At 37.4% G+C, this 51,987-nt stretch overlaps 3 protein-coding genes and 1 pseudogene across 3 annotated transcripts; 2 read left to right on the top strand and 2 right to left on the bottom strand.

Annotated features, from left to right (window-relative positions):
* Window positions 1-4,988: 4,988 nt before the first annotated feature.
* Window positions 4,989-7,079, bottom strand: LOC110269966 (putative disease resistance protein At3g14460). The gene has a single exon (XM_021118176.2). The coding sequence runs from the start codon at window positions 7,077-7,079 to the stop codon at window positions 4,989-4,991; it is 2,091 nt and encodes a 696-aa protein (XP_020973835.1).
* Window positions 7,080-7,111: 32 nt separating this feature from the next.
* Window positions 7,112-9,188, bottom strand: LOC107629659 (disease resistance protein RGA2-like). Its single transcript, XM_088508257.1, has 2 exons — window positions 7,340-9,188; window positions 7,112-7,223 (listed from the first exon to the last, which is right to left on the bottom strand). The coding sequence occupies exons 1-2, from the start codon at window positions 9,042-9,044 to the stop codon at window positions 7,201-7,203; spliced, it is 1,728 nt and encodes a 575-aa protein (XP_088364383.1). The 5' UTR covers window positions 9,045-9,188; the 3' UTR covers window positions 7,112-7,200.
* Window positions 9,189-34,933: 25,745 nt separating this feature from the next.
* On the top strand, window positions 34,934-35,650 carry LOC148569866 (uncharacterized; annotated as a pseudogene).
* A 7,445-nt stretch (window positions 35,651-43,095) lies between these two features.
* On the top strand, window positions 43,096-47,651 carry LOC107629658 (putative disease resistance protein At3g14460). Its single transcript, XM_016332498.3, has one exon. The coding sequence runs from the start codon at window positions 43,223-43,225 to the stop codon at window positions 47,432-47,434; it is 4,212 nt and encodes a 1,403-aa protein (XP_016187984.2). The 5' UTR covers window positions 43,096-43,222; the 3' UTR covers window positions 47,435-47,651.
* Window positions 47,652-51,987: the final 4,336 nt, after the last annotated feature.

Genomic DNA, 51,987 nt, shown 5'->3' with positions numbered 1-51,987 from the left:
ATTATTTTTTGATAAAATACAGTTTTATTATCAGAAAAACCTATTTATTAATTTTCTATTACAACATGGCTATTAATTTAAAATAAAGTACTTTTAAAGATTATTTTTATCTGGGTTCACAAGTTAATGGTCCAAATCTCACTATTGTTGGGTTCACAAGTTTAATGGTCCAAATCTTCAGAAATGGCGGACAACCACCATAGGTCCATAGTGACAGTTAGACAACTTCATGCTCACAATCCCACACTCCAACCAGGAGCCATGACTATCATACTCTTTCATACCCATTTGGAGTTTTGGACCATAATTATTTTGTCTTATATAATAATTATTGATAAGTTTGAAAAACTCTAAATTTATTTTGATGATGAACAAACATTATTAATTTAATTAAATTACAGAATTGTCAATTTGTTTTTAATTCATATGTATTGATTGATAATTTTGTTCATGTAGATTTTAATTAGGCCAAAAATATAGAAAAAATATTGCAAGCCCATATATGTATCTTACCTTCAGCCTTGATGTTAAATATGATTATGTTGGTTGAATTATTTTATTGGGCCAGTTTGATTTATTACTGCAAGCCCCAAAGTACTTTTTAGTTTTGTTCAATATATATTACATTAAGTGGCTGAAGCAATTTGTGATTAATTGGGCCAGAACCACGTAAACTAAAACCCAAAATAAAATTGCTTGAAGGCAAGCTTGCATGGTCCGAAACCATTAAGCAAAGAAAGCAAAATTTCATTGCTTCCAACGGATCTCATTCTTTCATCATATGGAATTTAAATTTCATTAAAGTGAAGTTAATACATGCATTGGAAACATGAGAGAGAGTTGGTCCTTGATTTGATGGACATCATCATGCTACACGCTACCTAATGCAAGGGAAGTAGAAATTTAATTTACTTCATCAAAATCTATTAGTTAGTGTTCAAATTTCTCTCTCCTCTCTCTCACCTTTCTTCTTGTTTTCGGTCATTACACAACAAGCTATGGAAGAAACATTGAGCCACCAAAAAGAAGAAAGTTCAAGCAACAAGACCATCACAATGATGGCAAGAAAAAGAAAACTAAAAGTATGCTGTGGTTAAGATTCTCATCATTTGTGGTAAGATTTGGTGAAGAGATCTTGGCTTCTCCATACCAAAAATGGAAGAGAAGATTTTGGTCAGAGAAGATGATCCTTGGAGGGATGGCTTGTCTCTGATTCTGCTCAACCATCACAAAAGGTAGCTACAGTGGCTACGTGATGAAAGAGGCAGAGATTAGAGCAGATGAAGCTGTCATCATCAAGCATGCATCAAGGGCTAGGAGTTCATCTTAGAGAGCAAGGCAAGATGGAAGGCTCGAATTGATGATTGTTGGTGACCAAGGAAGGACTAGAGGTAATTGCATGTTGGGTTTTGCATGAGTTATATCTTCTCTCTTTCTGACCAAACCGGTTCTTACTTGAAGAAGAAGAAAATTAGCTTGGTTTTGTTTTTGGTTTCAACCGTGGAGGCTTCTCCCTATAAGTAAGGGTAAACAGCCATGGCTTGAGGCAAGGAGTGAGAGTGCAAAGCACATGATTCTCAGAGCTACCTAAGCTAACCGAATTTCTTCTCCTTCAATATTCTTCATTTTGTATTTTTCTGTTTAATTTTGTCTGTCTTGAGTCTCATGGAAAAAGGCAAACAGTGAGGTTTGTAATGAAAAAGCCATAGAGCGAAAAAAGGCAGAGAGCACAAAATTAAAAGAAAAAGCCATAGATGTCCTTAGAGGTCTTTTGTACATCTGTGTTGTGTTTCATGATTCTGTGGGAATCTCCTTGCAAGTTGGGTTAGCACTTAGCAGTTGAAAGCTTGGCAGTGACCAAGTCAAGTTCAGGATTGGGGTTTAGATTCTGGACTTGTCCCAGATAGGAAGGGTAGTTCCTAGGGAAAATTGGTGATTGTAATCAAGAATGATTATAGTGAAATTCCATCATCTTTGTGATGGAGACTGGATGTAGGCTGCACTGCACTTAGCAGCTGAACCAAGATATATCTGAGTATAATTTTCTCTCTCTTATACTCCATTTCTGTTTCTGCTGCACAGGAGATAAAACTGAAAAATATTTCGTGCTGATCGACGAGACAGAAAGAAAAGTCTCGTGGCTGGGTACGAGACAAAAGAAAAAGTCTCGTGGCTGGTTACGAGACAAAAAGACAAAAAATTCCCAGAAGTTGTTTCAAAGACCAGCAAGTGTTACCAAGTAAAAAACGAGCTAAGATTCAACCCCCCATTCTCTTAGCTACTGAAAACCATCAATTATCAATGGCTAAAAAAAGAGGTTAAATCTTGGCTTTTTTTTTTTTGCTGACTTTTAACTTTTGCTTTATTTAAGAAAACTTAGGAGATATTTTGTTTTTGTCTCTCTTCACGTTAGGAGATATTTTCTTTTTATCTCCTGAATTACAGAATCAAAAATAGAGAAGAGAGTAGAGAGTGACACACATATGTATCCTGGTTCAGCTACCCAATGCAATATAGTCTACATCCAGTCTCCATCACAATTGTGACATAATTTTACTATCTTTCAACTGATTATAATCACCAATTCTCCTTAGGATCTACCAAATTCTATCTGGGACAAGTCAAGATTCTATCCTAACCTGAACTTGACTAGGACTCAAACCTAGCATTCAACAACAAAGTGCTAACCCAATTTGTAAGGAAATCTCAACAGGATCATGACACAAAACAGAAAAACATACAAAAAATTTTTTAGATAACTTAGACTTTTTCTCCAAATCTAGCTCACTGTTTTTTTTCTCTCATTGGTTTTTTCTTACAAACCTCACCATGTTTGTCTTTTTCAATGAGACTCAAACAGAATAAACTGAAAAAAGAAATACTAAATGAGAACCATGAAGGGGAAGAACTTAGAACAGCTTAGAAAGTTATGAGAACTGAACTCAGTGCTCTATTTTTCTCTCTTGCCTTCAACCTTTGGCCATTCATCTTTATTTTAGAAGAGTGAAACTTTCAAAGTTGAAACAAGTTCAATCCCTTTGCTGTCTTCTTCTCCAGCATCAGGTTTTACAGCGACATCATCAGAACAGAGAGATGGCCGAATCATTGACATGTAACATACCTTCTCTTTCATCCTTTTTCTTCTAATTTTTTTATCTTGACCGTAAATTCTTTATTTGGCCCTAAGTTTGATTTTAGACCGTGGATTTGCTACTGAGCTTGATTGACTTCACATTCTCCATGGTTGTTTTATTTGTGTTTGAGACTTCGCAGATTTCTTCACGATTTGTTGGTGTAGCTCAAATGAAGAAATCAGCCTTTGAAATGCTCTGACCGAATGCAATCTTTTCTTTTGTTGTAACCCAAAAACTTGCTTGAACTTGGTAACAAACTTTTCGTTCTTCACTGAAATCTAGCCCCAAATTTTTTTTATTCTTTCTTTCTTCTTTGTTGAGAGTGATGTGATAGAAGAGAAAAAGAGAGGAGAAAGAAAAAAGAGTTTGACTTTTGGTGAAAGTTAGATGAAATTCAATTGAATTGAACTTGGGGTTTAAATTTTTGAATGGTGAGTTTTGGTGGATTCACCGAACGAACTTGAATCTTTTCTTTGGGCTATTTGTTTTCTTTCTTCCTCGTGATTCAGCCATTCAATTTTAGATCTGATTGTTGCTATAGTTGAATTGGAATTTGTTAAGATTTGTATGTGTGGTTTTGCTATTTGAAGGACCTTGCTTGTTTATACCTTGGGCCTGTGTGTGTGAATTTTTTGCACACAACCACAACAAAATCATATAAACAAATGACTTAATAATGTTTGTTCATGACTTTAATTAATATTTAGTTTTTCAAACTCAACTTATAGAATAAGAGTATTTGTATATTATAAGCAAGCATAAGATATGAGACCCTTGAAATGGCTAAAAGTGCATAAGAAATGAGGTTTTAGGGGTGTCAAAAATCCACAGGAGGTGGGGATTCCCGCGGGACCGCTCCGAATGGAAATCCCCGTCCCATTCCCAATAATTTTTCGAATTTTTGAACTTACTTAATAACTCTTACTTTATTTCTAATATAGGGGTTCTTTTAGTAATTTCACTCATTAAAAAATCCTAACCCTATTGTTTAAGATTTTATTTTATGGACTATAATTTGGTATGTTATATTTCTGGACTTATAATTTTGAATATATTTGTGTGCTTGTAATAATATTTTGTAGTTTGTTTTTTGGTATTTTTGATATTTTTTATTATAATTTCCATATAAATGTTAAACATAGGGAGATGGAGAATGGGACCCGCAGAAAATGCAGGAAATACAGAAAACGGATATGAGGACAATTATTCTCCCATGGCGAAAAACGGGGCGAACACCCGCCCCGCCCCATTGACATCCGTACGAGGTTTACTCGTGGTTACAAACATTTTTCCAAGACAGAAAAAAAGATTCGTTCAAATTCAGATTTCAAGACTTGTAAGTCGCGAAAAAGTTTCATTCAGATTTAGATTTTAAGTATAAAATTTAGGTTCTGATTCAAACTTATTTATGAGATCTAAGACAATATATAAAGTTAAGTTTTAGACTTTTAGTTCTGAAAATATCTTCTGAAGCCTTTAAACATATATAACAAAGACTAATAAAAAAGAAAAAAAAAATCAGAAAATAGTGCATCACAAAGTATACTGATTTAACTAATACTTTTTTTTGCACTAAGATAAGAAATTGCATTGATATGAAAAGATTGGGTCCAACTATGGGCCTCCTACATCAGCAATGTCTATGGGATATCCACCAACTACCAAACTCCTAATGTCTTAACCTCAAATGAACATATAGCCAAGACAAGAAACAGAACATATAGTTAAAGCTGTCTCATTATTATTAGATCAACATAGGCACTTTTTGAATCAACATATGCTTATCTAAGCAGATACAGATTACATAAACATTTTGTCTATTTTTGCTGTATCGGCTAGTAGGTGCTTCCGACCTCAGTAGAGTATTTGGCCATCAATTTGGATGTGTTGGATATGAGCCATCTTGTGCAATTCGGCCCCACTCAAGGATTTAAGTCTTGGAGTCAACAAGGAACATTCTTGGACACAAAGATGCTCCAGGGAAGAAGGGAACCCTTCATCAAACAAGGATTGAAGCATTTCACAGCAACGGATTTCAAGTGACCGAAGAGAATTCAAGTGTTGAAACCCCTTGTTGTCCAGCTTTTTGAGATGCTTCAGCGTACTTAGAGACAGAGAATCAAGATTGAAAGGAAGCAAGTTCTCCTCTGGAAATGACTCCATGCCGATGCATCCACCTTCGAGCTCAAATCTACTGAGATATTTGAGATTATTTAGCCCCCAATCCTTTCTTGGCCAAAGTTTTTCACAAGATGCTATTGAGAGAAAAACTAAACTTGAAGACAAACCCCCAGGTGGGAAAGATTCAACCCGTGGACATCTATGTAAAAATAATGACTTGAGAGATGTAAGAGAGTCCATAGCATTGGGCAGTTTTTCAAGAGACTCGCAATTGGAAAGTAAAAGAGATACTAGACTTGGAGCATGCAGCCCTTTCTCTGGGAAAGATTTCAACCTTGGGCAATCTCTAATCTCCAGTGACTCGAGAGATGTAAGATCACATCTAGCCTCTCCACTTAAATGGAAAGATTGAAGATTGGGGCAATCCCATATGCAGAGAGTTTTGAGTTGCCAGAAGAGGTTCAAGGGCAAAGTAGCGAGAGAATCACAATTACTCCCAATGGACAAATGGTGGAGAAAGGCAAGCTGCTTTCCTGATTCAGAAGATGACAGATTTTGCAATCTTCTGCAGTTACGTATGTAAAGTGCTGTGACAGAACCAAGGGAAGGGAGGGATGTAAGAGAACCACAATTGATGATATACAACTCCTTAAGAGCAGTTAATCTTGCTAGTATATCGTTGGGTATGGCCTCCAAGGACTCGCACCCTTCAATTTTCAGGGTGTGCAGCCTGGGCGGCAATGACTTCAATTGTGATACAGTTGAAACGTTTAGTACTTCACCTGCTTCTTCATTGGACAAAGGAGCTGTTGTGGAAGGAATGACAGCTGCTTGAGTGGTGATTGGAATATCAGCTTTAGCCATTGAAGATTTTGAGTCTGGTTTAGCATCAACTTGATGACTATGCATGACTGAGGAAGTCTCTTTTGGCTCTGGGGAGCTTGCTGTATCTGAAGAAAAACCAAGAAGAGATCTGTTTAATACGGATCTGCCTCGAAAACCAGAGTTGTTGGGTTTTGGTGTGATTTGTGAAACTGTATCTGTATCTAGGTGGCTTTTTCTAATTACGGTTACATGGCTTTTGTGTAGAATCACTTCACAAGTATTGGGAACATTCAGACACGGAGCCACAAGGCGAGTACATTCAATGATCTCCAACTTGTTTAAAGAAGGAAGTTGCTTAGGCAAATCTCCCACTAGCTTGGGACACCCAATTATACAAAGATTAACCAGATGTGGGAACTCGATACCTTGGACTATGTTCCATTCTTTCCATTCAGGCATATGCATAAACTGTAAAACCTTTAAAGATTGAAACGGCTTCTGCGAAGCAGTCATCTCCCCGTAGAACTCAGGGCCTACAGAACTTACTTTTGTGAACCCTCCAATAGAGAGCTCCCTAAGAGTCGGCAGCAGTCCCAGTGTCGGCAATGAGTCGCAGTTTTCACAGTCATAGAGATGCAGATTCTGTAGAGACGAGTAAGATGGGTCCCCCAACCATTTCGGGAATCTTGAACCGTGATAAGAATCAACTACTAAGATTTTCAAGTCTTGGTGTGGTTCTAGATTCTCGAGCACTTCCATTTCATTCCCTTTCCGACTGAGATAATGGTCCCATGAAAGCCGAAGAACAGCAAGGCCCTTCTTCTCTCTCAGTTTGGCATCTGAAGCATCCTTAGAATGTCCCACGTTTTGCAAGTTTGAAATATCCAGACGTTGGAGATTGGAGAGTCCAGCTAAATGTCCGAGTCTTGGCCCGGTCTCGGAAACAATGAAGTGTGTCAATACCCGGAGACTTGTCAAATTGTGAATATCTGGAGGCATCCTTCATAAGCTGCTTCCATGGAAATCAAGGCGACGCAACTTTACCAAATTACATAGTCTGTCGGGCAATGATGTGAGGGAACGGCAGCCAATCAGTAAAAGTGTCTGCAAATTAATCAGGTCACAGATGGAATCTGGGATCTCCTTTAAGTCAGTGCAAGAAACATTAAGATAGCAAAGATGTGTCAATCCTCCTATTGAAGCAGGCAAGCTAGTGATCTTATAGTGTGATAAAGATAAGGCCTGAAAGACATGCTTACTCAACTTCGTAATCACACGCTCCCACAGATCGGGGTCGAACTCACTTCTTTCCCGTTCAAATCCCAAATGTACTGGCATAATTGTTCTCAAAGATCTTCCATGTTTGAGAATAGATTCTAGTGCAAAATCCTTTATCCTTCCATCATAACACAAATGGTGCTTGTATGATTCTTCAGACACGTAAATTGCCAAGTAATGAACATGATCATGCATCATAAATGTATCATGATAACCAAAGGCAGGTTGCAAGAAAGACCTTTTTATTAGATAACCGAAATATTCATCCCCAACATCTTCCATGCTTCTACCAGATTCATTATATTTCAGAAAGCCATGAGCCATCCACTGGCAGATCAGCTCCTCCTGCCTGAAGTGGTAAGACTTTGGAAATAGTGACAAATATGCAAAGCACCGTTTAACCGGTGCGGGGAGATCGAGATAGCACAACACTAGAAATGAAGGAATGGGGAGATTCACATCACCATCAGCTGTATCCAAAGCAATGGAAAGAAGATTCACATCATCCAGAAATTCACTCAATATCTTATCCCATTCAGGATTCAAATCCAGCTTATCTTGCAAAAGGCTCCCCGTCATTTTTGCAGCCAAGGGAAGAGCTCCCAATTTGTTGACGATTTTTTCTCCAACTGCTGATAGTTCTTTCGGGAGTTCATCAACGTTGTTTCTCTGCCTAGAAGCATTCCCCATAAAGATTGACAACCAATCCTCTATTGACAGCAAATCCAGATGCACAGTATGAATCTCATCTACCATATATTTGAATAGCATTGGATCACGATGAGGAATGGATGTATGGATTATGGCACTCCCTCTTGCTGCTCCAGTTTCAAAGGAAGCAATCAGCTTCCTCCAGTCCTGTAATCTATCCTCAATGATGATGTCATCCAACACCAATAGACATTTCTTCCCACGACATCTTGACTCCAATATCTCACATAACTTGTGCAAATCATGGTCACCATAAAAATTTCCAAAGCCTGGCTGGAGAATATCCTTAACCATCAAGCTAGTGGCTGTGTTGGACACAAAGATTTTAGCTATTATTTCAAAAGAATCCGTCACCTTGTGGTTGGAGAAGAGAACATTAGCCAAGGCAGTCTTACCTACCCCAGCTAATCCCACTATGTTAATCACCTTGATATGTTGTTTACTTTCAGTACTAGTTGATAACAGGTAATCCAAAATAGACTCCACTTCTGCATTTCTTACAAAGATATCATCTTTCGGATACTTATCCAACACAGCAGAAGTTGAATACAAACCTCCGCTGGATTTCATCCATCTCTTCATAGCAGGCTCAAAAGTTAAGCCAAGGATATCAATCTGTTGCACCAGAGATTCTAAGTTCGGGAGGGTATCAAGGATTTGATCCTTGAATTCCTTCGGCAGCTGATGCAGATCTGGAGTAGAACTGATGGGGGTCAAAATCTGCAGCAGCAGTTCATCCACTTGGTATAAAGCATCTTGTACTTTATTTAACCACTTCTTCACTACTTGTGCACTTCTTCCTCCTCTAAACTGCTTCTCTTCTGCAGAATCAACCACAGCATCAAGGGCTAACAATGTTGACATGACCATTTGCAGTGGTGTCACCATACTAGCTTTAGTTTGAGAGGTGATGATACGTTTTATGTTGTCTACCAAATCAGAAAGGAAAGAAGATAGTAAGGCTCTACCCATCATCCCTCAAACTTGAAACTGCTAAAGCTGGATATCTTTTTTGTGTTTAGAGTATTGTAAAAAGAACAGTGAAACTGCAGATCGAGAGAAAGAACTAACGTGAAGGCAGTGGATGACTCTTCTCACGTTGACTAATTGCTGCAATGAAACATGTCACATGTCATTAGTTTGCTAAAAGCATTTTTCTAATTCAAATTTAAAACAATAATTTAGAACTTCTCAAATGTCAGGACAACCATTTGATTATCAAGGAGCGAGACGTGCAATATGCGGTAATTTAACTAGGTGTTTGCTATGGTACGATGATAAATTTATACGTATCGATACGTTTAAAATATAGACAAATAATAACAATCCACGTGGAATTTATTTTCCATATCAACATTTAATTTTTGTTTTTTTAAATATATATTATATCACTACTTTTACTAATACACCCCTTTAATTAAACAAAAATAAAAAATATTTTTTATTTAATTTTATAAAAAGTCTTAAACATTCTTCTTTTATTTGATTAGACAAAAATATCCTTTTAAATTAACGAAATTTTAGAATTCAATTAATCCTAATTTTATAGTTTTAAATAATTTAAACAACAAAACAAAAACATATTAAAAAAACAAAAAATCAAAAATTTTTTATCTTCTCTAATTTCTCTAATCATTCGTGTCCCCTCTAAACAAAACATATCAAAAAAACAAAAAATCAATAATTTTTCATCTTCTCCAATTAACCCTCTAAAGCAAAATAGTGAAAATCCCAAACCAAAACCCTAGATTCTTTAATCTGCTCTAACTTCTTTCTCATTGCGACTATCGAGTGCTTTCTCGTACAGCTTGAAGAACTGATTTAAGTTGATTGAAACATTTACATACCCATCAGAGTATGAGTTCATGCCAAAGTGATATTATTTTGAGTTCTCATGTTCAAGCTTCGGTTTGTATAACTTTGTTGTTTTGCTGGCAAATCTTTTTAAGTGTATTTGTTGTTTTTTGCTAGGATCCACATCCGCCACGAAGAATGGAACACCCAGTGAAGATTCCTACTTGTCTTGCATCACATCTGGGAGTGATTAAAATCAAAGGATCTATTGATGTCCATGATGGGTAACAACCAAAGCGATGGCATGAACTCATACTTTGATGGGTATGTAAATGCTTCAACCAACTTAAATCAGTTCTTCAAGCTGTACGAGAAAGCACTCGATAGTCGCAATGAGAAAGAAGTCAGAGCAGATTATGGAGCGGGGAAGAATCTAGGGTTTTGGTTTGGGATTTTCATTATTTTGCTTTAGAGGGGTAATTGGAGAAGATGAAGAACGATTGATTTTTTGTTTCTTTGATATGTTTTGCTTAGAAGGGGCACGAATGATTAGAGAAATTGGAGAAGATGAAGAAATTTTGATTTTTTATTTTTTTAATATGTTTTTATTTTGTTGTTTAAATTATTTTTTTTGGTGACTTGTTGTTTAAATTATTTGAAACTATAAAATTAGGATTAATTGAATTCTAAAATTTCGTTAATTTAAAAGGATATTTTTGTCTAATCAAATAAAAGAAGAATGTTTAAGATTTTTTATAAAATTAAATAAAAAATATTTTTTTTTATTTTTGTTTAATTAAAGGGGTGTATTAATAAAAGTGGTGATATAATATATATTTAAAAAAATAAAAATTAAATGTTGATATGGAAAATAAATTCCACGTGGATTGTTATTATTTGTCTATATTTTAAACGTATCGGTACGTATAAATTTATCTTCGTACCGTAGCAAACACCATTTAACTATTAGTACAACCACTACTAAGTTGTCAACCTACATTGTTACATGTGCCACGATGATCACCACCTCATTATACTATGTTTACATGCGAGCAAATCATATTGTGATATTATGCTCGCCCGGGAGGGTAAATTAACGATAGTATATAATAAATATTAAAAATTGCTATGTTTTATAGAAATAAGTTAAATATGTGTAAATTGAAGTTAAATTTAAAAGGTGTTTTATTTAAAATAATTTGTAATATAAAAGATTTGGATGTTGAAATTGTACAAAGTGATATTTTTATTTGGTGGTTTGATTTTTGTATTTGTTTTAGTTGATGGACTTAGTCATCTTATATGGCGTTCGTCCTCTTTTTTTTGTTGGTTGTTAGAGTTACTACTTTCTTCTTTCTGTCCTAGATTCTTGTAAAGGCATGTTCTTTATGAATTGTTGAGTTTGATGCAATTTCTATTGTGTTATTTGTTCCATCTTTGTATGTATGTTCTTCTTCCAAAGATGTGTCTTGAATTTGTATGGTTTTCTTTCTCCTTAATCTCTTGATAAGGTGGTGCTTCAATGTCATTTTTTTTTGGAATGTCATTAGATTTGAAGCAGTTGTGTCCAATAAGTTTTTTGCTTCGCTATCAAATAGTACAAAAGTTGTTGTAACACTTTGATCTGAAACCTTTAATTGAATTCTGAACCTAAAATAAGTATTGAGTTAGTAACTAATAATTTGATAGATGAAATTATGAAAAGTATATAGAATTACCTTATTGTTGGATATTGTAGTGTTTGATTACATGTGCTACAAATGTAGTTGCATAATTGTTTTTTTTTTATATGCTTTCTTCTGACACTTTTTACATTTAACATAGTTCCATCCTAATTTGTCATGAATTTTGTTTATAGTTGCTAAAATTGTGAAGATCTTTTCCTATTCTAATATTTAATTTATGTTATCATTAGGTATATGGTATTTGAGTAAGTATGAATGTATAATGCATGTTGTGATTTTTTTTTTGTCATACTTGATCATCAGATTCTCATTGCATGGCCATTAGATCTTGGATAGTTATTTGATTTCTAATCGTTCTGCTCTGAAAGAATGATGCTCTATTGAGTAAGTTTGAGATGTATAATTCGAAAACAAATTTTTTGTGCTAAATTTGATGTTATGTGAAGGAATAGTGATAAGAGACTTATATAAGTAGTTTAAATGGTTTGGAATTTGAATACTTATAACGTAAAATTTATTATGACTAATAATATTATTATGACATTTGTAATATAGATGTTTATTACCTTTAGTGGGTTATTTATAAAAATTAATAAATTAATTGTTGCGGTTATAAATTTATTTTATTGTTTATAACGGTAAGATATAATAAATATAGGAATATGAATTCAATGTATTTGTTGATTACAAATTTATTGTAGAGTAAATAGCCATTTTTAACCATAAAAGATTTAAACGCTGACAAAACTAACCATGAAAAATTAAAACTAAAGTTATACCCATGTAAGATAAATTTCGTTCGACAAAAATAACTAATTATTAAATTTTTATTCATAATTTCATAAATACCCCTATCCTTTCTTCTTCCTTTCTCATCTTTCTTCCATAACCACCACCACCACCTCCACCGTAAAACCCACCATCTCACTAGATTTACTCCTCTGTTCCCACAATCACACAAGAATCGTATTTTCATAAATTCTCACCCAAGATACCGTTTTTCTTGTCAATCAGAATTTTCACCAACCGAATCAGCTCATCCATGATATTTGGTTCGAATCGATTCTTCCTCGCCCAATTGTTTACGACCTTACGGAGATCCACCCAGTAACAATAGAACATCAGGGAACGGAGCGTCGCCGAAATGGTGGTTCGGGAGGAGGATCTATCTCCGGCGCTAGCGTCATGGTGATGGATGATCCGCCGCCACAAGATAAAGGTTCGATGGTGAGCCTCGCTGCCGAAGTTACCATCGAGGAGCTGCTGGATCTCCTACTTAGCCTTGTCCTCGCCGATCTCGATGGCAACATGGCGGAGCAGCGTGGCGTTGAGCTGCAAAGGAGGAGGGGCGCGTGGATCAAGACGACGCGCGTCTCGCGCTCGATGGAGAGGAGGGGGCGGCAAAACATGGTGCATGAGGTAAGGGTGACGACAAAGACGAGTAGAAGGACGAACGCGAAGAGTGAACGTTGCGTTTCATGGGAAGGCGTTCTTCATGGTCACTAAATTTGGGAATGGAGGGTCGACGGCGGCAAAAGGTTTAGGGTAGGGTGGTTCTGTTTCTCCATGTTTGTCTTCGAAAATCTTAGAAGGCATAGGTGAAAGAGGAAAAGATAGATAATGGGGTGTGATTTTTTGGAGATAAATGTTGTGACCTGCATAGGATAGTGTTTGGTTTGAATCTGGGTGGGGGGTTGTCAAAAAGTGATTTTTGTCATTGTTGATACTCAGGGCTGAGGGATAATAGAATAAAATCCTAAAAGAACAAATTAAGGGTTAAGTTGTGAAATGGCATAGAAAAGGATGAAGAATGTGTTGGAGTTGCAGAAGTTGAATAATTTTTTTTTTAGAAGTGAGAGTAAAGGAGTAGAAATGATGGGATGGAAAATTTTGGTGGGGGTTTTGGAAGGAAGATGAGAAAGGAAGAAGAAAGGATAGGGGTATTTATGAAATTATGAATAAAAATTTAATAATTGGTCATTTTTATCGAACAAAATTTATCTTACATTGGTATAACTTTAATTTTAATTTTTTATGGTTAGTTTTGTCGACGTTTAAATCTTTTATAGTTAGAAATGGCTATTTACTCTTTATTGTATTATATTTTTTTAGTTTTTATTTGTATATTTTATTTTTTTGCTAATTTAAAAATAATAATTGATTTGGTAAGAATTGAGTGGTTGATTTTAAAATTTTGCCAAATAAACAATATTACTGACATTGCATTAGTAGGAAGAAACAATATTACTTGACTCAATCATGCATCCACCCTCAAGTTCAAATCCATGAAGGGACTCAAGAGTATCCAACCTCCAATCTTTTTGAGGTATGAGTTTGTCACAATAAGCTATGGAGAGTAAAGTTAAACTTGAAGGAAGACCCCATGTGGGAGGGATTCAATCTATCTCAAAACAATGTTTTGAGGGATGGAAAAGATTTTATAGCATTGAGCAATAATGCATTGACCCACTTAAATAAATTCTGATGAGTTTGGAAAACTCTAAATTAATATTTGTGATGACTAAATATTATTAAGATAATTACTGAATTATTAATTTGATTTTCAACTAACATATGTTACTTAATAATTTTATGTTGCATGTTTTATAATTGGGCCGAAATAAAAAGAGAGATTCCAAGCCCAATAAACTAAATTTCAGCCACATGTAATTCTTGTTGTGTGATTTGTGGCTGAAACGGTTTTATCAGTTGGGCCAGAAAATTTGGTTACTATAAGCCCAAAGAAAGCCTTCCTATGCGTTCATTGCTTGATCCCAATTTCATCAGGAAAGCAAATGTTAACCAAACGGGCCAGTTTTAAAATTCAATGATACAAGCCCAAATTCTATTAGTGATAAATGGTTTCAATCTTGGTCCGAAAACAAGGAAAAATGAAAGCAAAGTGCTTCCAACGGAACCAAGCCTTTAACCATGTAATGGATTTCAAAATCTATTACATTGTTAATTAATGCATGGGGAATATGAGAGAGAAAAATTCAGCTGAGTTGATTGATGGCTATTATGACAAACACGCCACTCTAAGCTAGGGAAGTAAAAGCAAGCTATTCTCAATTAATTAGTTTTACCACTTTGTATTGCTTTTCTTAGGATTCTTTTCTTTCTCTCATCTCTTTCTTGTTTCTTCTTCGGTCCTTGTCCAGTAAACCATGGACGCCGTGCTCATCAACAAAGAAAAAGAAGGAGTTGCATGCATCAAGACCATCAAGCTAATGATGGCAAGAAAACATACTAAAATAAAAATGAGCTGTGGCTGAGATATTCACCATATTTGGTTAGATTTGGTGATGTATCTTGAGCCTTTTATGCTCAAAAATGGACGTTGAAGATTCGGCCAGCATGGGAGATTCTTGAAGCATGCCTTGTCTTTGATTCTGTTTAACCACCACAGGGAGTAGCTAGAGTGGCGAAGTGATGGTTGAGGCAGAGATTGAAGCAGATGAAGTCATTATCATCATGAAGCATCAAGGGCCAGAAATCCATCTTGGAGAGCAAGCCAATGATGGAGAGCTCGGATTGATGAAGGGTGATGATCAAGAAAGGTCCAGAGGTAATTGCATGTTGGGTTTTACATGGTTATCTCTTCTCTCTCTATGTGGCCGAACCGGTTCTGTTTGTTGAAGGAGGAAGAAGTTGGTTCGGTTTTGGGCTTCAATAGTGGAGGCTTCCCTCTTCTATAAAAAGAGAGAACAGCCACTGTTTGAAGCAAGGAGAAAATTTGAGAGTGCAAGGCACAGAGTTCTCAAAGCTACCTGAGCTAACAATTTTTCTCTTCTCCTTCAAATGTATTCTGTTTTGTATTTTTCTGTTTAATTTTGTCATGTCTTGAGTCTCATGGAAAAAAAGGCAAACAGTGAGGTTTGTATGAAAAAGCCATAGAGCGGAAAAAGACAGAGAGTGCAAAATTAAAAGAAAAAAAGTCATAGATGTCTTAGAGTTTCTTTGTTCATCTATGTTGTGTTTCATGATTCTGTGGGAATCCCCTTGTAAGTTGGGTTAGCACTTTACAGTTTGTAATCAAGTTGATTATAGTGAAATTCCATCATGTTTGTGATGGAGACTGGATGTAGGCTGCACTGCACTTAGCAGCTGAACCAGGATATATCTGGATGTAATCTTTCTTCTCTCCTACTCCATTTCTGTTTTCTACTGCACAGGAGCAAAAACTAAAATATCTCGTGCCAAGTGACGAGACAAAACAAAAAGTCTCGTGGCAAGTGACGAGACAAAACAAAAAGTCTCGTGCCTAGGGACGAGCTAAAACAGAAAAGTCTCCTCTGAGTTCAGCAAGTGTTAGCAACAAAAAAAAGGGGTCTAAGATTCAACCCCCCTTCTCTTAGCCACTGAAACCATCAAACTCTTTTGAAAAAAAGAGTTTAAAGTATAAAAACTTTTATTAATAGTAACTTATAAATAAGTTATTTTGTATTTGAATTTTTAGTTAAAAAATTATTTATTTTAAAATTATAACGCTCGGATAAATAACTCAAAAAATATATTTTTTTTACATAAGAAGATAGATATTAAAACAACAATGATAACAAATACTTTTTAATATTGAATGTATTTTACCTAATCTAATCACTAAAATTACAATCGTTTAGATAATTTATTTTCTATTTGTTCTCTTATTAGTTCCATTCTTTAAGCAATTAGTTCTTTTCACGTAATATCATTAGAAATTGGTTCTTCTACTTTACCTTTATCCATAACGGTATTCTGATCTTATATGTGGTGAATAGTAATAAAATTTTAATTCATAATAATTTTGATGGCAATGCCAAAGAAATTATTGTATAGTTAGTGTTTGTTGTTTGATATGGTAGGTAAAAATAAAAAATAAATGTGAAATGTGTGTCAATGTATATTTTGTTGTTGTTTTTTATTTTTTATTTTTTAATTATATTAGATTTTCTTCTCTTTTATTGGAGTCAAGAACTTGCTATAACTAACTATAAAAATAATAGCAAATTATATAAAAATAAAATTATATGTGAAAAAAATAAAATTAAAATTAAGATTTCGTGCCACACACAATGTTAAATATAAATTTAATAATAAAAATAGAATGATAAAATGATTTAAAAAATAACTGGAAGAAATATATACAGTAGATAATTCAGATGGAATATTGTTTTAAAATAATGGTGAAGGGTCAATACTTCCAGGAGATGAATCATAATGTGAAAATAGTATCAGTATGAATCATAATGTGAAAATAGTGGTGAGACCAATACATTCAGCAAATAAAACATTACGTAAAAATAGAGTAAAGTATCGTTTTTGTCCCCAACGTTTGGGGTAAATTCTATTTGTGTCCCTAACGTTTAAATCGTCCTATTTGTATCCCTAACGTTTATAAAAGTGATTCAATGTTATCCTGCCGTTAATTACAAATTTGAGTTTTAAAAATCTCTTCTTGAAGTTAGAATACAAATGTCTGGGATAGAATTGATGATCCACTCCAAAAAATAGCTCATCAAAAGTTGAAACTAATTCCTACAATATTTACATAATTCACTTTTCTAGTGATATAAATATATAATTAAATCTAAACAAAATAGTGGGTATAATATTAAAATCGAACACATCCAAGTGAGACCTAATTGAAAATGAATGCATCCAAGTGAGAATAATTGAAAAATATAATCTTATTTGTTAATATAATTGATAGTAGGATAACATTAAATCACTTTTATAAACGTTAGGGACATAAATAGAACTTATCCAAAACGTTGGGGACAAAAATGAAAATAGAAAACATTTTTTTTACGGAGCCAAAAATAAAAATAAAAATAAATTTGTTTTGAAATCAAGTCTAACTCATCCATGACTCGCTATTTCGCCGCATGTCCAAAATGCATTACCACGATGATCTCTGGCTCATATGCGATCTCATGTTTATCGTTCACTTATTTATATATTCACATCACTAATATGTTAGCATGTAGAGAGATTGTTTGATAAATAAATTTGGTTATATATTATGGACAGAAATGATAAAAGATTATTACTAAATACTATTATAATTTAATTAAAAAAATGAAACAAAAATAAAAGACAGTGAAGTGAATGATATGATATTTACATCCAATAAACATGCGAATCCAAATCCTGGTTCAGATAACTTTTCTAAGAATAAAAATTATACTTATTGATTACAATGACATCTATTTTTAATATATAAAGTAAAAGGATAAATTTTATTCATATTATTTTTAAGATATTTTTCTATTCTTATAAATATTATGTCAGTAATATTATTTTTTTGACAAAATTTTAAAATCAATCACTCAATTTTTCTCAACTCAACTATTATTTTTAAATCAATAAAAAATAAAATATACAAAGACATTAATTAAAAATTAATAGTGTCTAACCAAATTTATAAACTATAAAGACATTGAATCGATATCCCTATATTTATTATATTTTATCGTTAAAAATAATACAATAAATTTATAACTCCAAGAATTAATTTATTAATTTTTATAAACAACTCATTAAATATAATAAACATCCATATTACGAAAGTCATAATAATATTATTAATCATTAATGGTTTATCAGTGGCTAAGAGAAGGGGGAGGGGTTGAATTTTAGCCCCTTTTTCGCTTGATAACACTTGCTGTCCTTACAGAACACTTAGGAGATATTTCTTATTTTTGTCTCGTGCCTAGTCAAAAGACTTTTTCTTTTTGTCTCGTAACCAGCCAAGAGATATTTTTCAGATTTGTCTCCTACACAGCGAAAAACAGAAATGGAGTAGAAGAGAGAGAAAATCACACCAAGATGTATCCTAGTTCAGCTGCTAAGTGCAATGCAGCCTACATCCAGTCTCCATCACAACAATGATGGAATTTCACTATAATCATCATGATTACATACACCAATTCTCCCTATGAACTACCCTTCCTATCCGGGACAAGTCCAGAATCTAATCCCCAATCCTGAACTTGACTTGGTCACTGCCAAGCTTTCAACTGCTAAGTGCTAACCCAACTTGCAAGGGGATTCCCACAGAATCATGAAACACAACACAGATGTACAAAGGACCTCTAGGACATCTATGGCTTTTTCTTTTAATTTTGTATACTCTGCCTTTTTTCGTTCTATGGCTTTTTCTTACAAACTTCACTGTTTGCCTTTTTCTATGAGACTCAAGACAGACAAAACTAAACAGAAAAATACAACATGAAGAACATTGAAGGAGAAGAACTTCTGTTAGCTTAGGTAGCTATGAGAACCGTGTGCTTAGCACTCTCACTCCTTACTTCAAGCATTGGCTGTTCTCCCTTATTTATAGAAGGGGAAGCCTCCAAGGTTGAAACTCTTGAACCGAGCTAATCTTCTTCTTCTTCAAGCAAAACCGGTTCGGCCAGAGAGAGAGGAGAGATAACCGAATGTAAAACCCAACATGCAATTACCTCTGTGTCTTCCCTTCACACCAAGCTTCACCAATCTGAGCCATCCATCTTGACTTGCATTCCAAGAAGGATCCCTAGCCCTTGATGAGTTCTTGATGATGACAGCTTCTTTTGCTCTAACTTCTGCCTCTTCCTCCACGTAGCTACAGTAGCTACTTCCTGTGGTGGTTGATCAAAAGTTGAGACAAGCCATCCCTCCAAGGATCTTCTTTCTCTAACCGAAATGGATCTTCACCATTTTTGGTTATGGAAGGCATGAGATTACTTCACCACATCTTACCTTTTGTGGTAAAAATCTTAGCCATACCATATTTCAGATTTTCTTTTTCTTGATGCCATCATCATAATGGCCATGTTGCTTCTAGCTTCTTCTTTTTTACTTTGATATCTTGCAAAAGCTTCCATCTTCTTCTCTGTGAAGTGACCGAGAGTTATGAGAGAGAAGAGAGAGAAGAGAGAAAACTTTTAATGGATTTGAATGAGAAAAATAAAAAAATTAATTTATTTCCCTTTTTTCTTTAGGTAGCGTGTAGCACTAATGATAGCAATCAAATCAATTGTTGTTTCTCTCTCATGGTTCCAAAGTCTGCATTAACTTCACTTAATAAAAATTTGAATTCCACCAAAGGTAAAAGTGTGATCCGTTGAAGCATGCAGCATTAAAAGAAATGGATTTTATCAAGTTAAATGAGTAAAGAAAATATTGTGCCCCATTTTCTTTTGATTTCGGACCAACCACCAAGTTGGGCTTCAAGTTGGTTTTCCTGACCCAACAAGCATAATAATTCAACCATAATTTATATAACAATTTTGCACAAGGCTGAATGTATTTTTTGCACAATTTGGGCTTTAATTTTACTTTTATGCCCAATATACATAACCTGCAAGGCAACAAAATTATCAATTCAACAAGTATGAATTAAAGTTTAAATTAATAATTTTGTAATTAATTAAATTAATAATATTTGTTCATCATCAAATTAATTTAGAGTTTTCCAAACTCATCAATCTCCCCCTTGATGACAAACATTATTAAAAATTGAAATGGAAAGAGTAAGGATTAAAAAGTACTCCCTTTGAAGATTAGTATTCCTCCCCCTTTCCAATAGTTACTTGGCTCCCCCTAAATATATGCCATTTTACCAAGAAAAGTTTTACCTGTAACCTTTTAAAATCAAACTTAAGGCAACTATGTATTCAATATGTGAAATTTGAAATGTTGAATGGCTTGATTTATGAGCAGAAGCAGAATGATAAACACAATCCATTTGTTATCATATAAATGATTTTCTGCTCAATAACAATAAAAAATGCTTTGAGTACAGAGTACATGAGAAACAGTTGATAATTCCTAAATAATTTGATTAAATGAACAATATTTTCCAGCCATCATATCATAGCAAAAATTATCAGTTTATAATAAGAAAAATATTTTCAATTAAACAGAATCATATCAGAGCATAAGAAATATATCAACATATCAAAGCTTAAAGGGATTATCAAATCACAACTAAATCCCAAATGCAATAAATATTTCAACAAAATAGAGCATAAGGCATCAATACAGCAGAACATAAAGGGATTATCAAAAATAACTAAATTTCAAATACAGCAACCATTTCAACAAAACAGATCATAATCATTGGAACAAGGAGTATGTGCACATGGGTGATCATTAATCACAAGAGATTTCAGCCCCTGTTTCTTTCAACTTTTTAATTTTTCAGCTTTCCTCCCCCTTTTATCATCAAAGGGGAACCTGCAAAAAAATGACAATGGAACATACACAAATATAACCAAAACCAAAATATTTAAGAGTTTAACAAAATAACCATGGTCTAGAGTATCCAAACAACCTACAAAGTACCAAAATAAATCAAACAGAACCAGATTTCAACAAGAGACAAATAAGTCAATCATCAGAAAGGTTGTACTCAGATCCAGATTCATCATCCTTATCGGCAGCCCCCATCTCTTCTTCGAAATTCTGAAGCATCAGACCTACTCTTTCTTGGCACTTTATCCAAGCTCTTTCATTTTTGTATGCTTGCTTCCGAGCGGCCTTGTAAGATTGCACCATCAGTTTGGACATGTTAGAAAACTCAATGAGAACCTCCTTAATAGCTTCTGCCACTTTGGTCGGCTCGGTTGGGCAGCTCTCAAGATCACTGGCAGATGGTTCAGAGGGCATTGACCGTTTTTCTTTAGTGCCTTTCATAGTACCTGAAACTCCTCCTCCCTTAATTGATGAAACCTTATTCTCTACATCTTCATTAGTTAGATCAACATTGAAATATTCGAAGATGCAGGTAAGAAATATGACATAGGGAAGATTAGCCTTTTTGTTACTTCTAACACATTTCCACATATGCCTAACCATGAGATATGCAAAGAAAATAGGAGATGAAGTGATAATAGCAAAAAGTACAAAGATATCAGAAATGGTTACTCTATTTTATGAGCCACTCTGTGGTGTCAGAATGTGAGTAATTATTCTGTGCAGCAAAGCTCTTTCTGGACTAAGGGCTTTGTGAGTTGGAACCGTGCCATCCAGATCACATAGATTTTCACAGATTTGGTATAAAGCAATCTGATATGTGACTCCAACTTGAGAATCCCATTTTTCTGACATATAAGCTGCTGGACCTTCATCAACATAACCCAGGACAGCGCTTATTGTTTCTCTACTCAGAGTCATGTAAACCCGCTTCACATAGGAATGGATTGCACCATCAATCAGCCTCATGTTTGCACAAAACTCTTGAACTAAGGCTGGGTATACAGGTTTTTGAATATTGAACAGGGGAGTCCACTTCATATTCTCAAAAAGAGTGATAAAGTTGATTCCTTTAGCAGCAAGAGAGTCCAGGTTCACTATGTGTGAAGCACACAAGTGATGTTTCTTCAATACATCTTTGTGAAACTCATAAGACGCACAAGAATTAAATCTTCTTGGATCAAAATGTGAATGGTTTTTGTTGTATTATTTTTGAAGTCCAGGGATTCCAGATTCGGTGGTTCCCTTGTGTTACGTAGCACGTAACCTTTGGTCTTCTGAGAGCTTCGGGCAGACGCATGTGGTGTTGCTTTCTTTGGAGGTGAATGAGGTATAGATGTGTGAGACTCCTCTTCTTTTTCTTCAATTAGATATTGATCTTTTCCCAGCTTTCTTCTGGATAAAGTTTTCTTTGCTATTACTTTTTTTCTCATAGTTTCTATTTTTTTGGAGGAGGGTGAGGGGGATGAAGAAGAGGTGGAATGTATATGAATGTGTGTATGGGTTTGAGGAGTTGAAGATGGGGATGTGTTGGTAAAGGGGTTTGGCTACTCTTCCTTGGAGCAACTTTCTTTTTCATGTTATGAAAAATGAAGAGGGGAGAGGGAAGATGAAAGGGGGCCGAAGAGAGTGGTGAGAGGAGGGAGGTTATGGAAGCATTTAATGCTGAGTGGAAAGAGAATTGAGGAAGTTATTACCCATTAAGAGGCGCGGTTATTACCAAGGAAGGATTTTCAAATTAAAAACTGAAAGTTTAGCTCCTAGAATCAAGGGATGAGGGAAGGATAAAGATTTGATTTGACAACAACTCCTTCCTACAAGATTTGACATGACAACCTTCCAAAAGAATGATTAAAAAAATAAGGAACTCAAAAATGGATCAGAGTAAGGTCAAAGAGATTTGGTGGGGCCCAAGATAATTAATGTTTGTTCAGTCTCCTCCTGTATCATGGCCCGTTCATTACGTCCTAAGATTTGTCTCCTGCCTTCCTACAAGACAAAACCAAATAGAATAAAAAAATTCACAATTTATCAACAGAACTTAACTCTATCATTCCCAAACTATTTCTCAAAGAGCAGAATCTGTCTTCACATAAAGGCTTAGTGAATATATCCGCAAGTTGTTCTTCGGATTTCACAAATTGAATATCAATAGTACCCTTTTGCACATGTTCTCTAATAAAATGATATTTGATCTCGATGTGCTTGGTTCTTGAGTGCAAAACAAGATTTTTTGAGATGTTTATAGCACTCATGTTGTCACAAAACAAGGGTATACTATTGATTTTTAATTTGTAATCCTCTAACTGAGTTTTCAACCAAATTGATTGTGAACAACATGCGAAGACAGAAATATATTCAGCTTCGGCTGTGGATAGAGCTACTGTAGCTTGTTTCTTGCTTGACCACATGTTGAGTGAGCTTCCAAGGAAGCAACACATGCCGGATGTGCTCCTTCTATCCAACCGATCTCCCGCATAATCTGCATCACAAAATTCTACTGCACAAAAATTATCAGATTTTGGATACCATAAGCTGTAATCACTAGTTCCCTTAATGTATCTAATAATGCGTTTAACGGCCGAAAGATGGGATTCTTTTGGGTGAGATTAGAATCTTGAACATACACCCACACTTTGAACAATATCCGGTCTAGAGGAGGTAAGATACATGAGTGAACCTATATTCCTCTATACCGCGTTTCATCCACATCTTTGCCATCATCATCCTTTTCAAGTTTAGTGTTTGGATGCATTGGTGTTCCCATTGGTTTAGAATTTTCTAGGCCAAATTTCTTGATTAATTCTTTAGCATACTTTCCTTGGTGAATAAAAGTACCACTAGGAGTTTGTTTAATTCGGAGGCCAAGAAAGAATGTTACCTCTCCCATTAAACTCATTTCAAACTCACTAGTTATAAGTTTTTCAAACTCTTCACACAAGGACTCATTGGCCGATCCAAACACTATATCATCCACATAAATTTAAACTAGGAGAATATCATCATTAGATGCTTTAATAAATAAAGTAGTATCGGTGGTATCCCTTTGAAATTGATTTTCCAACAAGAAGGCACTAAGCCTTTCATACCAAGCTCTTGGAGCTTGTCTAAGGCCATAAATAGCCTTTGAGAGTTTGAAAATATGGTTTGGAAATTCTTTATCTTCAAAACCGGGGGGTTGTGCCACAAACACTTCTCTATCAATAAAGCCATTAAAGAAAGCACATTTGACATCCATTTGAAACATTTTAAAACCCTTATGGGCAGCATAGGCAAGAAGCAACCTAATTGCTTCCATTCTTGCTACCAGAGCAAAAGACTCATCAAAATCTATACCCTCTTCTTGATCGTAACCTTGGGCCACTAATCTAACCTTGTTACGAACAACCTTTCCATCCTCACCTAATTTATTTTTGAAAACCCACTTAGTACCCGTTACATTCTTACCATCCAGATGAGGTACTAGTGTCAAAACCTCATTCTTGTCGAATTGAGTGAGTTCTTCTTGCATGGCTTTGACCCAAGAGGGATCTTCAAGAGCTTGCTTCACACTATTAGGCTCCATTTGTGACAAGAGAGTAAGATTGCTTGGTTCGGTTTGCCTTTTGGTTGAGGATCTTGTTGTTACACCTTGAGAGGGATCACCAATGATAAAGTCATGAGGATAACCCCTCATGGACTTCCATTCTCTTGGCTTCCGAAGTGATGTTGAGCTTGAATGAGCTTCAGTGGGTTGTTCTGTTCCAGATTCTCTTACTGGCTCAGGAAACAAAACAGAAATATCTCCTCCATTCTGATGAGACAAAATTGAACGGACAGATTCTTCAATTGGGACTGATTTGGAACTTTCTTTCTTGTTGACAGCATCTTCACAATCTGTATAATCATCTACCACAACACTGGGAATTGAATTAGAATCACAAAAAGATACGTGTATAGATTCCTATATGGTTCTATGTTCTTTGAGGTAAATTCTATAAGCCTTACTAGTGGTGGAGTATCCAACAAACATCCCCTCATAGGATTTTGGATCAAATTTACTAAGATTTTCTTTATTGTTAAGTACAAAGCATTTGCATTCAAAAATATGGAAATACTTAAGATTAGGAGGGGTTCCTTTCCATAGCTCATAAGGGGTTTTCTTTAACCCTTTTCTAATAATGGTCCTATTCAAAATGTAACAAGTTGTATTTACAGCTTCAGCCCATAGAAATTTTAGAATCTCATTTTCACATAGCATAGCCCTAGTCATCTCTTGAAGGCTTCTATTCCTTCTTTCAACCACCCCATTTTGTTGAGGGGTTCTAGGGCATGAAAAGTTATGAGAAATTCCAAAATCATCACAGAATTTTTCAAAGTCTTGGTTTTCAAATTCTTTTCCGTGATCACTTCTTAAATGGGCAATTTTTAAATCTTTTTCATTTTGAATTCTTTTTCAAAGGGTTGAGAAAGCATGGAAAGCATCATTTTTATGAGCAAGAAAAAGTACCCAACCGAATCTAGAGTAATCATCCACCACCACCAAACCATAGTGTTTATCTCCTAAACTTTGAGTTCTTGTTGGACCAAAAAGATCAATGTGTAGCATATCTAATGGCCTCTTGGTTGAAATTCCATCTTTTGGTTTAAAAGAGGATTTTACTTGTTTGCCTAATTGACAAGCAGCACAAGTAAGAACCTTATCAAATTCAATATTTAGAATTCCTCTAACCAAGTTCTTCTTAACTAGCTTAGAGATTTGGTACATGCTAGCATGACCCAATCTCTTATGCCAAAGCCATTTTTCAGATTCAAGAGAGGTAAAACATGTCACTTTTTGATCTTTCAAGTCCTCAAGAGTCAATCCATACACATTGTTACACCTTTTAGCTTCAAACAAAATATCCTCAGATTTTTCACAAATAACTAAGCATACCAATTTTCTAAAAATAACTTCATATCTAAGATCACACAATTGGCTAACACTTAGTAAATTATGTTTCAAACCATCAACAAGAAGAACATCATTTATAAAGGAAGAAAAAATTTTACCAACTTTTCCAATGGCCACTATTTTTCCTTTACCATCATCACCGAAAGTGACAAACCCTCCATCATACTCATCAAGCATAATGAAGAAGGTTGCCTTTCCGGTCATATGCCTAGAACATCCGCTGTCCATGTACCACATATGGTCCTTCTGCTTGGATGCTAGGCATACCTACAAAATGAGCTCAAGTGACCTTAGGTATCCAAATCTTCTTGGATCCTTTCACGTTAAACCATCTTCTTTGTCCCAAACCATTGTAGTCAAAAACAACTTTGCATACTTTGTTACCAATCATTCTTTCACTAAAGAAACATTGAAGGGAAAGTGGCCATTCTGGTTGCATAGTCTACAAAATCTTGAAGTTGCTGTTTTGCTAAAGCTTGTTGGATTTTGAAACCTTGTATCATTAGAAGATGAAGCAATGTTTTCAAAAGAAGGTTTCTCAACAGATTTGAAGAAACCCAAGCTAGCTTTATCATAAAGAGGTTTTTGACTAGCCAAGATTTGATTTAGATTTTCAGAACTTTGAGTGAACTTGGCTAAGTCTTCTTTAAGCTTATTGACCTCTTTAAGCAACTCTTCATTTCTTTTAAAGTAATCTACATATGCAACCACAGAATGATCACTTTCACAGCTTTTAAGTTGAGCTTTTAACTGCTTGTTTTCTTCAACAAGTTCAACAGCAGTTTCAGCCTCCCTTAATTTATCTTTGAGAAAATCATTTTCAGCTTTAAGGATGGTGATTTGTTGTTCAAGATCTTGGTTATCAAGTAGGAAGCATCTAATTTTTTCAGCAAGGTGGTCTATCATAAGATGAAGATCTTCAGTATCAGGGTTATGAAAGACTACCTGTTCAATATGATCTGCCATGAGACATGGTTGGGACTTGGTTTCTGATTCTTTATCATCCTCTGAGTCATTTTCCAAGTCCTCCCAGGAAGCCATCAGTCCCTTTTTCTTTCCCTTCTTTGGCTTCTCTCCCTTCTTCAACTTAGGGCAATCGGATTTGAAATGCCCAGTCTCTTTGCAGTTGTAGCATGTCACCTTGCTGATATCTTTCTTTAGTTTTCTTGAGCTGATTCCCTTGCTTCTTTCCTTGAGCTTCACCATTTTTCTGAATTTTTTGGCAAACAACACAAATTCATTTTCAGAGGAGTTATCGCTGGATTTATCATCCAGAGGGTTAGAAATAGATGTAAAGGCTATTCCTTTTCTTTTTGAATCTTTTTTCAAATAAGTGTTTTCAAAAGCAAGTAAATTTTCTCTCAAGTCATCATATGTCATAGAGTCAAGACCACTACTTAGATATTATCAATGCTTTTATTTCTGACTCTTTTGTAAGACATCTTAGAACTCTCCTTACAAGCATAGATTCAGGATACTTAATCCCCATAGCATCCAAGCCAACAATGATGGTGTTGAATCTTTCAAACATTTCATCTATTGATTCTCCTTCCTTCTTTGTGAACATTTCGTATTCTCTGTTCAGCATATCTATCCTTGTCTTCTTCACTATGGTGGTTCCTTCATGAGTAACTTGAAGTTTGTCCCAGATTTTCTTTGTCGTTGTGCATCGTGATACCCATCGGTATTCCTCGAAGCTGATTGCACAGTTGAGCAAGTTGATAGCCTTGGCATTGAGCTCCACCTTCTTTCTGTCTTCTTCGGTCCAACTAGCTTCTGGTTTAAGAGAAATTACTCCTTCAGCACTTGTGACGGTTGGAAATTGAGGACCCTCCAGGATTATCTTCCATAGTCTGTAATCTACTGCTTGCACGAAAATCTTCATTCTCTCCTTCCAATAGGTGTAGTTCTTCCCATTGAAAAGAGGAGGTCTGTTGCTTGACTGTCCTTCTGTCAGATTGTAGGACACCAAATTTGAGCCACTGTTTTCTGCCATCTGGATCTTTTCTCCAAGCTGCAAAGCTTGATCTCTTTGAGACCAAGCTCTGATACCAATTGATGGTTTATCAGTGGCTAAGAGAAGGGGGGAGGGGTTGAATCTTAGCCCCTTTTCGCTTGATAACACTTGTTGTCATTACAGAACACTTGAGGAGATATTTCTTAATTTTGTCTCATGCCTAGTCAAGAGACTTTTTCTTTTTGTCTCGTAACCAGCCAAGAGATATTTTTCAGATTTGTCTCCTACGCAGTGAAAAATAGAAATAGAGTAGAAGAGAGAGAAAATCACACCAAGATGTATCCTGGTTCAGCTGCTAAGTGCAATGCAACCTACATCCAGTCTCCATCACAACAATGATGGAATTTCACTATAATCATCATGATTACAAACACCAATTCTCTCTAGGAACTACCCTTCCTATCCAAGACAAGTCCAGAATCTAATCCCCAATCCTGAACTTGACTTGGTCACTGCCAAGCTTTCAACTGCTAAGTGTTAACCTAACTTGCAAGGGGATTCCCACAGAATCATGAAACACAACACAGATGTACAAAGGACCTCTAGGACATCTATGGCTTTTTCTTTTAATTTTGTATACTCTGCCTTTTTTCGCTCTATGGCTTTTTCTTACAAACCTCATTGTTTGCCTTTTTCCATGAGACTCAAGACAGACAAAACTAAACAGAAAAATACAAAATAAAGAACATTGAAGGAGAAGAACTTCTGTTAGCTTAGGTAGCTATGAGAATCCTGTGCTTTGCACTCTCACTCCTTACTTCAAGCCCTGGCTGTTCTCCCTTATTTATAGAAGGGGAAGCCTCCAAGGTTGAAACTCTTGAACCGAGCTAATCTTCTTCTTCTTCAAGCAAAACCGGTTCGGCCAGAGAGAGGAGAGATAACCGAATGTAAAACCCAACATGCAATTACCTTTGTGTCTTCCCTTCACACCAAGCTTCACCAATCCGAGCCATCCATCTTGACTTGCACTCCAAGAAGGATCCCTAGCCCTTGATGGGTTCTTGATGATGACAGCTTCTTCTGCTCTAACTTCTGCCTCTTCCTCCACGTAGCTACAATAGCTACCTCCTGTGGTGGTTGATCAAAAGTTGAGACAAGCCATCCCTCCAAGGATCTTCTTTCTCTGACCGAAATGGATCTTCACCATTTTTGGTTATGGAAGGCATGAGATTACTTCACCACATCTTGCCTTTTGTGGTAAAAATCTCAGCCACACCATACTTCAGATTTTCTTTTTCTTGATGCCATCATCACAATGGCCATGCTGCTTCTAACTTCTTCTTATTTACTCTGATATCTTGCAAAAGCTTCCATCTTCTTCTCTGTGAAGTGACTGAGAGTTATGAGAGAGAAGAGAGAGAAGAGAAAAAACTTTTAATGGATTTGAATGAGGAAAATCAAAATAAATTAATTTATTTTCCTTTTTGCTTTAGGTAGCGTGTAGCACTAATGATAGCAATCAAATCAATTGCTGTTTCTCTCTCATGGTTCTAAAGTCTGCATTAACTTCACTTAATAAAAATTTGAATTCCACCAAAGGTAAAAGTGTGATCCGTTGAAGCATGCAGCATTAAAGGAAATAGATTTTATCAAGTTAAATGAATAAAGAAAATATTGTTCCCCATTTTCTTTTGATTTCGGACCAACCACCAAGTTGGGCTTCAAGTTGGTTTTTCTGGCCCAACAAGCATAATAATTCAGCCATAATTTATATAATAATTTTGCACAAGGCTGAATGTATTTTTTGCACAATTTGGGCTTTAATTTTGCTTTTATGCCCAATATACATAACCTGTAAGGCAACAAAATGATCAATTCAACAAATATGAATTAAAGTTCAAATTAATAATTTTGTAATTAATTAAATTAATAATGTTTATTCATCATCAAATTAATTTAGAGTTTTTCAAACTCATCAATCATAATAAATTTACGTTATAAATATCCAAATTCCATACTATTTGAACTACTTATATAAGTCTCTTATCACTATTCCTTCAAATAACATCAAATTTAGCATAAAAAATTTATTTTCGAACTACACAACATCTCAAACTTTTAATAGATTTGAATGAGGAAAATCAAAATAAATTAATTTATTTTTCTTTTTACTTTAGGTAGCGTGTAGCACTAATGATAGCAATCAAATCAATTGTTGTTTCTCTCTCATGGTTCCAAAGTCTGCATTAACTTCACTTAATAAAAATTTAAATTCCACTAAAGGTAAAAGTGTGATCCATTGAAGCATGCAACATTAAAGGAAATAGATTTTATATGTTTGTTTTGTACCTTTTTTTATCAAAGTTTGTGTGATTCGTCTATGAAAAATATTAACACCTATAAATGAAGAAGAGTCTCTTTAAATGATTATATTAGATAAAAAGGTTCAAAACAAACATATTTATTGTATTTTTAAATTGAATTTACAAACAAATATACTTTAATTATTTTTGCTTTTTATATTTTTGATATTATTTTATAATATTTTATATATAATTGTATTTTAATATCGTTAAAATTATACTTCTTTCAATATGCTATTCATGGTTCCTTTTCTAATAACTTAAAAAAATTAATGTAATCAATTTTTTTAACTAATTATTAACTATGATTTACTAACACGGCAGAAAATACCTCTTCATGTAATTGTGAAGAAAAATATGATGAACAAATTCAAACATTTGTTACAAGAAGAAAACTTCTATACTATAAAAAATTTGAAAATAAAATATACAAATAATTTGTATAGACCAATTAAAGATATAATGAAAGCAAACTTTTTACTCACACTATTGTGAAAGAAATTAAAGATTGTTTTGAACATTTTCCAACACTATTTTAAATTTGCATAACTTGAGACATTGTCTGAGTGAGTCAAAGAAAAATATTAACAAGTAATTTTACTTTATACTATTTTAATTATTCTTATTAAAAATAACTTATTTAAAAAAATTCTACACATTTTTGTTCTTTTTATTGTAGATGTCATTAAAAAACTGCATGCACTATGAGAAGAAGAACAAGTAGATGTTAAAGAAAAACCCACAAAAATACCAAGAATGGAATTGATATTTAAAGAGTAAAAAAATATACAAGCAATTCATTTTTCATTTACATATATAGTTATTAACAAAGAGGTAATGACCAAATTAGTACCCGAAAGATTCAAACATTGACATTTTGGTACCTCACTATTGTTATTGACAAAATGGTCTTTAAAAGATTTTAAAATTTGACAAGTGTACCCACGAGTTTGCCGGAGCACATCTCCGACAAGTACAGTGCTGACATGGCCACTATATTTTTGATGACATGGCAAAAACCCTCCCCCACCCTAATTCTTCCTTTCTTCCTTTCTAACGCTTCTCTTTCTCCTTCCCCCTCCCTAACGCACTCCCCCCTTCCCCTTCCAGACTGTACTCTCCCCCTCCCCAACCCTAATCCTTCCCTCCCCCTCCATAACCCTAATCCCCATACCTATCGCACTTCCCCCCTCCTCAATCCAAAATCCCCCTTTGTGAACCCTAATTCCCTTCCCTTACCCCTTTGAATTCTAATCCCCTTCCCAACATAGTGTCTCACACTCTCAACTTACTCTGCCCCAATCAACCTTCTCAGTCTTACAGAGCCAGTGTTATCGACACCGCACTGTCGCAATCTCGTCGTCGGGTTTTCTGCATCCGCCAGTGTCGTCTATCTTCTTCGTGGCATTGCGTTGTCTGTGTGTCTTCACCGCTGTCGCCTTCACTGCTTGTATCTGCTTGCTGCTAGCCCCCAGTCGCTGCCATGCCTCCTCTGTCTGGGTTCCATCTTGACTCCATCATGTCGTGCTCCCTCTGTGTCTGGTGTTCTTCTTCTATTCTTACTTTGGTGGTGTCTATATTAAATTTTATTTTATTTTATTTCATTTTATTTTGATTATTATATATGAATTTTTTTGTTTTCTCTGAGTTTTATTGTTATTAATCTTTTTGAATGATAATTTAACCTAAAAATTTGGGACAATTCATGATTTGGGGCAACTCTGTTGATGTTGAGATTGTTGTTGCTGTGAATGGTGGTGTTGAGGGAGGGAGAGGGGAGTGTGCGTTGGGGAAAGGAGAGTGGTGGAGATTGTTGTTGCTGTTGATATTAAGGCTATTGTTACTGCGAGTGGTGGGGTTGAGGGAGGGAGGAGTAGTGTGCGTTGGAGAGGGAGAGTGATGGAGGTTGTTGTTGCTGTTGATGTTAAAGTTATTGTTGCTGTGAATGGTGGTGTTGAGGGAGGAAGAAAAAGTGTACGTTGGGGAGGGGGTTGTGATGCGGAGGGGACTACGATGGGGGAGAAGTGTGAGTTGGGGATGGGGGCTGCGACAGGGAGGGGGAGGGAGTGTGCGTTGGGGAGGGAACTTTGGGGGTGGTTTGCCAAGTCACCAAAACACGGTGGCCACATCAGCATTGTGCTTACTGGAAATTTGCTCCGGCGAGCTTGGGGACACGCTTGTCAAATTTTAAAATCTTTTAAGGACCATTTTGTCAATAACAATAGTGAGGTACCAAAATGTCAGTGTTTGAATCTTTCGGGTACTGATTTGGTCATTACCTCTATTACGGTAGGTAACCAGAGATTAATGGGCTGGATGGCGCTGGTCGGCCCAATCGTCTGAGGGAGGAAGCCTTTGTCAGGGTCTGCGCCTTGGGGGCCTCCGTCCGACTTGTTCGTATGAGTGAATGGGGGGTGGTACCTGCAAAGACACTCCGATGCCTAAGTCAGCAAAGGGGTTAGCAGGTCTAGGGAGTATTGGAACTTAGGTAGCGTTTGTTTTGAGGTACTGAGACAGAGACTGAGAGACTGAGACTCAGTATCGTGTTTGTTAGTTCAGAGACTGGTACTAAAATTTCTGTCTCTGTCTCTAAAATTTCAGTATTTCAGTACTTCCAAAAAGTAGGGACACAGGGGACTGAAATTTTTAGAGATGGAGACTGAAACTTTAATAACATTTTATACCTAAAATACTTTCATTTCAATTAATTAATTCCAATTTTACCCTTTGTGTAAATTAAATTAGAGTTTCATTCTTGTTTCAATTCCTGTCTCTCATTTTGCACCAAACAGAATACTGAGATTTATTTCAATCCCTGTCTCTTAGTCTCTGTCTCTCAGTTTCAGTCTTTTCGTCTCTGTCTCTCCACCAAACGCTACCTTAGAGATACCTGAGGGGTGTCAGTGTATTTATAGTGGTGAGCCAATAACCACCGTTGGAGTAGTGCCACTTTTCTAGGGTGTTAACCGTCCCTTTATCTTAGGGAAGTTAAGATATTGCTTCGTGAAGTGGTTAGAGAGATTCTAGGGGCAGTTACTCATTCAAATGAGTGTCTATCTGCCAGTTAACCCTCGTTCCCGATTTCTTTAGAGCAAGTCGTGACTAGTTCCGACTTCGTGGCGACTAATCTGGCGAAAGGTGAGGCCAACCCTTTGAGTTGGGCCTTTTTATTTGGATCCTGGGCCTTATTCGTTGGGCCAGGGTATGAACAGTGCCCCTACTCGAGCCCAATTTCTCTTTAAGATTTGGGTTCGAGTATACTACTTGGGGTTGTAGCCGATTTGTTGGGGGACCGACGTGATCTTCCGAAACCGACGTGACTTTTTGTGACCTTTTGGTTCTGACAGTTACGTCTAATCAAGCGTCGTGTCCGTTAGGGATGTGCGTGGGGATTGATGGTCTTGGTAACGGTGCATTTTCATTAATGACTGCCCCGTTTTTACCATTGTGCCCCCAACGTGCTTATAAATACTTTCCCTCTCTTTCCTTGTTTCGTTTCTGCGATTTTTCAAATTTTCCCCTTCATTCGTTTGTGCTGTGTTGTTGCATCTTCGAAGGCTTTTTGTTTCCTTCTACCCTCGTTTTCGGATAAAGGTTAGTTCTTTTTGTAACGTGCCTTTCTATTTGCATGCCTTCATTTTGTAGATAGGTTGGTTTGTAGACTTCAGTTCCGTACTTCCTCCTTTAGGGACCGTGTTTTTTATTTTTCTTTTCTTTTTCCCTTGTAGGTTTTTTGCTGCCTTTTTAAGAAAAAGAAATGGCTTCCGTAGATATCCTTTCTCAATGGGTTGATGTCATAGTCCTAGGGAAGGAACCCTCAGTCGATACTGAGTTTATCACCAACCTTCGCACTCATCACAGAATTTGTACTTCTGAGGATGACGAGCCGAAGTATGAATTGGTAGTCCCGAGTCCTGAAGACCGGGTTTGCTTTGGGAGAGTCAATGAGGCGGCCCCTCATTTTTTCTTTATGTATGAGTGCATGATCACCCGTTTGGGTGTTTTTCTCCCTTTTTCAAACTTTGAGATATCTGTTTTGCATCACTGCCGAGTTGCCCCTACCCAGCTTCACCCCAACTCTTGGGGTTTTTTGAAAATTTATCAATTTATTAGCTAGGCTTTGGAGTTCCCGACTTCTTTGAATATTTTTTTCTATCTCTTCCATATGACCAAACCCTTCAGTGGGCTAAACAATAAGCAACAATGGGTGTCTTTCCGAGCCATACAGGGTCGGAGGGTTTTTACCCTTTTTGACGAGTCCTTCCATGACTTCAAAAATTATTTTTTCAAAGTACAAGCTGTAGAGGGTCACCATCCCTTTTTTCTGGATGATAATTCTTCTCCCCGATTTCCTTTATACTGGCTGAAGGCCTCTCCCTGCGAGAAATATGGTCTGGATGACCTGGATGAGGTAGAAGCAGCCATTGTGGGGTTCCTCCGAGAAGTGTGGGGGAGGGCCCCATACTTGGACACAAAAAAGTTTCTCCAGGGGTCTCTGACCTTTGTCCAGGCACAGCTAGGTAGCTTTTATTTGTTTGTTAGATTTCCGACTTGTCTGACTGACTTATCCGACTTGTCTGATTTGTCTGTTATTGTCTTTTCAGAGATGGCAAAGGCAAATGCTCAGGAGTCTTACCAAAGGGTCCAGGAGGCTAAATCAAGATCTCGTGCCAGGACTGGTGGTGTTAGAGCAGTTATCTCTCCTCCTCCTCCTCCCGGAACGTTGGGACTCCCTCTCAGCCCATCGTAATTTCTTCTTCAACTTTCTCTCAGCCACCCCCTCTGCTCGACCTTCTTCTGAACCAGAGAACAAGAAGCGCAAGACCTTAGAGTCTGGCTCTTCTGGTGAGGTGAAGGCGGAAGCTCTTGCATTCGTCCGAAAGAACATCTATCCTAATGTTCGTATAAGTATGGATGATGTTTCTGTTCGGCGCCACCTTACTACTCTGGTTGAGGAGAGCCTTAAGGCGGCGGGGGTTTGTGGCAAACTCTTAGATATTTTTGAGAAGGCTCCTCTCAGCTCTTTAGGGATGACCTCGAGGGTCGAAGAGATGGAAGGTAGGCTTCTCATATATCAGGAGCATGAGGGGAAGTTGAAGGAGGAAGTCGCCAGGCTGAGGGAGGAGAGAGATAACCTCCGGGAGAGGGAGAGGAAGTTGCAAGCCCAATGCAACATGGAGGTCGGTTTGAGGAAGACAGCACAGGATAGCTATCAAAGTTTTTTTGATGATCTTGTGTCTGTGAAGAATGATCTGCTGAATTCTCGGAAGGCATAAGCCGAGTTGGAGGACTCTATTGCTAATGGCGCTGAGGAGGCTTGGAGGATCTTTAGGGAGCAGGTCGGAGTCATTGCTCCTGACTTGGACCTCTCTCCTTTAGATCCCGATAAGGTTGTCATTGATGGTGCCATTGTGGATCCTCCTGTCCCCGAGATTATTTCCGAGTCAGATTTGAAGACTCGGGGGCAAAGGATTATAGAGTCTCCTCCTCGCCCTAAGGATGCCCCGAGTTCCTCCACAGTTCCTCTGACTTCTTCTTCGTCTCCTATGGATGCCTCTCTTCCCGGTCCTGGTGGCGCTCCTTCCTCTGGTGGTGGTGGCCTGTCTACTCCTCTTGAAAAAAAGTGATTTGTTGGCTATTTGGGGCCCGGCTTGTGGGTCCCCTCTTTTTAAACTCTTTATTTGTTTTGGTAGTATTTGAACAATTTTTTGGCCTTTTGAGGCTGTAAACAAAATGTTTTTATAATACCCTTTTTAATAAGGGTTTAAGTTAAAAAATAAATGCCCTTTTTTGGATAAGGGTTTAAGTTACCTTGTGTGTGCATGCTTTTCTTATTTCGAATTTCCCTTTGATCTTTTCTAAAAAACCTTTTCTTTGGCTTTCGTCTGCCTTTCTGAACTTTTCTGTTTCAAGGATCTTTAGGACAGCCTTTTAATCTTTTCTTGGATTTTTTTCTATCTCTCTTTTGTTATTCCTAGTACCCAATTTCGTTTCATTGAGTTTTTATGACTTAGGTTATTTTCGCGATTCATTTCTATTTTACTCGGTTTCTCATTCCGACTTATGAGTCGGGATGTTTCCGAGTTTATCATGATCAACTTCTATAACCTCTTTACGCCGACTTGTACCTCGTCGTTTTATCCTGACGACCATCTAGGTCGGTTCACGGGATTTCACGTTTTGTCGAGCTTAAGTCGGCGCGTTTCGTAGAAAGGAATGGAAAACAATAGAAAAGGAATTTATAAGAGATATTTGTAAGATGAAAAAATCTTTATTAATTGGGGGGGTACTTCATTGCTACTAAGGGTTTTTGACAGTCTATTTCCCCTAGCCCCTACTATGATGCCTCGTTAAAAACCCTTCTTCAGAAAAAACCCTTTGGTTCTGGGGAAAAAATCATGAAGTTGGTAAAAGAGTACATCAGGGAGTAGAGTTCGCTTTTAGCTATAGTACCTTTTCATATTACAAGCATGCCACGACCTTGGTAACTCAGTGCTGTCCAAGTCGGTCACTTTATAATAGCCTTTTCCTAAGATCTCATTGATTTTGTATGGTCCCTTCCAATTTGCACCGAGCTTTCCTTCTCCTGATTTGTTGACTCCAATGTCATTTCTGATCAGGACCAAGTCGCTTAGGGTGAATGTTCTTCGGATGACTTTTTTGTTGTATCTTGTAGCCATCCTTTGCTTCAATGCTGCTTCTCTTATCTGGGCTTCTTCTCGGACTTCGGGGAGCAAGTCGAGTTCCTCTTTGTGCCCCTGTATATTCCCGATCTCGTCATGGAGAATCACTCTTGGGCTTTGCTCGCTGACTTCTATTGGGATCATGGCTTCTACCCCATAAACTAGTCGGAAGGGAGTTTCTCCAGTGGCGGATTGGGATGTCGTCCTGTAGGCCCATAACACATGGGGGAGCTCTTCGACCCAAGCTCCTTTTGCATCTTGTAATCTCTTCTTTAGCCCTGCCAGTATGACTTTGTTGGCCGCCTCGGCTTGCCCATTGGCTTGCGGGTGCTCCACCGAGGTGAACTGGTGTTTGATTTTCATACTGGCTACTAGGCTTCTAAAGGTAGAGTCGGTGAACTGGGTTCCATTATCTGTAGTAATGGAATGAGGTATCCCATATCTTGTGATGATATTTTTGTAGAGAAACCTCCGACTTTTTTGCGCAGTGATTGTGGCCAATGGCTCTGCTTCTATCCACTTTGTGAAATAATCTATTCCCACGATTAAGTACCTGACTTGTCCTGGCGCCTGAGGAAAAGGACCTAATAAATCCATCCCCCATTTTGCAAAGGGCCATGGAGAAGTGATACTAATGAGCTCTTCTGGGGGAGCCACGTGGAAATTTGCATGCATCTGACATGGTTGGCACTTTTTCACAAATTCTGTGGCATCTTTCTGTAAGGTTGTCCAGTAGAATCCAGCTCGGATCACTTTCCTGGCTAATGACCTGGCTCCGAGATGGTTTCCACAGATCCCGCTATGCACTTCCTCTAATACCTCAGTGGTTCTTGAGGTCGGTACGCATTTTAACAATGGTGTTAATATCCCTCTTCTATAGAGAATATTTTTCACCAAGGTATAGTGTTGGGCTTCCCTTCGGATTTTCTTTGCCTCTTTCTCCTCCTTGGGGAGGATGTCGAATTTCAGAAATTCGACTAAGGGGTTCATCCATCCGAGGTGTAATCCGACCACTTCGAAGACTTCTTGTTTGTCTTCTGTTTTTACCACTGAGGGTTCCTGGAGAGTTTCTTGGATCAAGCTTCTGTTATTCCCTCCTGGCTTGGTACTTGCTAACTTGGATAGGGCGTCTACCCTGCTATTTAGATCCCGAGTTATGTGTTTGACCTCGGTTTCTGCAAAGCGCCCAAGGTGTTCCAGAGTTTTTTCCAAGTACCTCTTCATGTTTGGGTCTTTTGCCTGATACTCTCCACTTATTTGGGAGGTCACCACTTGAGAGTCGCTGTATATCATCACCTTCGTAGCACCGACTTCTTCTGCCAGCTTCAATCCTGCAATCAAGGCTTCATACTCTGCCTGATTATTTGAAGCTGGGAATTCGAACTTGAGGGAAACTTCTATCTGGGTTCCCCTTTTATCTACCAATATTATGCCTGCACCACTTCTTGTTTTGTTGGAGGATCCATCTACATAGAGTTCCCATGTAGTTGGTTTATCCTCTTGATCTCCTGCGTATTCTGCAATAAAGTCGGCGAGGCACTGGGCTTTAATCGCTGTCCGAGTTTCATACTTCAAGTCGAACTCAGAGAGCTTTATTGCCCATTGAACCATTCTTCCCGCAACATCCGTCTTTTGGAGGATTTGCCTCATGGGTTGGTTTGTGCGGACTCTTATTGTGTGAGCTTGAAAGTAAGGCCGTAGCCTTCGTGAGGCTACTACTAAGGAGTATGCAAACTTCTCTAGTTTGTGGTACTTTAGATCAGAGCCTTGTAGAACTTTACTGATGAAGTATACTGGGTGCTGACCGGCCTCGTCTTCTCTTATCAGGGCCGATGAGATGGCCTTGTCTGCTACTGATAAGTATAGGACAAGGTCTTCTCCAGCTATAGGTCGTGTCAAAATAGGAGGTTGGCTAACAAACTTTTTGAACTCCTGGAACGCCTCCTCGCATTCAGGAGTCCATTCAAACTGGTGTCCCTTTCTTAGTAGGGAGAACAGTGGAAGGGATCTTAGTGCTGATCCTGCCAAAAATCTGGAGAGAGCTGCTAGCCGGCCATTCAGCTGTTGGACCTCTCTCAAACAAGTCGGACTTTTCATCTCCAGGATGGATCTGCACTTGTCGGGATTGGCTTCTATCCCTCTTTGTGTTAGCATGAATCCTAGAAATTTTCCTGCCTCCACCGCGAAGGCGCACTTTGCGGGATTTAGTCTCATCCCGTGCGACCTTATGGTGTCAAAGACTTGTGAAAGGTCAGGCAAGAGGTCGACTTCTTTCTTGGTCTTTACCAGCATATCGTCAACGTATACTTCCATTAGGCTCCCTTGGTGAGAGGCAAACACCTTATTCATCAGCCTCTGATATGTGGCCCCTGCATTTTTCAGCCCAAATGGCATGACCACGTAGCAAAAATTAGCTCTGGGCGTGATGAATGATGTTTTTTCCTGGTCCGGCTCATACATCGGGATTTGGTTATACCCCGAGTAAGCGTCCATGAACGACAAGTATTGATATCCCGAGCTGGAGTCCACTAGGGTGTCAATACTTGGCAGTGGATAAGGGTCCTTGGGACATGCCTTATTTAGGTCGGTGTAGTCGACACACATTCTCCATTTACCATTTTGTTTTTTGACTAGCACTACATTGGCTAGCCATGTTGGGTATTTGACTTCTCTAATAAAACCGGCTTCTAGGAGCGCTTGTACTTGCTCCTCTACTATTAGGGCTCGCTCTGGGCTGAGCTTGCGTCTTCTTTGTTGTACAGGTCGTGACCCCGGGTAAACCGAGAGTTTATGGGACATGAGCTCGGGATCTATCCCAGGCATGTCGGAGGCCTTCCAGGCGAAGAGATCGGAGTTATCTCTTAGGAGCTTAGTCAACCCTTGCTTTAGGGTTTCCCTTAGGTTGGCCCCTATGTGAGTATTTCTTCCCTCCTCTTTGCCGACCTGTATCTCCTCAGTTTTTCCTCCTGGTTGTGGACGCAGCTCCTCTCTAACCTTTGCGCCTCCGAGCTCTACTGTATGAACTTCTCGGCTTTTTCCTCTCAGGTTTAGGCTTTCATTGTAGCATTTCCTTGCCAACTTCTGATCTCCCCTTACCGTTGCTATCCCCGCTGAAGTCGGAAATTTCATACAAAGGTGAGGGGTGGATACCACTGCTCCGAGTCGATTAAGGGTAGTCCTGCCAATTAAAGCATTATACGCTGACCCTACATCGATGACTATGAAGTCTACGCTCAGAGTTTTTGATTTTTCCCCTTTCCCGAAGGTGGTGTGGAGAGGCAAAAACCCTAGTGGCTTTATTGGCGTGTCGCCTAGTCCATATAAGGTGTCGGGGTAGGCTCTTAATTCTTTCTCATCCAACCCTAGTTTGTCGAAAGCGGGCTTAAAAAGAATGTCCGCTGAGCTTCCTTGGTCTACTAGGGTTCTGTGGAGATGATCATTTGCTAGGATCATAGTTATTACCACTAGATCATCGTGTCCCAGCATTATTCCTTGCCCATCTTCATTTGTGAATGAAATGGTGGGGAGGTCGGATGACTCTCCTCCGACCTGGTATACTCTTTTGAGATGTCTTTTGTGAGAGGATTTGGTGAGTCCCCCTCCCGCGAATCCTCCGGAGATCATATGAATATGTCTCTCCGGAGTCTGCGGTGGTGGGTCTCTTCTATCCATATCGTCTCGCTTTCTCTTTCCATGACTGTCCGACCTTTCTATGAGATATCTGTCGAGCCGACCTTCCCTAGCCAGCTTTTCTATCACATTTTTAAGGTCGTAGCAGTCGTTTGTGGAGTGACCATATATTTTATGGTACTCACAGTAGTCGCTGCGGCTCCCCCCTTTTTTATTTTTAATGGGTCTGGGGGGTGGTAGCCTTTCAGTATTACAAATCTCTCTGTATACGTCCACTATAGAGACCTTTAGAGGAGTATAAGAGTGATATTTTCTTGGTCTATCGAGGTCGAGTTCTTCTTTCTTTTTGGTTTCCCTCTCTCTTTCTTTTGTTGAGGGAGGGTGCCCAGGTCGCCAACTCAGGTCTCTTAACTTAGTATTTTCCTCCATATTGATGTACTTTTCAGCTCTTTCCTGTACATCACTTAGAGAGATGGGATGTCTTTTGGATATGGACTGTGAGAAGGGACTTTCTCTGAGCCCATTGACTAGCCCTATTATGACTGCCTCGGTGGGCAGGTCTTGAATCTCTAAACATGCTTTGTTGAACCTTTCCATATAGGCTCGTAGGGATTCTCCGACCTCCTGCTTTATTCCCAGGAGGCTTGGTGCATGTTTAACTTTGTCTTTCTGGATAGAGAACCTCATCAAGAATTTCCTTGAGAGGTCTTCAAAACTGGTGACCGACCTCGGGGGGAGACTGTCGAACCACTTCATCGCTGCTTTTGACAAGGTTGTCGGAAAAGCTTTGCATCGCGTAGCATCGGAAGCGTCAGCCAGATACATCTGACTTTTAAAGTTGCTCAGATGGTGCTTTGGATCAGTGGTTCCGTCGTAGAGGTCCATATCGGGGCTTCTAAAGTTTCTCGGAACTTTTGCCCTCATTATGTCCTCAATAAAAGGATCTTCCCCTCCTAAGGGGGACTCTTCTCTACTATCACGGGAGTTCCGACTTTTAAGGGAGGATTCTAGCTTTAAGAGTTTTTCCTCTAACTCTTTTCGTCTATCCATCTCCTCTCTTAGGCGCTTTTCTATCTCCTTTTGTCGCTCACGTTCTTGTTCTAGCTGTTCCAAACGATTTTGGTGAATATGGACTAACCCCATGAGCTCAGTTGAATGGGATTGTCCGTCCTTCTCTGACTCACGGCCTTCTGAGGAATTCACCTTCGGGGTTTTGACTCCGGAGGTTCCTTCTTTGTGTTGATCGTTGGTTTCCTGTTGGAGGGTTAGGTCCGCGTCACTATTTCTGGTGTCCAGATTCTCTTGTTCAGAATCTGTTTCCACATGACCCTCCTCAGGAGATCTGTCCGCCATCACTGGTTGATCTCTCGGGTCCCCGGCAACGGCGCCAATGTTACGGTAGGTAACCGGAGATTAATGGGCTGGATGGCGCTGGTCGGCCCAATCGTCTGAGGGAGGAAGCCTTTGTCAGGGTCTGCGCCTTGGGGGCCTCCGTCCGACTTGTTCGTATGAGTGAATGGGGGGTGGTACCTGCAAAGACATTCCGATGCCTAAGTCAGCAAAGGGGTTAGCAGGTCTAGGGAGTATTGGAACTTAGAGATACCTGAGGAGTGTCAGTGTATTTATAGTGGTGAGCCAATAACCACCGTTGGAGTAGTGCCACTTTTCTAGGGTGTTAACCGTCCCTTTATCTTAGGAAAGTTAAGATATTACTTCATGAAGTGGTTAGAGAGATTCTAGGGGCAGTTACTCATTCAAATGAGTGCCTATCTGCCAGTTAACTCTCGTTCCCGATTTCTTTAGAGCAAGTCGTGACTAGTTCCGACTTCGTGGCGGCTAATCTGGCGAAAGGTGAGGCCAACCCTTTGGGTTGGGCCTTTTTATTTGGATCCTGAGCCTTATTCGTTGGGCCAGGGTATGAACAACCTCTATTAACAAAATACTAATAATTTTAAGAACATCGTGTTAAAAGTCATGTCGTAGAGAAATCTCTCAAGTTAGATAAATAAAGAAATTACAATACAAATAAAAGACTAAAAAACTATTGCACTCACATCAACATTAGTTAGTGAATACAAAGGTACAATCTTTTTCAAAAAATCAAACCACCAAATAAAAAAGTCACTTTGTATAATTTCAACATTCAAATTTTTTATATTACAAATTATTTTAAATAAAATATTTTTTAAATTTAACTTTAATTTATACATATTTAATTTAATTCTTCAAAACATAACAATTTTTAATATTTATTATATATTATCATTAATTTACCTTCCCCACATCACCTAGTCTCGTTCTAGTTTATAAATAGAATTTGGTGCATATTATGTCAATCAATCATAAGCCAGTATACGACTCCAAAGTTGTATATTTTTCACATTTGATATTGTATTTTAATTTTATTTGATTCCCCCAGCCCTAAATACACAAGAATATGCTTTGATATTATGATATGGCAAGTTGAATTCTATTCAATGCAATAAATGAATCAGAAACGGTTGTACCTGTAAGATACATAAGACTTTTTCAAGCTAGTGGAGCCAGCAAAGCAACAATTGCAGTCACGTCTCTTTGAAAACCATAGGCTTCTAAAAAATGTTAGTTTGTAAAAATTTTCCAGAGTTTTGAATTTTATAGAAACCAAATAAAAAAATATATTATTATTAGTAAACTAATGAGACAAATTTACATGTTACATTCATTCTTGCAGTTAGTCACCTTAACAAAAGTCCACCACATTCATATTCTTTGTGCGTTATCACATTGTTCTTCTTCTATGAAAATTGTATCAATCTGAACTCTGAACAAAGATAAAGAAAGATACAATACAATACAATAGATTAGAAGCCATATTATTCAGCTTTCCAGTTTCAACTTTGAAGGATGGGTAGAGCCTTACTCTCTTCTTTGCTTCATGATTTGATGGACAACCTTCTCTACCTCACCTCTCAAACCAAACATTTCATGATGAAGCCACACAAATACCAGCGCAAGCTCATGGATAAATTGCTGATCCTTGATGCTCTTGTGGATGATGCCGAACAGAAGCAGTTCACAGAAGGAAGCAATGCACAAGCAGTGAAAGGTTGGTTAAATGAACTACTACATGCTTCATACCAATTGGAGGAGCTTCTGATGCAGATCATGGCCACCATTAAGTCTCCGCATTCGCAGGGCCAGCAATTCTTCAAAGTCATCACAACAACAAAGAAGCCGGACAAGTATATCAAGGCTCGAATCAGCGAATCTCTTGAGAACTTAGAATCTCTGGTGAAAAAGAAAGATGTTCTTGGATTAACTGAGCATGCTACTTGGAGGGAATCGTTGCAAGGATTGCCTTCGTCTTCTGATGTGTTGGATAATTATTTCTATGGAAACTATCCAAAAGATTACTTCTATGGAAGAGAGGAAGAGGAGAAATCTATATTGGAAAACTTGTTATCAGCTAGTGAAAGTGATGAACACATCAAGGTGATTAACATTGTGGGAAAATCCGGGGAAGGAAAAACTGCTTTGGCTGATGTTGTTTACTTCAACCACAAGGTAAGGGAGTCTTTTGAACTTAGAGCTTGGATCACTGTTCCTTACAAGGCCACTGCTACCTTCATTGCAAAGAAGATTCTCCAGGCAGTTACCGAGGAGTTTGTTGCCGGAGAAGACTTCGATATATTGTGGAAGAGATTGCAAGAAAGCCTCGATGGGAAGAAGTTTCTGTTGGTGTTGGATGATATCAGGATTGAGGATGAATTACACAAATGGAGCAAGCTGATTGCTTCCCTTGAATCTTCTGCAGCAAAAGGTAGTTCCATAATCCTAACATCAAGTCCTCATGATGATCCAAAGCTACTGATGTTACCTGCAAATCATGATGTGCATGTGAGTTTGCTTTCAATAGACAATTGTTGGTCAATCTTTTTGGTGCATGCTTTTGGGCAAATAGACCTTCATCAACACCCGGAACTAGCCGCAGTTGGCAAAGAAATCGTCAACAAACTGGGAAACCTTCCCTTGGCTGCAAAAATGATAGGGAGTCTCTTACAAGATAAGTTGCATATCAATCAATGGGTTCAGATATTGAGGAGCGAATTGCTGGATGCAGGTGATGTGGATCTACCCATCCCTTCATTTCTAGTACTATGCTATCTCGATCTCACTGCGCAGCTTAAGCGATGCTTTGCTTATTTGTCATTGTTTCCAAAGGGCTACGAGTTCAAGCAGAAGGAGGTGATCCTCTTATGGATGGCCCAAGGCTTTCTGAATGACTCTGACTCTAAATCCAATGGAAAAAGCATGGAAGACATTGGTGATGAGTACTTTGGTTATCTAATCATGAGGTCATTCTTGCAACCCTTTGGCTCTGGTGTTAGTTTCATAATGCATAATCTGGTTCATGACTTGGCAAGCTATGCATTTGGAGAATCATATAAGCACCATTTGTCCTATTCAAGAAGCACAGAGGATTTTCCAGAATTATCCTTTTACAAACATGGAGAATTGTCAAGAACCATTCTACCTATATACTTGCCACTTGAAGGGGCTCCTAGGTGGTTCGACTCGTCGCTGCTTGAGCAAATAATTGTGAAGGTGAATCCACATGTCTTCCGGGTCTTATCCTTATCACACTATGATATCACTCACTTGCCTGCTTCAATTGGAAGACTAAGTTGTCTTAGTTACCTTGATCTCTCTCACACTGCATTGCAGACACTGCCAGATTCCATTTGTGATCTGCTTAGTTTGCAAACACTTAGGTTGACAAACTGCACTTCTCTCACAAGTCTCCCCAAAAGGATATGCAATTTGGTAAATTTGCGTTACCTTGATGTTAGAGATAGCGGTCTGCAGGAGATGCCGTTGGAAATGCATAAATTGACAAGTCTCCGGGCATTGACAGACTTTATTGTTTCCAAATATGTTCCAAGGTTTGGAGATTTAGCAGGGCTGTACAATCTCAAAACATTGACCATTTCAAAGTTGGAAAATGTGGTCTATGCTAAGAATGCATCAGATGCCAAACTAAAAGAGAAAAAGAGCCTTCATGAACTTATGCTTCAATGGAGCAATGGCAAACATAGCAATGGGAATGAAATGGAAGTGCTTGAGAGTCTAGAACCACACAAAGACTTAAAGAGGCTAACAGTTGAGTACTACAATGGTGCAAGTTTCCCAAATTGGTTAGGAGATAAATCTTACTGGGATTTACAGCTGGTAGATCTCCGCCACTGCGAAAATTGCAATTCATTGCCAACATTGGGGATGCTGCCATTTCTTAAAGACCTCTTCATTGAAGGGTTCACTCAAGTAAGTTCCATAGGTGCTGAGTTTTATGGGGTGGCGACTGCTTCACAAAAGCCATTTCAATCTTTAGAGAGATTACAATTTCAGGATATGCTGGAATGGAAGCAATGGAGCATATTAGAAGGCATTGAATTCCCTTGTCTTGTTGAGCTATATATAAAAAGGTGTCCTAAACTAGTGCGAGATTTGCCAAAGCAGGTTCTTTCTTTGGAAAAGTTGGAGATTTTTGGATGCTATGCCCTTGAAGCTCCACTTCCCAAAGTCTCTGATACATGTCAAGTGTTTGTGCATGACAGCAATGACATTGTTATGAGAAATATAGCTAAAACCCACTCGCAACCATCCTTGCGCCGGGTCAAAATTTCAGAAGAAGTGCATGAGATCACAATGCAATCCTTCTCTGGTTTTCCAAGCACTAAGTACACTGTTGGTTCTTCTTTAGGTGAGATTGAAGAAATTGCTCATGAAGAAAGGATGGAGAGTGAATCCACAAGAAGCAGATGGCCACTTGATTCTTCATCTTCAGATACATTAAGGATACCGAAACTAAAGGAAACTTCCCCTAGAATTATCAGTCACCAAGTTGAAGCGAAAATTCCCAACATCAAACAGCAAAAAGATCCACAATCTTCAGATACTAAATTTGATACTCCAATCACCACACAAGCAGCTATCAAGGTAGAAACTTCATCATCAAAAGAAGACTTAGATGATCAAAGATCATCCTTTGAAATGCTAAAGATTTCAACTGTGTCGCAATTGAAGTCATTGCCAACCAAACTGCACAGCCTAAAAGTTGAAGGGTGTGAGTCCTTAGAGGCCCTTCCAAATGACTTATTGGAAGGGATAACTACTCTTGAAGACTTGTATCTGATTAGTTGCTCTTCTCTTAGATCCCTCCCTTCCCTTGGTTCTGTCACAACACTTTATATACGAAACTGCAGAAGATTGGAGAATCTGCCATCTTTAGAATCAAGAAAGCAGCTTGCCTGTCTCCACCACTTGTTCATAGGGAGTAGCTGTGATTCTCTCACTTCTTTGACCTTAGATTTGTTCCCTAAACTCAAAATTCTCTGTATATGGGATTGTCCCAACCTGCAATCATTTAATGTTACTAAGGAGTATAAGGGTGATCTTCCATCACTTGAGTCTTTAGAGATTAGAGATTGTCCAAGACTGATGTCTTTTCCAGAGGGAGGAATACATGCTCCAAATCTAGAATCCATATTCCTTTCCAATTGCAAGAATCTGAACAATTTGCCAGATGCTATGAACTCTCTGACATCCATCAAGACATTATTTCTACATAAATGTCCAGAGATTGAATCTTTTCCATATGGGGGCTTGCCTTCAAGTTTAATTTTACTCTCCATAGCTTATTGTGACAAACTTACACCACAAAAGAATTGGAGATTGGATACTCTTGAGTCTCTCAACCGTTTGGAGCTTGAAGGTGGATGCATGGGCATGGATTCATTTCCAGAGGACATGATACTTCCTCCCAATATAAACTCACTTTGCATAAGCACACTGAAGAGTCTCAAGAAGCTAAACTACAGCGGGTTCCAACATCTGGATGCTCTTCAAACACTTGAAATTCATTGCTGTGGCATGCTTTGTTCCTTGCCTGATCAAGGCCTTCCTTCCTCCTTAAATCAACTCTGTGTCCAAGAATGCCCTTTGCTGACTCCAAGACTTAAACCAAATAGTGGGAAGGAGTGGCACAAGGTGGCTCGAATCCCACACATACAAATTGATCACCAAATACTCTATTTAGGGAACCAGTGCCAAAGCTAGGCACTCAGGTTAGAGGACTAAAACACTATGTACAGCCTACATGTTATGCACTCTGATGAACATTTATTTTCAGGATTTTTATTAAACCAAGAGAAGGCACTACTTTAAAGCTTATTTTCTTTACAGAACTCTGTGGAAAAATGTTTTCTTAATTTTCAGTGGGATAACTGCAATCTTGTTCAAGACTCATAATTATAAGCAAATGATCAAACTTCAACAATGTTATTTGAATAAATTTTTTCCTTGTCCATAGACTGTTATACAAAAAATTTGAACCCAAAAAAAAAATATCAAGTTTTCCAATGGACAAGATGCATGGACACCTAATGGCGGCCGCAAAAATAGAATGAGGTGAATGGAAGTAGTCATCTTGAGACACTATTATACTTTTTCTTTCAAACTCACCGATATTCATAAGAAAATAGAGGAGATCTTTTTTATACTAACTCTGAATTTTTCATTCATGGAACTTAAATTAACAAGCATAGAAGTACCATCAATTTATAGCTATAATTAGCAGTTTAGATTCCTAAATATCTAAAGCAACTTATAAAAAATATACACGGTTTACAAGATTGTTTACTGTCAATTCCTATTCAATTATACTTTTCTTTAAGGTTCCACATTCTTCTTTTGATTAAGTCAAAGTTTGTAACTCATCTTTTAATATCTTGAATACTCTAGACTTGTTAAAATAATGTTTGATTTATATTACCTTCTTAACATGCTTTGACAAGTGTTATGATTAGCTGATTTTTTTTATAAAAGAAAAGACAAAAGAAATAAAGAAAAGAGAGTAATTAAAATAGCAAAATACCTTTATTAAAGGATTAATGTAGACATAGTTAATATGTAATAGCTTGGCTTTTGCTTTACTGAACAAAATGTTGGATTTGTAACATGTGAAATCGTTCCTCATTTGACTATTCTTCCATTTAGTAGATGTTACTAAATTTGTCTCAATAGTATAATCAGTCTAATTTGTAATTATGGAATTATGGAGACTGAAGAAACTGCTTATGAAGCAATTATGGAAACTCAAGCGGCTGCAGAAGCATTAACAGTCTAATTTGTAATTACCAATATTCTGCTCGAGGCACATATACCTTAGTGTGATGCATTACAGTTACCATCTGAGAGTGTGACTCAGGAAAATCATTACTTATCCCTTAATTTAAATGATCTAGTAACTTTAATAATGGATAAAGCTAAATCCAATGAGTGATAAGCACCAAAGTTTGTGCAAGCCAAATTTCAGTGAGACTGAATTTAAATGATCTAGTAACTTTAATAATGGAGGATGATGCATAGGCATGGAGTCATGTCCAGAGGAGAATTTGCTACCTTGCAATATCAACTGTTTACACATAAGCACAATGAAGAGTCTCAAGAATCTGAACTACACCGGGTGTCATTACTTAAATATAGAATGAGTTTGGTATCAACTTTTATATAAGATAAATAGATAGATTGCAATCTCTTATCACAACAGCAATGGTCATCAAGTTTAATCTTTTGGTAGCATAATTTTTCATCAGAACCATATGGGTAGCAGGGATAATAAACATCTCATAATACTATTCCAAAAGTTTAAGCTGATTTTGGGGTTCACCAAGGATCAAACTCTTAACCTTTCGGATCTAGAGCTCTAATACCATATCATGAAACCACTCATCCCAAAAGCTTAACCTAACAGGAAAAGGTAACACTAATGGTTATATCTCTAATACTGAATAAACCTCCATTGTACACATTGTACAAAATTTTCATTGGCTCCCTATACTTTCTCTTTTTTATAAGTATCTGTTCGCTGCACAAAGCTAAGCTAAATCCAACAAGTGATGAGTACCACTGCACCAAGGTTTGTGCAACCAAACTTCAATGAGACTAATTTTACATCAGCTTGGAATAATCTCTATTAATGAATGCTTATGTAACTTCAATAGGATGAATAATAAGTTCCTCCATTACCTGATTTTGTTGCAAGGTATTATTAGTGTAGAACTATAGAAGGGTAGATTAATAAGATTTAGGTCATAATCTCCTCAAGAACAATCTAACAAGTGTAGCATAATAATTCATGAGTAAATTTCTCTTAAAACCTAGAGCTGTCCTAGTTGATCAATTCTTGTGATAATAACAGTTTAGAAACAATTAATAAAATCCAACTGATTGTTGCTTCCATGAGTTTCTGATTCTGGATTTTAGTAGAGGAAGAAATGTAATGTAACAGTTAAAAATGGAAAACCGTACGAGGGACTGTATGAATCAACAAAAACTTAACAGGTACTATCTACTTTCTTGGCTTCGATCTTTTCTTTAATATTTAATACCATTGTAGTAAAACTTAGACCTAAGATTATTACAGAAGCAATTCTCTTCAATTTGATGCAGAAAAACTATAGAACAAAACAAGAGCAAGTATTGACATATATAAACTATAAAGAATTTGCCAAGTTTTGTTGTTTCAACTTTCAAGCCACTAACACAATGGCACGGCCAACCTCAAGAAAGTACTTGGTCATCAATTTGGATGTGTGGTATATCTGCCACCTTGTGCCATTCATCCCCTGTCATGGGTTTAAGCCTCCGACTCTATTGAGTTTGGAAAACTTATATTTAATTAAATGATGATGAAACATTATTAAAATATAAATTAAAAAATTATTAAAATTAAGTATCTTATTTAATGTTTCCAATGGTTTGTTTGATATGTTTATTAGTCTGCAGGAGGAAGAAATTAATTTTCTATTGGGCCAAAAAGATAGAGCAGCCCACTTTGATCAAAGAATTATTTTAGCTTTGTGCAAAATCAATTCAAACATAAAGTGGCTGAAATTTAAAATGAAGATAAGCCCAAATCATAAGTCCATATTGCTAAAACAAATAAAGAAGGAAACGACCCAAAGAAACCATACAGCAATCACAAAACAAAGGGGTCCAATTTTGATGAAGCATGGTTCGGATACTTACTCCCACTAATAAATGGAATTTAAATTCATTTAACTTAGTTTAATTGCATTGGTAATAGGAGAGAGAAAATTCAAAATTGATTTGATGGCTTTTATTACTCTACACGTTACTATGCATAAGGGATAGAAAATGGGTTTTAATTTGTTTAACTCTATTCATTGCATCCAAAGCTTTCTCTCTCTTCTCTCTCCTCTCTTTCTTTTGCTTCGGTCGCTTCACTGACAGGAAAAGAAGAAGATGCAAGCTATCAGAGAAAGAAGAACAGAAGCAAGCGGCCAAGATGATGATGGCCCTTGCAAAAGGAAGATCTACAATATGGCGTGGCTAAGATTTTTGCCACTAAAGGCAAGAATTGGAGAAGAAGACTCAAGATCTCCATGCCTAAAATTGGTAGCAATCCGTTTCGGTTAGAGAAGATCTCTGAAGTGAAGCTCGTCTCTACTTTTTGTTCATCCATCACAGAAGGTAGCTACTATAGCTACGTGGAGGAAAAAGCAAAAATAGAGCAGATGGAGCTGTCAAGGATCAAGGGTTCATCAATGGTCAGAAATTCTTCTTGGGACCAAGTCAAGATGGAAGGCTCAGATTGATAAAGTTTGAAGAAAAGAGATGAGAGAGAGGTAATTGCATGTTGGTTTTGGCTTTTGGTTCCCTCTCTCCTCTCTCTATCCGAACTGGTTTTGGTGTTGAAGAAGAAGAAGTTGGCACGGTTGAACCGTTTCAACCTTGGAAGCTTCCCCTTCTATAATAAGGGTGAACAGCCAAGGCTTGAGACAAGAGTAAGCACAGAGTTCTCATAGCTACCCAAGCTAACAGAAGTTCTTCTCCTTCAATGTGTTTTATTTTGTATTTTCTTTAGTTTTGTCTGTCTAAGTCTCATGGTGAAAAAGGCAAATAGAGTGAGGTTTGTAAGAAAAAGCAATGAGTAAAAAAAGGCAGAGTGTACAAAATTAAAGAAAAAACTATAGATGTCTTAGAGGTCCTTTGTACATCTGTGTTGTGTATCATGATTCTGTGAAAATTTCCTTACAAGTTGGGTTAGCAGTTGAAAGTTTGGTAGGTGACCAAGTCAAGTTCAAGATTGGGGATAAATTCTGGACTTGTCCTAGATAGGAAGGGTAGTTCCTAAGGAAGAATTGGCGTCTGTAATCTGTTTGATTATAGTTAAATTCTATCATTGTTGTGATGGAGACTGGACGTAGGATGCATTGCACTTAGCAGCTGAACCAGGATACTTCTTGATGTGATTCTCTCTTTCTCTTCTACTCCATTTCAATTTTTGTTGCTAAGGAGACATAATTGAAAAATATCTCCTGACTGGGTACGAGACAAAAAGAAAATGTCTCGTATCTGGTTATGAGACAAAACGCAGAAAAATCTCCTGAAGCATTTTATAAGGCAACAAGTATTACACAGAGAAAAATGGGCTAAGATTCAACCCCCCCTTCTCTTAGCCACTGGTTACCATCAGAGTCAACAACGGACATTCCTAGATCTTACATCTAAATATCCAGTGTTAACATATAATTAGAATCAATTAAAATCAATTAGTATTATTTATAATTATGTAGCATATTTGT

Source organism: Arachis ipaensis, chromosome B3 (assembly GCF_059453495.1).
Source record: "Arachis ipaensis isolate K30076 ecotype BB chromosome B3, ASM5945349v1, whole genome shotgun sequence".
NCBI classification, from domain to species: Eukaryota; Viridiplantae; Streptophyta; class Magnoliopsida; order Fabales; family Fabaceae; genus Arachis; species Arachis ipaensis.
Note: the sequence above shows the minus strand (reverse complement) of the source record. Positions and strands in the feature narration are given on the sequence as shown.

Excerpts from the sequence above, each read along its gene's own strand:
- LOC110269966 (XM_021118176.2), bottom strand. The coding sequence starts at position 7,079 with ATGCCTCCAGATATTCACAATTTGACAAGTCTCCGGGTATTGACACAC.
- LOC107629659 (XM_088508257.1), bottom strand. The coding sequence starts at position 9,044 with ATGATGGGTAGAGCCTTACTATCTTCTTTCCTTTCTGATTTGGTAGAC. Across the intron at positions 7,224-7,339 it reads GCGTGTGATTACGAAGTTGA|GAGATCCCAGATTCCATCTG; the intron begins GTAAGCATGTCT and ends ACTGACTTAAAG.
- LOC107629658 (XM_016332498.3), top strand. The coding sequence starts at position 43,223 with ATGGGTAGAGCCTTACTCTCTTCTTTGCTTCATGATTTGATGGACAAC.